Genomic DNA, 72,089 nt, shown 5'->3' on the forward strand with positions numbered 1-72,089 from the left:
CCGGGCGGAGGGAGAGGCGATCGGCGCTGTGCCAAGACGCGGCAGAGAGGAAGAAGGGCACAGAGAAATCGGACTTGGGAGAAAGGAGGAAGCTGACCGGCCCTGCTCTGTGCGTCGCCGACGGCAGTGGCTCGGCGTCGGGTGGCTAGGGCACCGAGGGGTGAAGGCTTCGGCGGCGGAGAGGGCAGCGGTTAGGGCTTGGAGTAGTCGGCGGCGTCGGGGAAGAGATGAGGTGCGGGTCGGGCTTAAGGAATTCGGCGATATAAGAGAGAAAAAAAGAAATAAGAAATATTTAATAAAAGAATTTATTAAAGGAACAATTCCTCACTTAAATCGGATAGCCCAAATAGACTTTTCTGGGCCCCGTTCCGGTCCCCGCTAACTCGTCCATACGAGCTCCGAAAAATTCCCGAAAAATATCCAAAAATTCTGGAAAATTCCCTTATTAATATTCGTCATTTTTCCAGTATTTTACATGCCGTCTATCCAACCCCCCTTCAAGCCGGCCACCGATCCTCCAACAATAAATTCCACTAATCATATCAACTTAAAAGGCAGAAAATACAGAGCACAGATCTCCTGGACCACTTTTTTGTGGTCCAGGGGATGTGCCACTTCCATTTACGGCCGAATCACGATCGTGATCTGGTCGTAAATGGTTGTGATCCCTTCTAGGGTTCACCGTCCCCATCAGGTTATAGTTTTTGTTCGGAGCGGATGGTCGGAGCCCGCCTGAAGACCTCCGGTGGTGGATAAGTGGCCAGATTGCTCGGCGCCGAGCGAGGATATACTTCGAGCGAGCTCCAGTCGCCCGCTCCGAACAAAAATTATAACCCAGTGGGGATGGTGAACCCAGGAAGAGATCGCAACCATTTGCGACCTGATCGCGGTCGTGATCCGGCCGCAAATGGGAGTGACACATCCCCTGGACCACAAAAAGTGGTCCAGGAGATCCTACCTTGAAAATACAAGGATAAAATCAAAACTAAATTTAACAAACTTAAAATTAAATGTTAAAGATAACATATTAAACAAAGATAATCTAGAAAATTCAAAATTAACAATTAATAAAAGGAAAAAATATAACGACCCAAATTTCCTCATTTGGAGTTCTAATAGTGGTTAAAAATTTTAGAAATACTTTAGAAATATTCTAGAGATTTTTAGAAATTTTTAGAGTATTTTTATGTAATTTTTGGAGGTCGTTTGGTATTTTTACTAAACAAAAGAAGTTGCAAAAAAATAAAGAAATTTAGCCGAGGTTCGAACCGGAGACCTCCGGCTAAGCAAAGCCTTTTGTTGTCTCGACTGACCAGGAGCCCAAGCAGGCGTTGCTGATTAAAAGAAGCATGAAATGTATTTAAGTAGTAGAAGTTAATAACAGGAAATAATAGGAAGAAAAGGGTTGCAGCCGAGATTTGAACCCGCGAGCCAAGCCTTAAGTAACGCGCGGCTGACCAAGTGTTCACGCGGGTGGTTCTGTTTAGAAAAGGGTAGCAAATTTATTTAAGATAGTTAACAGAATATTAAGGTTATAAGAAGAGAACTTAGGGCTCAGTTTCCCGTGACCTAAAACCTAATTCCTCTTCTCTTCTCTCCCGACGACGTTTCTCTTCTCGGGCGAAATCCGAAGCAGGAGCTAGGGCTACTCCGGCGGCCGGTTGAGGGGTTTTCCGAGAGCCATTTACATCGTTAAGATCATCCCGTCGAGGAGAGCACATAGAGGTGAGGAAGTGGCCGAGATCTTCACTTCTCCGAACCCTAGAAGTCTTCTTCTCCTTCGGTTTGAATCCAAGAATCATGGTAAGTTGCAACTCACCTGTGGTAAGAGTAGTTCCGAATTTGCTCTGGTGTTTCCTTGTTTTTTGAGTTTTTCCGTGAAGATTCTTGGTTTTGCTTGCTGCCGTGAACCCTGAAGAAAGAAGAGAAGGATTAGTTCAGTTTAAGCATGAAGAACAGATTCGAATTTAGGTTTTCAAGTGATAATTTTCCTTTGCTGGTTAATTTTACTTTGCTGTTGCGAGCATGAGCAGTCCCTCTTTGCGTTGCCGTTTGTGAGCATGAGTAGTTCCCATCTGCTATTAGTTAAGCATGTGTAAATTGTAGCTACGAATTCAAAGGTTTGTTGTGAGTGCCATATATTTAGAAGTGTGTTAAAGGTTATCTATTCAAAGAAAGTTGTTTGATGTTTTTGATTTGAGGAAGCACAGTCAACTCAATTCTTTGATAGAACATGATCAATGGGGATGTTTTTACTTGAAGATGTTCTAGGGAAGAGATAGAACTGATTTTAAAGTTGTAAACAATAAGGAAAGTATGTAAACTTATATAAACTTCACGATATATTGTAAAGATGAAGATAGTAGGGATTTAAGTGTAATTCTGAGATTTGTTCTTTTTTTTTTTAGTTCGGCAGTAGCATGCTTGAGGTAGCTGTGAGTTTGTGTTCCCTTTTTCCATTGTTTAGCAGTGATTGTTGGTGTTTAAGGCTTAAAACAATGAAGCTTTGGCGTTCTTATGATATCTGGAATTTTGTTTTCCTTGCCATGAATCACAAAGGAAGGAAGTAAATGGTATAGATTAAGCATGTGATTTGGATTTCTTCAAGCCTGGTAGATAGAATTTCAGTTTTTGATTGGTTAGCATTTTAGATTTTGATTTATTCTAGCATTGCAGTTTTTTTTTTGAGTTGTCTAGCATTTCATATCTTGAATTGTTTAGCATAGCAGTTTTGACCCATTGGTCGAGTAGTATAGTTCAGTTTCAGAATTTCTTTTTGTTGAATCTGAGCATGAGGTCTAGATATGCTTCTTTACTACATTCATTCAAGTATACAGATTTGAGGTTTAGATATGCTACTTTCATTCAAGTATACAGATTTGAGGTTATTTATTCTAGCATGAGGTTTAAATATATTTTCTTGTCACACTCATTCTAGAATATAGATTTGATTTCTAACGTGAGGTTTAGATATGTTTCCTTGCTACCGTTTATTCCAGCAAGCTTCACATATGTTTAGAGTCAGCTAGTTGAGTTCTTTTAATTCGAAGCATGCAGTATAGGTTTTAAATCCAACAAGTTTTAGATTTAGTTTAAGCTTGTATGATATGCAGACTTTCATAAGTATTGCTTGCAGATTTTGATAAGTGTTGCATGCAGAACTCCAATCTTAGAACAGATTTTTGTTAAGCTTAATATGTAGAATTTTAATAGCATAGTAGGCAGATTTTTGGTTTAAGCATTTCAAAATTAGAATTTGCTTAAACATTTCAATTTCTTTTTAAAGAAGCATTCTTTTAGAAGTATTAACCAGTATAAGAAAGATAAAGAAAAGAAAGAAAAAGGCCAAGGCCTTAAGTAGATCCCAAAGTCAAGACTTTAGAGATTTTTGCACACAAGGTGCTTATTAAAATGTCAAGTCATTTAAAGAAGAAGTAATTAAGAAGTAAATAAGATATTTTACTTTGAAGAGGCTAGTACCCGACTTCCGAGATTGTCGTTAAACAAATCCAGGTGACCAATTTCGAGATCTTGGCCCTGGTAAGACCGAGGTCTTTACCCTCATAGAACTGGTGGCTCGCTACCCCAGTCTCTATTAGGGAGCGTGCTTTGGTACTACGCCTGGGCCCAAGAGAAGTTGATTACTATTTTGAAGTATTATAAATATAAGCTTTTGAACAAGTAAAATAAGTTTCACATAAGTATAAAAGTATAAGTTTTAAACAAGTGGAATAAAAGAATAAGTTTAGAAGAAATGAAATAAGTTTCATTTTGTTTTAAATCAGCAAGTTTAGTTTTCTTTTATGCTAACATGTTATTTAGATTAGCTTACTGTTCTTTGCTATTAGAAGAGCATGAGTGGCTTTACATGTTTAGCATTTCAACCTGTTTGATTCCTTTACTATTGGATGAACATAAGTAGTCTTCAGTAAGCATTCAGTTAGTTCATGTTATAGATATATGTACATGCATATCGAGATTTTTATAAGTTAGATAGCGTTTACTAAGCATTTTGCTTATATATTGCATTTCCTCTTACTGCAGATAAAGGAAAGGAAAAGATTTAGCAAAGGAAGGCGACAAGGTGGCGTGGATGGTATGTGATGCCAGGACTATGGAAGAGACTTGGGACATTATTAAGTTTTCCGTGTTTTAGTGGACTGTAAACATTTGAGATTGTACTTTATAGTTCATGTCATTTGAGATTGTATTTTATACTCTATATCATTTGAGTTCATCCTTGTTTTAGATTGCATGCTGAGATGAGTTTTGTTTAATAAGTAGTTATTTTGGTGTTTGACACTCATTTAACTGCGTGAGAGTTTGTTATATGTTCCAGTCACCTGTGGCTGATGTATACTATGTTTGTATCTCAGTTTATGGTTATCGGTATAGGAGAGACTCTGCCGAAAGTTTTCGGTAAGGACTCCTCGTGGTTTCGATCATACCGGTTAAGTAGAGTCAGTAGTTAAGTAGCGTCCACCTCTAGAGAGTAGTAGGGAGGTTGGGTCTTTACATAAAAGATAAACCTTTAAAGAAATATAATTCAAACAATTTAATTAATTCAAATTTAAAAATGAATAAAAGCTTAAACTTTAAAAATAAGCTATTAAAGAAAGATAATTCAATTAACTTAATAAAATTAAAATTGAATGAAAATTTAAACTTTAAATACACTCTTTTAAAGAAGGACAATTTGACTCATCTAATTAATTCAAAATTAAAAATTTAAATTTAAATTACAAATTAAATAAAAATATAAAAAGGAAATCAATAATTTAGGGAGAGGCTCCAAACTAGTTGGCACATTCAAAAATAATCTACCCGACAGGGTAACTAAAAATAATCTACCCGACAGGGTAACCAAAAGTAACATACCCCGCAGGGTAATTAGGATTAAATAAAAAGAGACAAAATTTAACTTGACATATGGTACTGGTGAAGTTTTGGATGATAGTAAGTTAGGGACGCTTAGTCTATGCATGTCTAGGAAGATATGACTTCGACTTGGTGTATTTGGCTAAGTGGAACTAACTGAAGCTACCCCTTATGGATCGTAACTAGTTAGACCAAGGTTTTGTATTGAGTTCAGTGGATAGGACTATTTGGAAAACCTCAAAAGCATGGTTACTCTAATGATGTCCAGGTGACTTATCATAGCCCAGAAGTTTATCCAAAGAATGCATGTTTGTTGAGCCCAAAATTAAACATTAATCTAACACAAAGTTAAACCAAACCCTAAAAATTGAATTTAACTCATCTCACAAAATTATAAGTTTCCCTAATTGAAAATTTAGATTGGGTGCGATGACTAAGGATTTAAAATTAATTAAATTAAAATTAACTAAATTAAATTAAAACTAACTAAATTCAATTAAAATTAATTAAATTAAATTAAATTAAAATTAAAATAAAATTAATTAAATTAAATTAAAATTGAAATTAACTAAATTAAATTAAAATTAAATTAAATTAAATTAATATTAAATTTGATTAAAATTAAAATTAAAATTAAACAAAAAACTAAATTTAAAAAAAAACTCATTAACTTAAAAGCAATATTAATTTTTTTTAAAAAAAATAGTTATTTTAAAAATCTTTTTAATTTAAAGATTATATTTTTAAATTAAAAACATTTAAAAATCATTTTAAAACACTTTTAAAATTATTTTTTAAAAATAATTAAAAATCAGTTTAAAAACTCTTTTAAAAATTATTTTTAAAAAAGAAAATTAAAAATCATTTTAAAAATTATTTTTAAAAAAAATTTAAAAATTATTTTAAAAAACTTTTAAAAATCATTTTAAAAATTATTTAAAAAAAAGCAATTAAAAATCATTTTACAAAACTTTTAAAAATCATTTTAAACACACTTTTCAAAATTATTTTAAAAAATAACTTTCAAAAATCATTTTAAAAACTCTTTTAAAAATTATTTTAAAAAAAACATTTAAAATGAGTTTAAAAAGACTTTTAAAAAAAGAAACTTTTAAAAATCATTTTAAAAATTATTATTTAAAAAAAACTTTCAAAAATCATTTAAAAAAAACTTTTAAAAATCATTTTAAAAAACTTTTAAAAATCATTTTAAAAAACTTTTAAAAATCATTTTAAAAAACTTTTAAAAATCATTTTTAAAACTCTTTTAAAAATTGTTTTTAAAAATCATTTTAAAAATTATTTTAAAAAACTTTAAAAAACATTTCAAAATTTATTTTTTTAAAAAATTTAAAATCATTTTTAAAATGCTTTTAAATATTATTTTAAAAACTTTAAAAAATCATTTTAAAAATTATTTAAAAAAAAATTTTGAAAATTATTTTTAAAAATCCTTTAAAAAAACATTTTTAAATTCTTTCAAAATTTATTAAAAATTAATTATAAAAATCATTTTAAAATTCATTTAAGATTATTTAAAAATTCATTTTAAAATTTATTTTAAAATCCATTTTAAAATTATTTTAAAAAAAATTCATTTCAAAATTCTTTAAAAATTTATTTTAAAATTCTTTAAACTCCATTTTAAAAATTCATTTTAAAATTTCTTTAAAAAATTATCTTACAAATTCTTTAAAAATCAATTTAAAACTCTTTAAATATTATTTTAAAAATCTTTTAAAAATTCTTTAAAAAATAGTTTCAGAAATCCTTTTAAAAATTCTTTAAAAAGAAATCTAAAAATACTGTTAATTTTTTTTTAAAAAAAAAATCATTTTAAAAATACGTTTAAAAATTCCTTAATGATTATTTTAAAAATCATTTTGAAAATCCATTGAAAAATTCTATTAAAAATTCTTTTAAAAATCTATTTAAAAATTATTTAAAAATTATTTAAAAATCATTTTAAAAATACTTTTAATAATTCTATTAAAACTTATTTAAAAATTCTTTTAAAACTTCTTTTAAAAATTCTTTTATTAATCTATGAAAATTTCTTTTAAAATTTCTTTTAAAAATTATTTTGAAAATTCTTTAAAATTATTTTAAAAAATACTTCTAAAAATTATTCAAAAATTATTTAAAAATCATTTTAAAAATCCTTTTTAAGATTCTTTTAAAAATTATTTAAAATCCTTTTAAAAATTATTTAAAAAATTATTTTACAAATTATTTAAAAATTATTGATAAAATATTTAAAAATCATTTTAAAATCCATTTTAAAATTCTTTTAAAAATTATGTAAAAATCCTTTAAAAATTGTATTAAAAATTATTTAAAAATCATTTTAAAAATACTTTTAATAATTCTATTAAAACTTATTTAAAAATTCTTTTAAAACTTCTTTTAAAAATTCTTTTATTAATCCTATGTAAATTTCTTTTAAAAATTCTTTTAAAAATTATTTTGAAAATTCTTTAAAATTATTTTAAAAAATACTTCTAAAAATTATTCAAATATTATTTAAAAATCATTTTAAAAATCCTTTTTACGATTCTTTTAAAAATTATTTAAAATCCTTTTTAAAATTATTTAAAAAATTCTTTTACAAATTATTTAAAAATTATTGAAAAAATATTTTAAAATCATTTTAAAAATCCATTTTAAAATTCTTTTAAAAATTATGTAAAAATCCTTTAATAATTGTTTTAAAAATTATTTAAAAAACATTTAACAAATACTTTTAAAAATTCTTTTAAAAATCATTTTAAAAGTATTTTTAAAAAAAAATTTTAAAATCTTTTAATTTTTTTTAAAAAAATTATTTAAAAATCATTTTCAAAATCCTTTTAAAAATTATTTAAAAATCCTTTTAAAAATTATTTTAATATCATTTTAATTCCTTTAAATTATTATAAAATCCTTTTAAAATAAAAAATATTTTAAAATATATTTTGAAAATTATTTTGAAAAATAACTCAAAAATTTATTTTAAAAATTAACCAAATTTTTTTTTAAAAATGTATTTTTAAAAATTAAATTAAAAATTTATTTTAAAATTTAAAAACTATTATCTGAAAAATCATTTTAATTTAAAAATTATTTTAACTTAAAAAGCATTTGAAGTAAACTTAAAGTTGTAACTCAAATAAGTTAAATTAAAATTAAAACTCAAATTAAATTAAAATAAGATAAATTAAATCTAAATATAAATCTTAATGGAATTATTAACAAATAATTAAAATTTTAAACTTAAAAAATTAACTGTACTCTAATGTACTTTAAATTAGATATGACCTTACATTAAAAAACTAATTAAACATTAATTTGATTCAATCAATCTTAATTTCAACGTTAATCAAAATCTTAACTTTCTCTAATTTATCATAATTAAAGATTGACTCAAATTGAACCTTAGCATTAATAACTCGAATAAAATTAACTTCAAATTACTACTAACTTTAAACTAAGTTAATCTTACTTGAAAGGAAGTAAATGGAAAGTTAAATTATAACTAACACTTTACATCAATTCATACAAAATTTAAATTATTTTAATAAGTATTAAATTATTGAATTAAGTAAAATTTAATTAATAAGTTATTGATAATGATTAATTAATAACAACTTATCTTATTTAACATTAAACTAAAGTTTAACTTATTACACCTAAATCTAAAGTCAATAATTTTTTTTGATTAATCAAACTTAAATGAATAATTATACCAAGATATAAAAATAATTATATAAATAATATAAGTGTTACTAAATCCCCTAAAACACTTAGGTACAAAAATGTGTTAAGGTTGCAAAATTTAACATACTCAAACCTTAATGTTAAATTAAGGGGGAGTAATAAATTCAAGGGGAGTAATAAATTTAGTAAAAGATAAAGGAAGAATAATAAATTAAGGAAGTATCAAATTAAGGGGAGGTTCAAGTATATTTACTTAATATATCAGGTTCAGGGGGAGGATTAATTATTTTCATACTTATTTTTCATTTATTTTGAAATTAGTTTTTGGAAAATATTTTCTTAAAAATTTTTCAATGTGTTTGAAAAATCTAACTTATTTTTGCAAATATAATTTGATATACCTATATTTGAAAACTAACACTTATAAAACTAAGTTTTTTTTAAGAATTGGATCCAACTTAGTTTTGAAAATTGATTTTGAAAATTATATTTTACTTAGTTTTGAAAATTGGACTTTCTAAACTTGGTTTTTTTGAAGTTGGTTCTAATAAACTTATACTTGGAAATTAGACTTTATAAATTTATGGTTGAAATTCTTTTTAAGTTTGCAAACCTATTTTGAAAATTAAATTTTACAAAATTAGTTTTGAAAATTACATGTAACTTAGTTTTGAAAATTTGGATCTAACTTAATTTTGAAAATTAATTTTATTCACTTAGTGTTTGAAAAGTGTTTCAAACATATTTTGAAAATTTAATAAAATTAGTTTTGAAATTTGGAACTTACAAACTTAGGTATGAAAATTTGATTTTACAAGCTTAATTTTGAAAAATAGACTTTACTCATTTTGCAATTTAGATTTTTCATACTTCGTTTTGAAAATTATATTCTACTTAGTTTTAAAACAAAATTGGATTTTTCAACTTTAAAAACTAAGTTAAACTTGAAAAACTTTTTTTTATTTTGAAATTTTGATTAATTTTGCAAAGTTTATCTTTGAAAAATTACTTTAAAATTTTTTGCAAAGCTATCTTTCCTAAGTTATCGTTCTAAAGTTGACTATTTTAAACAAAAATATAAAAGATAAAGCTTAAAATAAAATTTTCAAAAGATTTCTATGTTTTTAATTTAAACTCCCCCAAGTCGATCTGACTTACATTTATAGACTTCCTTGCATTTTAAATTATCATTTGTTCTATGCTTATTTTTTTTTTGATGAATGTCAAAGGGGGAGGGTTAGGTGGTTAAGTTAGTTAAAACAACAAAATACCAAATCAAGACTAACTTAAAAACCAAAATGTTTGTTTTACTTGCATATCTTTCACTAACTTAACAAGGTTGTCATTGCATCAAAAAGGGGGAGATTGTTGGTGTGGTTAGCACTAATGGTCTAACTCAAGTTTTGATAAATGACAAAGTAAATTAAGTTAGTTTCATTTATGTTCTAAACACTTTGATCAAGTGTGCAGAAGAAGTCCAGACAGGTCGGCAGGCTGACCTAATGTCTGGCATGAAGCCCAGCTAGGTTGACGGGCTGACTAGATAGCTGGCATGAAGTCCAAATGGGTCGATGGGCTGACCAGACGTTTGACACGAAGTCCAGCTAGGTCGACGGGCTGACCGGATAGTTGGCACGAAGCTCAGACGGGTCGAAGGGCTGACCGGACGTCTGTCGGGTAAGTGAAGGTAAGTCACTGAAGGGGAGTGATTGTGAGGACGCATTCCCGGGAAGGGAACTTAGGCGTCGATCCAACTTAGAACCATTTCGGAACTCTAAGTCGAGATCCTGACTAGATTCCGATCTTGGAGAGACAGAATCTAATTAATATTCTGCTTAATTTTAAACTGTGCTAATAATCTGTGTTGCAGGATATATCTTATATTTGTCTCTAGACTAACGTTTTCTTGCAGGAAGGATTCAGCTGGAAATGAGGGTCCGAGCGCCCGGAGGTAAACTTTTATCCACAACGTCATCTCGCCACGCGGAGCACCCTGGTTGGCTCGGCTACGTTATATTCAGGGCACCCTGGAGGTTTCAGGCACCCCGAACCTCCTATATAAGGAGGGTCAAGGCTAGAGTCAGAACAAAAACTCACGATTCGCTCTTTTGTGCTCCTGCGACGTCGTGAAGATATTCTGACAAAGCGTTGTTTCTTTAATTCCTTTTTTTGTCAGTATTATTTCTTTTTATTAGCATTCTTGTACTTCATTTGTAAACAATTATTCCGAATTGTTAGTAAATTGCCCATCGAAAGCACCCTTGTGTGCGAGCCTTAGAGTATGAGTCAACACAGGCTCCGAACCAAGTAAAACTACTTGTGTCGCTCTTTCATTCGCTTTATTATTTTCCGCTGCATATTCTCAATATTTTTTTTTCGATATTCACCCCCCCCCTCTATCGAACGTCTACAATCCAACAATAGGGTTATCACCCCTAGGATTTTTCACCTGTCTAACCGCAGCTAGGACTTTTCATCACCTAGAGTTACCGCCCCCTAAAACCTAGGGTTACCACCCCATAGGGTTTTCCACCTGCCTAGAATCCACTAGGACTTTTGCCTAAGACAACTTAGGACTTTCTTGCAAGCTCAATCAACCTTATTAGATCACAAGATAATTTAACTTTGGACCCTTTGACATAATTAAAACTCAAGTTCGATCATCTGGTGCTTCTTGCACCAACAATAATCTCTTACAAAACAAAAAAGGTGTACAATAAATCTTTCTCCGAAATCTCATATTGACAAAAATTTCATTCATCGATATCTCTTTTTTATTATCAAGTTAAATATCAAGCTTATTCATACAATAATTTATTAATGTACGATCCTAATTGTGTATCACCATTTTCATATTCATTGTAATAGTCAAAAGAACTACATTTAAAAAAACTACATTGAAGCCATAATGAATCCTTATTATCATAAGGTAAGGGATCAACAAATATCTTAAGGGTGCATTTGGTTGGGCCCATTCAAGAGTATTAAAAAAAATCTTATTTAATTTAGATAATCGATGATTTATAAGTAATAATTCATGCCCGATATATAGACAAAAAGACTATACAATCTAAATCAGAAACTCTTGAAAAAATAAGGTTTTTCTTGATTCTAGATTAACAAAATTTTTTAACAAAAAATATCCTTTAATATTTACACTTTAGGATAAAAATACTCCTAAAGTTTTTATAACAAAAATTTTATTTTAAATTATAAAAACTAAATAAAAATATATGATATTTTATTTTAAAAACTAAAGTTGCATTTTTTTGAATAATATCTATATCTATATGTAGGGGAATGATAAAATAAATATTAAAAAAATATAAAATTATAAAAAAATGTAAAGTTTAAAAAGGAAAAAATAATAATATGTATAATTGATTTGGTAACCAAAGATAATAATAAAATATAAAATTAAGTTATATATTTATCTTAAACACTCCTCATAATTCTCCTAAGATTATATATATAAAAAAAATTACAGATCAATTTATAATTCATCATCAAATCAATTAGGAGGTGAGAAAATTTTTTTCTCTAATAATATACATCAAGAAATTGATCATTTATTTTATTATAATAAAACTCTCATCTTTTTAACCAAACAGATACAGCGTTCTTTAAAGCTCATATCATTCTCCCACGTGCGGCTGGTACAAAATTACAGATAGCCAACTATCAAATAATGAATAAAGCACTGGCCTCATTTCATCTGATGCCGCCGCTGGTTTGGCTCCTTTCCTTCACTCTCGACGCCTTGCCTTCTTTCTTCCCCAGAAATGTCACGCTGAGTCATCCAAGATTCTCTCTTTTCTTTAATCAAACACCTCAATTTGGGCCACCAAGTACTGTCAGATCAGCCTTCTTTAATGATCAGCCTTCTTTAATTGCTACATTATATAACTGTTAAACACCTCAATTTGGGCCACCAAGTACTGTCAGATCAGCCTTCTTTAATGATCAGCCTTCTTTAATTGCTACATTATATAACTGTTAAACACCTCAATTTGGGTCACCAAGTACTGTCAGATCAGCCTTCTTTAATGATCAGCCTTCTTTAATTGCTACATTATATAACTGTTAAACACCTCAATTTGGGTCACTAAGTACTGTCAGATAAGTCTTCTTTAATTGCTACATGACTCTATTATTATTATCCTCTCGGATGAATCTAGTAACTAGCACATGAGATGTTGTTACAATAAGACTTGAAATTCAAATCTCGACAAAATTGAGATAAATACCTCTTTATCTCTCCTTTATGTACTAGTCATTATTTCAAAAATTAATACCATCCATAATTTACCTCCTTCGTATTAATCTTGGAACGAATTGACGGAGACACTAAGAGTGAACATATTTATCTTTTGTCACATATTTATCTTTTTTTCTCACAATGACTCTATTATTATTATTATTATTATTATACCACAGTTGCCCCTTCAATCCAACCTGTAATTGTATTATTATTACTCTTTTCCAAATGATTAATGACTTTAATCCGATACGCATCCAAATATCATAATAGAAAAAAAACAATAATAGAAGAAAAAAAAACAGAGCTCTAATTAATGAATTAGCACCAAGTATCAAATAATGCACACACATTACAGGTTGGGGTTCGGGTTGGATTGAGGGAATACAGTAGTACCCTGTCAAGGACAAAGAGAATAGCAACCTTCAATAGTGGATGCCACTGAAAAGAATACACAAGAAAATGTGGAACGAGATACCCTGGATAGGTCAATGAGGGGATAATTCAGACAGAGACTCTTCGACCAACTCCTCCAACACCTTCCCACCAATCTCCTTGCTGAATTCACACACTTCCAACCACCTTGTTTCATCCCATTGCCTTCCTGCCACCTCTTCCTTCACCAACCCATCTACCATGTTGCTACCGCTGCAGGGATCCTTTGGTACCCACTTGTCACCTGCTAACCCTTTTTTAACAATTGCCCAGACTTGCTCCGCCACTGTGGCATCTCCTTTACTGTCTTTCCAAGGTCCGTGAACCCGTCCTTGGTTCCACGGATAGGTGGTGGTAAATAATACGAGCTGCCCGATGTCCAACAATGCCGTGTTTATGGAATCGAACAACAGCCTTTTGCTTGAGCACATCTCTTGGCATTTATCTTCTCCGTCTTCCATGTGCAGGGACTCAGACAGTAGAGACGGATTCAAAGGACAATCTAGCGAATACCACCCGCCATAAACCATTTGGTTATTGTTGTTGATTCCAGAGGAAGATAGCAGTTTCTGGAGAAATGCAAATTGTTCATACTCTTCATCTGCCTTCATGAAGACCATAAAAGGGTTTGACAATTTTGTTGATTCCGAGTCCAAGTGAAAGGTGCAACGTGATAACGAGCGAACAACAGATTTGATTAGTGGAGACCTAGACACTGCTGCTGAATTAGATTGACAGGTTAGCGATAGCATATGAGCATAGCCAGAATTAGCACGAGGCACTATTATATATCACAAGAATTATAACTGGTTACATAATTCTCACATGGGCATCCAGCAACGGCCATCGGTCCTGAAGACTCAGACAAACTATCATAGGCATCATATAGTAACATGTCTTCTGAAGCTGAATTATGGACAGACTTATCCTGGTATTCAGTAAGGATTCCACATGTTCCAGATTTTTCCTTGGAAACACCCTGCAAATCAAGTACATCCAATTTAAAAAGTAAAATAAAATGATTTAGTAAATGGTTAACAAATTGAAGATAAGAAAGAAAAGTGAGGCCAGAGTGTATTCAAAGTGTACTAAGGATATGGAATACGACAGTGGAAGGACATACCGTCTTTCTCAATGTATCTCAGCTAAGTACCAACAGTGAAAAGGCTTTATGAAATACATTTGTATATATTACAGGAGGAAAAATGTATTACCATTGGAAGCATCAACATTTCAGTTGATCTGTCATATGATTCATTAGGAGTACCACCGTCAATCCGTGGTACAAAAGTATCATTGAAGGATGATAAAACATCAGAAACAGACGCAGCTCTAGAAGGTTTGTCTCTGCTAGGTCTTTTGCTTCTAGGGAAGAAAAAACTTGAGACCATACCCTTGAATGATAATTTCCTGTTATTTGACTTGGGAACCACTGCTTGAACAATGGGTTTCGTCATTGAGGAACCAGAGGTCCCAACATTAAACTCATGAATTCTATGAGCTAAAGTAGAAACTGGGAGAAGCTTAAATCTCAACAAGTTCTGCTGGGAATTTTCCTCAGGATGTTTGTCATTGATCCCAAATGAAGGCAGCAATCCTGAAGGTGCATTCAAGGCATCTTCTGCGTCAAATGATTCAGTGGAATGAGGAAGGTCTTCATTGTTACCTTCTTTCATTGACTCAGGAATGGCAAACATCTCCCCTAAGGTGCTGTTGGTTTTCAAATGCCTTGCTTCTTGAAAATTAACATTGGATTCTACTGCAGCTAGCCTCTCTGAAAACCCTTTCTTGGCTTCTATAATTACTGATGATTCAGGAGAATGTGATGTTTGATTAGAGGATGAGGTTGACAGTGGACTACCAATTTTATTGATGTAATCCCAACACTCTATGGCTGAAGTTGCAACATCAGACTGACTTCTACTGCCAATCTCATCTTCCAAATACGCACAATCTGACCTATTGAATGAACTCTCATCACCAATGTATCCATTTGACAAAACAGAGGAAGACAAGGCTTCATATTTTGTGTTGCTACACAAGGTTCCTTCCTCATCCTCACTTACTTCCTCAAGTGCTTTTCTTGAATTTGCCAATTCATCAGAAATGATCAGATCTCCATTAGAGCTATGTGTATCTAGCAATATTGGTAAATTGCTAGGAAGTATGGTCTTTGTGTCAAAGGGTTTCCCTGGGATGGGCTTTAGAACAACTATTCTTGTTCCTTGAGATAAAGCATCTTGCATTGGCTCACAGGAACCAGTGCTCCAATAATGCCTATTTCTCTTTCCTATACTTCCATTAGAATCAGATAAAAGCTGGTTTTCAATGAGCTGGTTTCCTTTACTGTCCCTGGTATTGGAAGGTTTCAGCACAGTTATAAGAGTTGTCTGAGAAGGTAGAGAGAGATCCTGTTGCTTCAAGACTTTTTTTGTGAGCACTGAGTTTGATTCTTCTAGAAATTTAATAAATAAATCTCTGTTTGAGTTCAGAACCTCAACTGCATCTTGGAATTCCTGAGAATCCACAAGCTTACCATCAGTGGCCAAACGTTTGGCTTCTAGAAACTTCTCCCGAACAAGAACCATTCTTCTTTGATTTGAATTCTCATCAACTCTTACCTTCTGCAGAGATTGCTCTTCAATCCAAATATCCTTTCTTGGTGTTTCTACTTCATATGCATCTATATCCTCATCATTGGGTTTTCCAACATAGTTTCCCTCCTGCCATTGGCATTGTGTTAACTCACCAGTCAAAGCATTGCTATTGCCTTTTACTTTACCCCTGCTCGTCTCTGATTTCTGCACTGGTATAGAATCAAGACCCATTAATCTTGCAATCACACTTGGTGGCTTCTCTCTAGACCCTGTATCACCACACATTTCCTGTGATATGAGCATTTTAACCTGAGTTCTGCCTGATATTTTGTTGAGAAAGCGACTCCTTTGTTCACTTCTTCTCTGTATTATATACAAATTAGACTGATACAAAGTAATTATCTTTGCATAATGCAGAAGCTTACTTGTTTCCCCGTATCCTCCGCGACAGGATATATTGACCTCTTTATCACATTGGAAACACCTTTAGCAGCTGCAAGAAATGAATATATCCAATATTAATGAGAGCCAGAGGCTGGAAACTATAATGGTATCAGTATTTTCATTTTTCAACGCAGAAGAAACAATTAGAAACCAACAAAATAGATATCCCCAAAGTACTCGTATCCAAAAAGAAAGAAAGAATGATCGTGAGTTTAGCACATACAGCACCTTAGAAGACGCGAGGGAGGAGTCGCTAATAAATTTAGCAAATATGTACATCTATGGATAAACATACAGTCTTAGACAGAGAAAAGAACCCAAGTGCACTGTGATCAAACTTGCATACACGCTTGATGTGGCCTCTCAGTAAGAAGTCTGGATCTGGCCATGCCGGCGCTCAAGTTAAGCATGCTAATCATCTTTCTCATGCATCCTGAAAAAGATTCCGGATTCTGTAGCTCCCACGAGCTCTGGAAGACGTTCATTGGGTTTCCTGAGGATTAAACAAATATGAAAAGTTTGCAAGATTGTTTCTTGAGACTAAAAGCTAATCATCAGGCAGCAAGACCACAAAGGAAAAAAATAGAATAAAATAAGGAACTAAAAAGCGGAAAGAACGAAATAAAAGCAGGCACTTAAGGCAGTGAGGTAGATACAATCAAGGATTCTGCAAAAACTTTGTTGCCAAAGAAGTGACATCGCTTAGGAAAACAAAAACAAAAACAAAAACTTGATCGAGCCACAACCCTGGAGGATGATATAATACGGGGGAAACAATAAAGATTTCTGAAAAAACACAAGGCCAAATTATCGTACCGAACTTTATCGGTCAAGTAGTTTTCTTGTGAAAAAGTTGCAATAAAAAAGGCAAGCATAGTTCCAAGGGAAACGCATCGCGCACGGATTCCAGGAGAATCGCTACGAACACACTTCGAACAGCGACCCGAACCCAACGTTTACCGACACATTACGGAGAATCACGAAAAATCATCCCTCCAACAACTGCGAGACGAAGAATAAACGGAACAGAAAACTGGTTCAACAGTGCGCATCAATCAATCACCCCCACTATTCCAGCAACCCAGAGGAAGGGAGAAAAAGCTTGGCGAAATTCTCAAACTTTAAGCCCAGAAAGCAGAACTGAAGGTCAAAACGACCCACACGGAATGCAGCATTCCTGCAGGCAGCGATATACTGGGCCCCAACTTTCCACATCCGAGTGGGAAAAGCTAGAAGGTGAGTACTGCGTGCTCACACAAGGAATCCAGATCCAAATGCAAAGGGGAAACGCAGATCGAGAACAAAGCCAGGGGATCATAAAAGGGGGTCCATATTCCCTCCTCGTCGCCTTTCGCCGCCGCTACGAGGTAAAATCCGGCCGCCTCCGCCGCCGCGTGAAGTGGGCGAGAGAGAGAGAGAGAGAGAGAGAGAGAGAGCCAGAGATAAGTTGGGGAAGAAGTGACTTGGCTTTGCTTTTATCGTGCACCGGATCGAGACAGCAGGCAGGTCGGTGAGGGCAACAAACAAGGAATGATTCGTTAATTTTGGAGTTTATTGTGTCTATTTGCCATTCAAATCTAAAAATTTAAATAAAGAAAATATCTTTTTTGGAATTAATTATAGAGTTATTATTATTATTATTATTATTATTATTAGAAACGGAAACATTTCTTTTTTATTCATCGGTAAACATTTGTCCTCATTTTCTTTTCTCTCTTATATACTTAAATTGAACTCAAATATAATCCTCTAAATTTATCTATTTTAAATGTTTTTTTTAAATAAAAAAATATAAAGGAAGATTAATAAAAATTTATTTTTAATATTTAATTGTAAAATAATAAAACTAATAAAATAACAGTAATAAAGAGACCAAATTTTATTAATAAAAATAAAATAAAAAATTATTTTGGTGCTAATTTTTAAAATCATCATTATAATTTAAAAATCAACACCACAACTTAAACACTAATATCGTTGTGGTTTTGATTTTTTAAAAATCAACACCACAACTTAAATACAGTACTATTGTGGCGCTGATTATATATATATATATATATATATATATTTGATATACTCAGCGACGCTTTGTGCACGATCGTGAGCGATGCGTAGACGTGGCGTTGCCAGTTCGGTTTCCCTACAAATAAAATATTCCTTTTATTCTCTCTCCCCTTCGGGCCTCTGTTCAAAACTTGAGCGACGGAAATTACCCAAATTAAAATCTCCCTCCCCGATCTCTCTCTCTCCCATTCGCAACCTCCGTCTCCATCGTCCGTCGCCCGGCCGACCTCGTGGGTAAAAACCGAGAAAGTTTAATATTAAAATTTCCCTCACCGCTCTCTCTCCCCCTCGCTCGCTCCCTCCTTCAACGTCCTCCGTCGTCCCTCATCCCTCGTGCTCCCGCGCGGGAAAGTTTCTCCGGCGTCTTCAATCACACAGCTGTTGTGTTAATCCACACCGTTATTGACTACAAAAATTGGTAAAGGCGTTAGCTGAAATAATTGTATAAAGATGCATCGTGCCTTTGCTTCGCTTCTAAATGTTGCATCAACTACTTCGCAGGAAATCATCCTTGTAGCATCTGACTTGGATTGGTCATCATAGAAGGCACGAAGGATTTATGCAACAACCGCCTGCAACCACTTGGACTTTCCTTTGCTGCTACATGGTGTAGCAGCTACATGGAGAGGTAGCTGCTACAACGTGTAGCAGTTAACTCTCCATGTAGCTGCGACACCTTGTAGCAACTAACTTGGTAAGTCGTGTTTCTAGCAAACCTATTTTCTAGCAGAGGTTAACCCAGTAGCCATAGTTTTCATATTGTGTATATCAACTTAATTAAAAATTATTGTCCCAGTCTTACAGTGCCATGCTTTGCTTTGCTGCTACACCTTGCGAATGGCTATTTCGACTCATAACTGCTACACCTTGTAGCAGCTAACTTAATAAGTCATTTCTCTAGTAGGCCTATTTTCTTACATTGCTTTACCCAGTAGCCATATTTTTTTAGCTTTATATCAACATGCTAAAAAAATGATTTAAAATTATTTATGCAGAGAGTATCATATTTAAACAATTTTTATTGTATTGCAGGTCTGGATGTGTGAACATGTCAGAATAATGGATCCTTACAGACAGCATGCCCTTCTAAGAATATGCAGATGAAAGTGGTCAGGCTCCCGCGTTGAGACAATAAAGTCTAGGATTGCTGAATTACCTCCTGCAAAAATAATTGTTGATTTAAGTCCATCGGACCTAGAGACACACCTGCTCTCAAACGATTCCCTAGAAGATCTTGTAGAGCATATTGATCAACAAATTACAGAGGGGTTTTTACAATTAGCTGCTGAGAGAAATTCTGAACAACTTCCTGAGCAATTTCCTAAAGAGGCAGCCTATGCTCAAGAAATTCCCCACACAGTTCTTGCACAGGCAGTAGAAGCTCTGGAAATGCCTGAACAAGTTATTGAGAAATTAACTCTAGAATATATTCAGGAGAAAGGGGCTTGCACAAATTGTAGTGCGAGGGATGCCAAAATTTCTCGGTTGGAGTTTGTGGTTGAGGACATGGACCAGATCATTGCCCAGATGGAGGCCACAATTATTGAGTTAATTGAGGAGCATAAAAATGTTGCCAGGGATGCAGAAACTTCAATAGATTGTAAGGACAATATGATTAAGGAAGGATAGAATTATAATTGGAAAAGATAAAATTATAGCAGAGCAAGAGAGAAAAATCAAGGATCTTCAAAGTCAGTTGCTTGCCAAAGATATAGTGGTATTACCTGCTAAATGACCAATAACAAGGGGAAAAAGGAGTGCTAGAAAGAGAATCACACCCCCAACTACAAAAGAGATTAAGGTAGTTCCCTTGGCCAAAAGAATTAAAAAAGTCACTTTCCAAGATGAGCATGAGCTAAAGATTGCTAAGGGCAATGGAGAGGAAAATATTAAAATTCTTGGTAAAGTTCAAGAGGGTCGTGACTCATCTACTGATGTAGCGGCCACAACTTCATCATCTAAATGCCTGCAAATGCTTGTCAAACACAAATATAAAATCATGAAGGTACGATTTAGGTTGGTTTATTGTTTTATCTTTTACTCCTATATCACATATAATTAGTCTCTCGCTGAAAAATGTTCTCTATGTATTTGTTCAGCAAACGAAGTCATATTTTAAGAAAACCAAAGATGATGTGGTGGCAGAGGCATTGTTGAAACTGAGTCAGCTCAAGTGAGTTGAAAGTTTGTTGAGTTATACATTTACCGTAATGCAATTATATGATGGATTATATGTGTATACTTATATTGGTAACACAAGGATAAATTACTTTGGAAGTGTATTCTTATTGAATTGTAAAACAAACATTTTATTTTATTGAATAAAATCAACCATGGTAGATATAGAAGTTGGATGTCACATATAATTTTTGTAACTGCTCAAATTGTAGCAGCAATAGACACTATTGTTGTAAAACATAATTTATGGACATGTTTTATTTTTTGTTTATGTAGTGCTACGACAAAGGCAATATGGTCCAACGGAACGATTTCATTGGATATGTCATCTTTCCTCTGTGTTTTTGGTTGGACTATAAGCATAGATGACGATTGCATCAACGCATATTTTGTAATCATTGCAGAGGAAGCCAAAACCTCTGTCATACCATATTGGCCATTTATATTTTGTGTTGTTAGATTTGTTGTGAGTATAATGCAAACTTCTACCACCCAGTTTTTATTCTCCATATATTCCTTTCACAATACTTGTTTGCTGGCATAGGAAATGTTTGAAATGTTGTCTTATGAGGCATTTAGGCTATCAGCAAGCACTGACACTGACAAGACACTCAGGTATATATTCTGTCCATTAAATAATGCAGATGATCATTGACACCAACTTATAATAGACCTCCAAGAAGCTCAATATATACATTATTACTCTCTTGGAGCCTCAGAACTATACACATCTAAGTTTCAAAATTCTGTAAGTAATTTCCATGTTGAGTAAATCACAATGTTTTAGATGTATGTGTGTATTGGTTACAAATTTCATACTCGTGTAGGTGGAATTTTTTAAAAATATGGACTCATCCTACTATGAAATGTGGTATCGAGGGCTACATTCCTTAATGTCAAGAGATTTTGAGGTATCTACTATCCCGGGTCCAATACAAGTAAAATCATAAGTACATATGTTTATTCATAATTTTTATACATCTCCATACTTTCGCTAGCAATTATAATATTAACAGAGTGAAATCAACTATATCTTTCAGGTTAGATTGTGTATTTTTTGTGATGCGATACGCTGAGAGTTTAATGTACCGAAGGCCAACAGATTTTGGACAAGCTGGAATAAGAGAATTTAGTTTTCATGTTGGTTATAAAATTTTTAATAGCAAACACATAATTAATGGCATGGTGGGGGTGTAAACGTATTGATAAACTGATTGTAAAGGTTTTCTGATTCCCATAAAATTAGCCTCGGTTGTGTAACTGTTTTGTAATATGCCACTGTCAATGCCTTACGAAGCTAATACAGGGTATAGCAGCCAAAGATTAAGTATCTGCTGACAAATTGTGGCAGTTATTCGGTAGTAGCTGCTACAATGTGTTGTAGTCCATCAGCAGTAGCTGCTATAAGGGACAAATAAAAGCTGAATTATTCTAATATAAATCATCGGTAAATGTACTGTGAAGCTGCCTAGTCCACCTTGTAGCAGCTAACATGAGCTGCCGCTTGGTAAGTCCTATTTATAACAGCTAAAGGAATTCTAGCACATATCAACCATACAAAGATTACTGTTATTTATATTAAATGTGGAAAAATACAATTGTATATGTTTATCATTGGCAGTAGCAACTACAATGTGTAGCAGCTAATCTACAAATGAGCTGCTACACATTGAAGCAGCTAATCTACAGATGAGCTGCTACACATTGAAGCAGCTACAACATTAAGTCACTGCCATAGAGGAAATGTTATACGTTGTAGCAGATAATCGCTATTACTAGTCGTAGAGTGTAGCATGCTACACGGTCACTAGCAATTTGTAGGAGATCACTTTAATACTGTATCTTGATAAATTATAATTATATTTCACCACCCCATCTGGTTGCCTTTAATGTCTTATGTGGAAATGATGGTTTAGTTACTACAATGGTGTAGCAGTTACTACATGTATTGTGAAGCTGGTGAGTCCACCTTGTAGCAATACATCTAGAGCTAGTAAAAATAATAAAAATAATAAAAATAATAAAAATAATATTGTTATGTTTATTAAATTGGTAATAAAAAATTTTATATTATTTTATTTAGCAGTAGCTACTACAGCGTTGTAGCAGGTATTACACTAGTTGCTGCACGTTGCAGCAGCTACATCATAAAATATAATACTAGAGTAAATGCTACACGTTGTAGCAGCTAATCCTAAGTAGCTGCTGTTAGAATGTATACTAAAAGCCTACCTTTTTGTATAAATATTTATTTTGAAATGAGAATCACATTGGTCAAATGTTTGCATTTAGTTAAATGTAGTTGTCCATTTAATTTATATTGTAGATAACATGGTGTGTGGTGTCACACAAAAGATATAGATCATGTTATCAGTTCTTTATAAATTATAAATATAAGCTCACAACTAAGATGGATTGAGACAAACCATTGGAATGAGTGTAGTGTAATTTGGTACTAATTTATCTTGACTATAAAATTACACTAGTACACTGTGTGTATAGAGCAGGACCATTTGAGGTTGTTCCTTTTATACTGACTGCATAAAAGAACGGAACTTCTGTTATTATGGATGTGCGTACTCTTAATCCCGATATAATAACAAGCACATGCACTTAGTATTTATTTCTTTAATTTATCAAAGGGTGAGATTTATTCATTAAATCAATAGGCTCGATAAGTTGAGAAATAATATTATTTGTATGGTGTGTTTTTGATTATAGAAGGAAACTGTGTCCTATTTATTAGGATGATGATGTCCCCTTGAGGAGCTCATAAGGATTGTCATGTAAACCCTGCAGGTGGACTTAGTTCCGACATGATAATGAAGTTGAGTGGTACTACTCTTGGAGCTAGATGTTAATTAAGTGAGTTATCAGTTCCTCATTTAATTAATGGACATTCGATATCTTAAACACAGGGATATTAACGCACTCATGATAAGAAGGAGCTCATAATGTAATATGAGATTGGTGCGGTAGTTCAATAATAACTCTTTAGTGGGATGAGTTATTATTGATGAACTTGAGTTGGGTGTTCGGGTCGAACACAAGAAACTCAAGCTCATCAGGAGGACAAAACCAATTCCTCATCTAGATCCCTGTTGTAGCCTCTATGTATAAAGCCTCGCATCCACCCAAGTCATCCTTATGACTGGCCACATCCTTGCCCTTGCTTGGTGCCTAAGCAAGGGGCCCACCACCCCTTGCTTGGTGCCTAAGCAAGGGGCCGTCCAAGATGAGTTTAAAAATGGGGTTTTAATTTTTTAAATCTTTCTTTTTATAGCCATCTACAATGTTTTAAAAGAGAGATTTTAAATTTTAAAAACTTTCCTTTTTTGAAGCCATCCACATGGTTTTAAAAGAGAGTTTTAAATTTAAAAAAACTTTCCTTTTGTAGCCATCTACAATAGTTTAAAAGAGATATTTTATTTTTGTTAAAACTTTCCTTTTTTGTAACCATGATTTAAAAAAGAAGTTTTAATTTTAAAAATCTTTCCTTTTTGTAGCCATCTATAATGTTTAAAAGAGAAATTTTTAATTTTAAAACTTTCCTTTTGTAGCCGTCCGCAATAGAAAATTTAAAAGAGAGATTTTAATTGTTGTTAAAATCTTTCCTTTTTAGCCATTACCAAGGATTATAAAAGAGGATAGATGGTGCCTTAAAGGTAATAATCATCTACACGATTTCTATTTCTCTTCTATTCTCCTTGTGGCCGACCCCCTCATATTCTTATTCTCCCCTTGCTTTCTCACCTAAGGCTGGCGGCATCAAGAGGCTTCAAGCATCTTGTGGCCGGTGGGTTGCAAGCGAGAAAGAAGAACAAGAGGTGGTGTTCCTAGTTTTGATCCCTTGGTGGCCGAAATTCTTGGAAGAAAGAAGGACTTGGGTGGTTTTTGCATCTTGGTAGATTGTCGATCACACGGCGTCCAAGAGGAGGAGAGGAATACAGCAGAAGATCAAGAGGTCTTTAAGCTACAAAGAAAGGTATAACTAGTTAATTGTTTCTGTTGTGTACTAGTTTATTTTTCCTTTGTATGGATCCTAAAGTACCAACATAAGAGGCTAGTGATCTTGTGCTTTGATTGAGGTCTCTGTTGTTTAACCTAGGGTTTAATGTAAGGAGTTTAATTATTCAATTTCTTTGAAAGGCTTTGACTAGAAAGTGGTGGATGATCTCATACCTAATAAGGCCGAGTGCCTCGCCAACGACCTGGAAGTCAATCCTTGAAATAGATATTTAATCAACTTTTGTAATATGGTTTAACTTCTGATGAACACATGGGTTGAACTTAGATTAATAATGTTAAGTTTCATTTACAATCTAAGTTTAACTTCTGAAAAGAACATGGGTTGCTAGGAAAAGTTCTGTGCTTGTACAAATTTTTGTACAGGGGAAACATAACGAAATTCCGAGTAGCGTCAACAATTGGTATCAGAGCTAGTTTTCTACCTCTGTGTGTTTGGTTTTCAGTTAAATTATACATTTTTCATATATAAATTTAGGCAGGATAATAATAGGATGTGTAAATAGATTAACTTTGTAGTTGTAGGCATCCTAGTTCTAACTATTATGGAATTATTGTGTTTGTGTGTGATTTGGACCCTCGAGCATGTCGAGGGCATTTTATGTGTGTGCATGATTGTAATTATTAAATACAACAGCAGCAGTATTCGTTTTAGGATTTTACATTCTGTTCGATCTAGATTACATGTACATTCCGTTGTCGAATATAGGATCGATAAATGTAAAATTTTATTTTTGTTGCGGATCGTATCCTTGCGAGGCATGGTGCTATTTGAAGATGAGAGGTGCAACGGAAAAGGAAGCAAGATAGACGCGATGACATGACCCGTTGGCGGTGGCTAGGGTTGGTGGCACACGGAGGATAGCTATGAATGAGGCCATAATAGTTGGAAAATTATTTTTCATATTTATTGCCTTTTATACTGTTTATATGTGCTGTGTGTGTGTGCATGTTAAAATTCCTCGTTTTAAATAACTAAGTGGGAGAGGAATTATTTAAATTCTATGGTCTCCATTACTGGTTTATAAGTGATGCATTCAAACTTGCGCGTTGGCTTTGAGTGCCTTCGTTCACATCGGATGAGTTTGTTTGCGGATCACTAGATCAAACTCCCTTTATAGATGATTATAGAAAATTATTTAGGTTTGTGTGATCTTCTCCATCTGAAGGGGCACAATCCTATTTAATGGACTACGTATCAAGTAATGGTATACACTAAGGCACATTTAATATTATCCTCCTTATCGGAGTCACTGCTATTATTTGTGTGACCGAAGAAAAATCAACTATTAATTTTATTTGTCATAAAGTTAGGTTAACAAAATAATAAAATTATAGGTAAACCCTGTAGGGACCTTGATGTCTACTAGAGGGGGGGGGGGCGGGGTGAATAGTGTTTCGTCGCGCTCCTTGCGTTGTTTGCTTCATCTTGATAATGTACAGCGGAATACAAAGACAAAACAAAACAAAATACTCACAACGCTAACACCTAGGTTTTACTTGGTATCCACCTCAAGAAGAGGTGACTAATCCAAGGATCCACACACACGACACAATCTCCACTATGCAAACCTCCTTCTCAGTCGTAGTCAGAGGCGAAGAAGCCTCGTACAAACTCACACAACACCACAACAAGAAGAGAATACAGAAATACAAGTGAAATACACTTCTTCTTGCTTGTTGCTTGTTGTTACCTCTTGAACCTTGGAGAAACACCTCCAAGTGCCTTCAAGAACTGACAGTGAAGATCTGAAAGCTCGCGTGAAGAATCGCAGAAAAGTCGCAGATGAAGCTCGTAAAGAACTGTAGAGAAAACGCTCCGCCAAGGCTTTAAACAGTGCTCCCAATCGATCCAGTCCATCCCCAATCGATTGCCACATCAGCACCACTTCATCCCAGCCGTCCATCGCTCGTTTCCTGCCCAACGGTCACTTCCCAATCGATCGAGTGATCGATTGGGACCATTTGAATCGATTGGCTGATCGATTAAGAACCATCCTATGCTCTTGTGTACACGCGAGAGCTTCTCCTCCCCAATCGATCGGCTGATCGATTGGAAGCTCCCAGTCGATCGCCCGATCGATTGGGAGAGCTTATGTGCTCGTGATTTCCTGACCCCAATCGATCGGCCGATCGATTGGGCCATCACAATAATCGTGTTAGTTAGAGCCCTAGAGCCAATCATTTGATGATTGTTGTATGGACTCATTGTATCATATTCTTATATATAAAGGCATTTGGTCTTGGTTATTATGCTTACTTGTATTGGTGCCAAATAAACTAAGTATAATAGCGTCCTTGAGTAGAGGGTTCTTACCTATATCAATTGGTTAGTTGAACCGATAGTGAGATGATATAGGGAACATTACTCTTAATCATTCCTAGTCGAGTATTAACATTCAAGGACAATGTTAATGTAATAAGACTAGCATGTAGGTCAACTCGATGACTTGATCTCACAAGTCATGGATATAGAGATATCAAGTTGACACATGGGTATGCATTGAAGAATGTATACTGAATGACCCGCCATGAGAAAGTATCATGGATCGTTATATGAGTGTCATATACTTTCTCATGTGGCTATTAGTATGACTACTAGTCCTTGGACTGGAAGTCACCATGGATCCCTACATAAGGAGTTACGTACTTTGGTTTCGTCAAACGTCACCCGTAACTGGGTGTACTATAAAGGCGATTACTGGGTATGTAACGAATTATGCAGAGGGATGTGAGTGATGTAGATGGGATCTATCCCTCCTATATGACGGGAGCGACATCGATATTCTTGATAGAGTGAGACCACGAAGTGCATGACCATGCCCAAATGAGTCAATATGAGATATTAAGCTCATTTGATTGAGTGAGTCTACTTGGAGTTCAAGATTTAGATTGATTAGAGGATGACATGGTCTATGCCTCACATTGATCAATCTAGATGTCTAGGATAGAAGGACAATGTCATATATTGTGAGGAGTCACAATTAGTAGTCACAAGGTGATGTTAGATCTCAACATTCTTGTAATTTGGGTAGTAATGATGTGTTGCTAGATACCGCTCATTACTTATGCTTCTAAATGGGTTTAGAAGCATTGTCAACGTTACAAGAACTTATAGGGTCACACACAAAGGGGAATTAAATGGAGATTATGTTCATTTGATGAACCTAAATGATTAGGTTCATATGATGAACCAAATTGGATTAAGAGTAATCCAAATTAGGCTAATTGAGTTGGACTCAAGTTGGTTCATGTGTTAAGTGAGTCTAATTTGGACTTAGACTCATTTAATTAATTTAATTCGATGAATAGAGATTCATTAAATTAAAATTGACTTGAACCAATGGTTAGATTAGATCAACCAAGGGAGAGAAGTGGTCAAGTTTGACTTGACTTAAGTAGGAAGATGAAGAGTCAAGTTTTGACTTGACTTTGACTTGACCAATGCCACATCATCAAGGCTTCTTCATTTGGTCAAGTTTGACTTGACAAAAATGCCACCTCATTGAGGAGATCAAGAGACTTGACTCTTGATATTCCATGGGGGTTACAAACCATTATGTGGCCGGCCACCTTTAGTGTGGATGAGATTGATTTTTTCATTCAAGGTATTCATTCCATCTTCTTCCTCTTGCTCTCAATTTTCTTCTCCCTCTCCTCTTTTGGCCGAACACTTCATAGGTGCTAGCACACCTTTTGTTTGGCCTCTCTATCTCTTGCTTGTGTGGATACACATAGAGAAGTGTCTACTTTGACACTTTCGAGATCTGGCGAACCGAGGACTAGCGGGATTGCGAAGGGCTTCACATTAAGGGTAAAATTCCTTCTCCTAGTGTAGATCTAGGCTTTAGTAAACTCGTACATGAAATTTTATTTTATAAACTTCGCACGGATCCGGTGGCATGGGAGATTTGGGGTTTCTGCAACGCGAAAAAGCGATTTTTACAGCCCAAAAATCCCAACAGTGGTATCAGAGACACGTGCGAAGTCTTGTACGAGTTCAATTTGTATTTTTTAGAAAAATATCAGTTCTGTAACTTTCTGTAATTTTGTGGTTTTTATGATTTTTATGGGTATTTTTCTCGTAGAAGCGAAGCACAAGTGTTTCGACACTTGTAGGCTTCAACTACCGAGAAGATTTTTCTGAAATGGCAAGGTTTCGCCCCAAAACATTTTGGGACAGCGGGCTAAGGTGCTGCAGGATCGGTAAGGAACACTCGTGATGGTTATATCGCAGGTAGGGGTACTGCCCCTGACCCCGTAAGGGGATTCGTTCCGCGATTGTGCCCGAAAACCCGCTAAACGAGACCGCTGGGAATTTTACTCATAAAAATTATAAAAAATATAGTAAAAATTATAGAAAATATATAATTTAGAATTATATATTATTTTGTAATAGTCATGGCCCAAAAGACCCAAATTGGATTTGAAAATTGTGTTGTAATTCATATTACGGCCTGTGCGCCGTCATTTGTATTGTGTGTGTTGTATACTTGATACGCGACCTGCGCGTCGTGCGTTTCTCCATTTATTCTTGTTGTAAATTAGTTTAGACTTGAATGTAACTCAAGTTTCAAAATTGTAATGTACAAAATTGGAGCCGTGGAAGGTCCATTCGAGACGGAGTTACGAGGAGGGCGCGAGCAACACAAGGTGGTCAAAGGGAGGAGCTTGAGAAGCTGTTGACCCTAGGTTGACCATCCGATCTTCTCATTGGATTGAGCAGATCGTAGTAGGGCCATGACTAATCACAAATAGTATAATTAATTGCTTGTGTGTGTGTATTTGATGCATGCTAGTAAAGTAGTTAATTGGCACCTTAACGATTAGATTAGATCTAAATCATGTACAAGATGCACCCTACGATTAGATTAGATCTCAATCGCGTTAACTCTAAAATGCCTACCATGCCGTGATACCTATCACTACCTCGATCACATGTGTTGTTGAATCTGCCAAAGCAGAGCAACACATATTATCTTGGTAGGGTACGGAGGGACAATCTTGGTCCCGCCTATCAACGCATGGGTGACTCAATTTGATTGAGTACAACTAGTTAAATCGAGTTTAACTGTAGGCATTCTTCCAACGGTTGGAAAGATAGGACATAAATCAAATTTATATTAATTCTTGGGTGTATTAGCCAAAGCTAACTCAAGTTTTAATATAATTGCGGATAATGATCCTATAAACAAGAGTTGCATAGAGATGTAATTGGTAAATCGTTACCTACCGATCATACTAAATCTTGGGCGTATTAGCCAAAGCTAACTCAAGGGTTAGTATGATGTGGATCTTGTCCCACATGAATTATAGAATTCATTGAGAGCATCATTTAATTAAAGGCTTAATTAAATGATTACTAGAATATGATGTTTATTTATTTTCTGTATTTTTCTGTTGTAGATAACCATGACGTCAAACACGAACACCTTCTCTCTGCGTTTTGTCCTTGACAAGGACAAGCTCAACGGAGCAAATTTCCTTGACTGGTACAGGAATCTGAGAATAGTTCTCACCCAGGAACGTAAATTGTACGTTCTGGAGCAGCCCATTCCGGAGGCTCCTCCTGCCAATGCCACGCGAGCAGATAAAGATGCTTACAAGAAGCATCAAGATGACACATTAGATGTATCATGTCTAATGCTCGCGACCATAAACTCTGAGCTTCAGAAGCAACATGAGTTAATGGGTGCTTATGATATGGTTGAACATCTTCATCAACTATATCAAGGACAAGCACGACATGAGAGATTTGAGATCTCAAGGGCACTATTTCAGTGCAAGATGTCAGATGGGGCTCCCGTAGGCCCATATGTACTCAAAATGATTGAGTACATAGAAAATCTACAGAGGTTGGGATTCCCGCTTAGCCAAGAGCTGGCCACTAACCTGATCTTACAATCCTTGCCAGATAGCTATAGTCAATTCGTTCTAAACTACAACATGAACGAAATTGACAAGCCACTGCCCAAGCTGCTTAGCATGTTAAGAACTGCTGAGCTCAACCTTAAGAAGGTTAAGCCCAACTCTGTTCTGATAGTTCAGAAACATAAGGGCAAGGGCAAGCCCAAAGGCAAGGGAAAGTCCCAAGCCAAGGGCAAAGGCAAGGCACTGAAGCCTAAAGGAGGGGTCACCAAGGATGCTACCTGTTTCCACTGTGGTCAGACCGAGTACTGGAAGAGGAACTGCAAGGTGTACCTGGAAGATCTTAAGAAGAAGCAAAGTGAGACTTCCACTTCAGGTATATATGTTATAGAAGTCAATCTATCTATTTCTTCATCATGGGTATTAGATATCGGATGTGCTTCTCACATCTGTACTAATGTGCAGGCACTGAGAAATAGCAGGGCATTGATGAAGGGCGAGGTGGACCTATGAGTAGGCAATGGAGAACGGGTTGCTGCTGTTGCTGTAGGAACTTATCATCTATCTCTGCCCTCTGGGCTTGTATTAGAATTAGATGAATGTTGTTATGTGCCTGCTTTAACTAAGAACATAATTTCAGTTTCTTGTTTGGACAAGAAAGGTTTCTCTTTTATAATAAAGGACAAATGTTGTTCTGTTTATTTAAAAGATATGTTCTATTGTAGTGCACCTCTGATGAACGGACTCTATATTCTAGACCTTGAGAGCGCTATCTATAACATAAATACCAAGAGGTTCAAGTCAAATAACATGAACCAAACCTATCTCTGGCACTGTCGCTTAGGTCATATAAATGACAAGCGCTTATCCCAGCTCCATAAGGATGGTTTGCTGGAATCATTTGATTTTGAATCTTATGAGACGTGCGAGTCATGCCTACTAGGCAAGATGACCAAGACTCCCTTTAGTGGGCACAGCGAAAGAGTGACTGATTTGTTAGGACTTATACATAGTGATGTATATGGCCCTTTCAATGTCGCTGCTAGAGGCGGTTATAGGTACTTCATCACATTTACTGATGACTTCAGTAGATATGGTTATGTGTACTTGATGACACATAAGTCTGAATCCTTTGAAAAGTTTAAAGAATTCAAAAATGAAGTACAAAACCAGCTTGGCAAGAGTATTAAGATACTTCGATCAGATCGAGGTGGAGAATACCTTAGCCATGAGTTTCGTGACTATCTAGCTGAGTGTGGGATCCTATCCCAACTCACTCCTCCTGGAACACCACAGTGGAATGGTGTATCCGAAAGGAGGAATCGTACCCTATTAGATATGGTACAGTCTATGATGAGTCACACAGATCTTCCTACAGTTCTTTGGGGCTATGCTCTAGACACGACAGCTTTTATACTCAACCGCGTTCCATCCAAGGCCGTGATAAAGACACCATATAGGATATGGACTGGGAGAGATGCCCAGGTGTCTTTTATGAGGATTTGGGGTTGTGAGACTTACGTTAGACGTCAAGTCTCAGACAAATTGGGACCCAAATCTGATAAGTGCTATTTTATTGGATATCCCAAGGAAACGAAGGGATATTACTTCTACATTCCCAGTTAACACAAGATAGTTGTGGCTAAGACTGGAGTTTTTCTAGAAAGGGATTTTGTTTCTAGAAAGACTAGTGGGAGTACGTTCGATCTTGAAGAAGTTCAAGATGCGAACAATAGCACTGAAGCCTTGATGGAAGTTGAACTGGAACCACAAAGTGTTGTGGATGATGTTGTTCCACAAGGAGTTGAGGAACAACAACCAGTTCAAGTAGACATATCTCTTCGCAGGTCTGATAGGGTACGTCGTCAGAACCCTAGCAAATGACGTGAGGGACATGTAATCTTTAATTGACAATTTTACATTTACTATAGATTATCTATCATATTGATAATAAATGTATTATTCCAATTTTATTTCTTTTCTATGTTGTGATATGTTTATACGGTAAATTAAAATGGATTCATTATTCAATATCATACACACGAACAAGGATCAAGGAACATCAGGTCCATGTTGTAGTAGTTACAACATTATAGCTGCTACACTAATGTATCAATGGGTGGGGTCAGAGAAATGTAATTATTCTTAAGTTGATGGTGTAGCAGTTACGGGTCAGCAACAACACATGATGTCATGTTGTAGCAGTTATCTATCCGTAGCCGCTACAACACAAAGGGAGGCATTATGCAAGACATCTTAGATCATTAATAGATTAATAACTTGTAAATCAGAATAGTAGAGCAGACATTCTTCCAATGTGTTGCAGCTTCTCAAGAGTGGAAAATGTAGATACCATCTTGATGATCGTAAAGGAAAAAAAAACCTACAGACTATAGTTGGCGTTGATATTATGAATGGAATAATATGAATTTTGTAAATAAAGATAATAACATAACACACACAATTTTAGCTTGCAAGTTGCTGCAGCATGTTGTGGCAGCTCACAACTCTGGATTACCTGCTACAAAGTGAATCAGCTAACCCGCAAAAACTGCTACACGTTGTGTAAGCACACATCTTGGGAGCATCTACTACAATGTGTAACAGCTAATATGAACTAACTGCCACATGATGTGGCAGCTCACGTGTTTGTGGTTTCTTAGATAATGTGTAGCAGCTAATCCGTAGTAACGGCTACACTTTTTCTACTCTTGAGAAGCTGCTATATAGACGCACATCTAGTTCGCCCTCATGTGAGTGATGAACATCCAGCTTAAGTTGATGGTGTAGCAATTATCTATCCGTAGCTACTATAACACAGGTGAAAGGCATTATGCAAGACATCATAGATCGTTAATATAATAAAATTTGTTGCTACGTGTAGCAGCTTCTCAAGAGTAGAAAATGCACATACCATCTTTTTGACCGTAAACAAAAAAAAGACTTGGAGATTATAGTTGGGGTTGATGTAATGAAATTATTTATTAATATTCCAAATAAAGATAATAACTTAACACAAACAAGATTATATTAATTCATAAAGGCAATTTAAACACTCAGGATTTTCCTATTAATAAAAGGGAGGTAACAACTGGATTTTTATCATTTTATGCTTCAAAAGGTCAAAAAAATGATTAATCAAGTCTCCTTATAGAGGATTAACGTATAGCGCCAACTAAACCAATTAACATTTGTTTTTCCATATATTAATCAAATAGATTATTTATATTCACGATAAAAAAGAATATAGTAGGATAAGATTGGAAATAAAACTTATATTGAAATGACTTACCAAGTAACTGCTCTACGTTATAGCAGTTTATGTTGGTGCAGGAAGCATCCGACGATCGAACCTATATTTTGATTATGTCAAAGGGGTCAAAGTTAAGGTGTTTTGTTATCTGACATGTGTGAATGAGGTTTCAGAAAAGTCCTAACCGCGGTTAGGCAGGTGGAAAACCTTAGGGGGTGGTAACCCTAGTGTAACGACCCAATTTTCTCCATTAGGAGTCTTAAACGTTCTTAAAAATATTTAGAAATATTTTAGAAAAATTCTAGAGATTTTTAGAAATTTTTATGGAATTTTTGGAGGTCGTTTGGTATTTTTATCAAAAGAAAGAAGTTGTGACAAAAAAATGTCCAAGCCGAGGCTTGAACCGGCAACCCCTGACCCAAGCAAAACCTGACTAACCAACTGGGCTAGCAGTTGTTACTTAATCAAATAAGGGTCGAATTGTACTTAAGCCGTAGTTAGGAGAAAAAAAAAAAAAAAAAAAGAGGCGCTGCGAGGGAATCGAACCAACGACGGTTTGATTTGATCAAACGTTGCTGACCAGGTGATCCAACGGGAATTTCGTGATAAGAAGGAAGCGAAATAGTCTTAAGATGTAACAGAAGTATTAGGTTATAAAAGAGGTTAAGTTAAGAGAGGAAATTAATTCTCTCGATCCCTCTCCCCTTCTCTCGAGTTCGACGGCGCGGCTCTTCTCGGCGAAGACGCAGCGAGGCCCAGGGTTTTTCCACCTCCTTAAGATCTTCTCGTCGGGAGATTTCGTGGACACGAAGAGGAGCTGAGACCTTCACTCTTCCGAAATCTAGAAGCGTTTGAGCCATTTCTTCCTGTGAGTTCAAGAAACACAAGTAAGTTGCTACTCACCTGTGGTAAGAGTAGTTTCGAAGTGATTTAGTGTTTTCTTTGAGTTTTTGGATTTTTACAGATTTTGGATTTAATAGAGTTTAGTTTGGGTGGTTTTAATTCCTACAATAACTGCGAATGCAATCACCTTGGTTTTAATCATGTCTCTTGAATGCTTTCATCTTAGTTGTTCGGTTTTAGGGGCTATTGGTGAAGACGTTCACTACAACTTACTGTGTGGGTGTGTTTCTCCCTTCCGCAGTTAGATAACTTTATTGATCAAAATTATCTATACGAAAGATGTCAAGACATTTGCTATTAATTGTTTCCATGTTAATGCAAAGGATTGATGCAGTAAATTACTTGTTGACTTCCATGAAGCAATTTGTTGCAAGCCTAAGGTGACACTTGTATATAAAATTATTGAAGCTTATCTGCAGGTCTTTTTTTTCTTGTGATAAATAAGGTGAGACTGGTACATATAATTATTGAAAGGTTTTGGTACTGCTAGATTAATAGTTTCCTTCTTTATAACAGACGGAATTTATTCTGTTTTGCATTACCTGGAATATTAGTGCTGATAGAATTGGCAAACCTCATGTATTAGTGCTGAACTAGAAATGTTAGTGCTAATGTATTAGTGTTTTGTTTGAGTGCACACATTTCTTGATGAATTGAAATGCTGATGTGCATTAAGTAGTAGCTTTTCCTTAAATTCTTTTAAAGATGCTTGAGCACAGATTGTCCATTCTTTTATAATACGTTAAGCCTGGGTTCAGAATGATCATAGTAAGGTTCTTAATGTAGTGTTCCCATTCAAGTTTTGTTCATTTACAATTTTAGAGTGCGATAAGTGATGATTATGTTTATGGCATGGGGATAATAAATGGAAATATGCTATTGGAATAAGCATTAGTGTGCAGATTTTATTAAGTATCAATGCAGATTTTTGATAAGCTTAGTATGCAGATCTTAGATAAGCTTAGTATGCAGATTTTAGATAAGCTTAGTATGCAGATTTTAGTTAAGCTTAATATGCAGATTTCTGTTTAAACTTGTATGCAGATTTTGTTTAAGCATTTCAATGTTAGAATTTGTTTAAACATTTCAGTTTTGTAAGAAGCATTCTTTTATAAGAAAAGTATAAGAAAGATTAAGAAAAGAAAGAAAAAGGCCAAGGCCTTAAGTAAATCCCAAAGTCAAGACTTTAGGGATTTTTGCACACAAGGTGCTTATTAAAATGCCAAGGCATTATATATTAGAAGTATTAAAAGATAACAAGTATTTTACTTTTATCAGTGGCACTGTACTGGACTTTCAGTAGTCCTTGGGCTAGGCTCCCATAGTCAGTCCCTAGGTTTAGATAACCTAGTATGCAGGACTCTCAGTAGTCCTTGGGCTGGGCTCCCATAGTCGATCCCTAGGTTTAGATAACCTAGTATGCAGGACTCTCAGTAGTCCTTGGGCTGGGCTCCAATAGTCGGTCCCTAGGTTTAGATAACCTAGCAAATCCTACTAGATTTGGGACCAGCTATCTCGGGTCTAGTTAGGGATGCGCGCATAGTAAGTACATTGCCGGGCCCAAGAAGAAGTTGATTATTATTTTGAAGTATTATAAGTATAAGTTTTTGAACAAGTAAAGCAAGTTTTACATAACTATAAAGTATTAAAGGATAAGTTTAGAACAAATGAATTAAGTTTCACTTTGTTTTAAAATCAGTAAGTTGAGTTTACTTTTATGCTAGCATGTTAGTTAGATTAGTTTACTGTTCTTTGTTATTAGAAGAGCATGAGTAGCTTTACATGTTTAGCACTTCAGTATGTTTGTTTATTTACTAGCAGATGAGCATGAGTAGTTTTCCTTTTGAGTATTCAGTTTTAGTTTTCAGTATATTCACATGCACATCGAGTTTTTGTGAGTTAGATAGCGCTTACTAAGCAAATTTTGCTTATAGATTGCACTTCCTCTTACTGCAGATACAGGAAAGGAAAAGATATAGAAAGGAAGGCGACAAGGAGGTGCTCGAAGGATGTGTGATGCCAGGACTATGGAATCCTTGGGACTAGGAAAGAAGTTTTAATTTTAGTTTCCGCATTTTAGTTATTGTAAACATTTGAGTTGTATTTTAAGTTCATGTCATTTGAGATTATCCTATCTAGATTGCATGTAGGATGAGTTCAGTTTAGTAAGTAGACATTTGTGTGTTTGATACTTATTTAACTGCGTGGTTGATTGATATGTGTTCCAGCCGCTTGTGGCTGAGTATATATTGCATGTATTGTTGAGGATGGTCACCGGTACAGGGGAGATTCTGCCGGAATTTTTCGGTAGGGTTTCCACTTGATTTTTAATCATACCGGTTAAGTAGAGTTAGTAGTTAAGTAACGGTCATCCTTAGAGTGTAATAGTATAGTTAAGAAGGGTGGTCGTTACACCTAGGTCCTAGGGGGTGGTAACCTTAGGTGGAGGAAAACCCTAAGGGGTGGCAACCCTAAGTCCTAGGGGGTGGTAACCCTAGGTTGTGGAAATCCTATGAGGGGGGGGGGTAACCTTAGGTCCTAGGGGGTGGTAACCCTAGGTGGCGAAAACCCTAGGGGCGGTAACCCTAGGTCTTAGGGGGTGGTAACCCTAGGTAGAAAGTCCAGTCGGTCTGGAGGACCAGACTGGCATCAGGTATGCTCTCCTGAGTGGAGTAGGTGAGGATGCGTTCCCCATGGAGGGAAGAGTAGACGTCGGTTCGACCTAGGGTTTCCGGTCGAAAATTTGAAGTCAGAACCGGACAGTCAGAAGCGGACAGTCCGAAGACTGTCAAACTTACTTTTCTAATATATTATCTATTATGTTCTAACTCTATTTTGCAGGAGACTAACATTTTGTGCAGGGGTAGAACTGATCGGGATCGGTCGACTAAACGTTTGGATCGGTCGACGAACCCCCAAGAAGCAAGTCAGATTTCCAGTGAGTGGACCAGGCTCGACCAGGGGATCGGTCGACCGAACCTAGTTATCGGTCAACTGAACCGGAGATAGGAGTTGACCAGATCGAAGCAGAGCGAGCGGATCGGGCGAATCAGATGAGGAGGAGATCATCTGATCGGTCGACCGAACGTGGGGATCAGTCGACCGATCTGCCTCGGGTCAAACCTGACCCTGAGATTTTAAGATCTGGATCAATCTTGAGGAGCCTATAAAAGGAGCCTTAGGAAGCATTTTCGAGATCATCTCTCGAACAGAACATCCTGTGCACTTGTACGCTGCTCTAAACGCTCAAACGACGCTCCGCTGCTCCAATAATTGACGACTAAGTTTCCTCATCTTTTGTGTTGTCGGTATTGTAATTCTTCATTCAACACTTGTATTTTTAAGTTGTAAAAGATTTACGCGATTATAGTTATTGCTCAAAGTAAACGCTCAACGAGCGTGAGCCTTGGAGTAGGAGTCACCCTAGGCTCCGAACCAAGTAAATCTTGGTGTCTTTGCTATGTCTTGTTTAATTTTCGCTGCTCTTACTCTAATTTCTGAATACGAAATGTGTGAAAGCCACGAGCACTATTCACCCCCTCTAGCGCTTCTCGATCCAACAATTGGTATCAGAGCAGGGTCGCTTCGATTTGGTGCAACCACTAGTCAAGCACATTTTTCATGGTGTTTTTAAGTTTTTCGGAGTCGATCGAAATCAGTATTCTTGCCATCTTCTGATCTAGTTTTTTGTAATCGAATTCTTTTCTCGAAGTCGGTGCAACACCACTCGAGATTGTAATTTACTTTTTATTCTTACTCCCACACTACTAATCCAAGACCAAGTCTTGGAATAATTTTTTGTTTTTGTGTGCGCGAGATATCTGTTTTTTATTAATGTCCCATCAAGAAGGCTACAACATAGTCCACCCACCAATCTTTTTTGGCGAGGACTTTGGCTATTGGAAGAACCAGATGGAATACCACCTCAAGACACAAGTCGAGATGTGGATCATTATCTAGACCGGTCTCGAGCTTCCACATGACGACACTAGAGAATTAGTCTCATGCATCAACTAGGATGCAAGCATAATGAAGAAAGTTGAAGTTCATGCCAAAGCAACCTGTATGCTACAATATGGGTTATCAAAAGAAGAACTGAACAGAGTCGGACCCTTCTCAAGTGCTAAAGAGTTGTGAAAAAAATTGATCGAGCTGCACGAGGGCACCTCTGACACTAAGGTAAGCAAGCACGATTTAATTCTAAACAAATTATATAACATAAAAATGCAAAAAGGAGAGACAGCGAGCCAACTTCACACCCGCATCCAAGACTTGCTAAACGGTCTTCACGTAATCGGCCAGAGAATAGAAAACCGTGACATAATAAGGTACGCGCTTAACGCTTTTCGGAGGAACACTTTGTGGGAATCCATGGTTGATGCTTACAAAATTTCCAAGGACTTATCTTTAATAAAACTAGATGAACTTTTTTTCGAGTTCGAATTGCATGAACAGACAAATACACATCCAGCCGAGAAGGGTGTTGCCTTTATTGCAGGTACAAGCAGAACCCGGGAAACTAAAACAAAGCACAAAACCAAACCTGAGTCCAATGACGAATCGAACTCAGAAGACGATAATGAGATTACCTCCGAACTAATAAGGCTCGTACGAAAGATATGCAAAATGAAAAAGGTGACTCCAACGAACACGAAAGTTAAGCCTGGAGTCACCTGCTACGGCTGTAACCAGAAGGGGCACTCCTGTTGGGTGCTACTCGGAGTTCTGTTCTGTTTCCTTTGTATAAAAATTTGTACAAGTACAGAACTTTTCCTAGCAACCCATGTGTTCTTAAACTTGGATTGGAAACAAAACTTAACATTTTTACTCCAAGTTCAAACCATGTGTTGTTCATAAGTTAAACTTGGATTGGAAACGAAACTTAACATTTTTACTCCAAATTCAACTCATGTGTTCTTCAGAAGTTAAACCATATTATAAAAGTTGATTAAATATCTATTTCAAGGATTAGCTTCCAGGTCGTTGGCGAGGCTCTCGACCTTCTTCTTGGTTATGGATCATCCACCACTTCCTAGATAAAGCCTTTCAAAGAAATTAAATATTTAAACTCCTCATAGTAAACCCTAGGTTTAACTAAAGAGACCTAAATCGAAGCACAAGATCGAAACATAAAATCGCTAGCCTCTTGTGTTGGTATTTCAGGATCCATACAAAGAAAAAACTCAACTAGTTCGCAGCGGAATAAAGAACTAGTTGTACCTTTCCTTGTAGCTAAAGACCTCTTGATCTTCTGCTGTATTTCTCTCCTCTTTTTGGATGTCGTGTGGGCGATAATCTACCAAGATGAAGACACCCAACCTTCTCCTTCTTTTCCAAGCTTTTGACCACCAAAGAATACAAAGTGAAGAGGCCTCCTCCTCCTCCTTCTTCTCCTCCAAGCAACCGACCACCAAGGTAGAGTCTTTTCCAAAGGGGCGCAGACCCTAATGAAGAAGAAAGGATAGATGCCGCCAACCTTTAGGGAAAGAAGACAATAGAAGAAGATAGAAGAAGGACCGACCACACAAGAGAATAAAAGAGGAGCCTTAGGTTGTGTTTGTTTTTGGGCACCTCCCTCCTCCTCTTTTATAATTTTTGCTAGCGGCTAATAAGGAAAGTTTTTAATAAAATTTCCTTTTATTTGCTATTGTAGATGGTTACAAAAAAGGAAAGATTTTAACAAAAATTAAAATCTCTCTTTTAAACCATTATAAATAGCTATAAAAGGAAAGATTATAACAAAATTTTATTTTAAACAAAATCTTCCTTTTATTCCTATAATGGTTGGTTACAAAAGGAAAGATTTTAACAAAATTAAAATCTCTCTTTTAACCATTGTAGATAACTATAAAAAAGAAAAGATTTTAACAAAATTAAAATCTCTCTTTTAATCTATTGTAGAAATCTATAAAAGGAAAGATTTTAACAAAATTTTGTTTTCAACAAAACTTCCTTTTCACATCTTGTATGGCCGACCCCATGCTTGGGCACCAAGCATGGCTTGGCCAGCCCACATCTTGGGCACCAAGAGGGCTTGGCTGACCCCTTGATTGGGTGCCAATCAAGGATGTGGCCGACCCCTCATTTTGATAAGAAGGAAAATCAAAATGGGTGAACGCGAGACTTTATAGAGGCTACAGCAGGGACCGAGAGGAGGAATTGATTTTGGCCTCCCAATGATCTTGAGCTTCCTATGTTCGACCCGAACACCCAACTCATGTTCATCAATAACTCATACACTAAAGAGTTATTATTGAACTACCGCACCAATCCCATATTACATTATAGGCCCTTTCTTATCATGAGTGCATTAATCTTCCTGTGTTTAAGATATCGAATGTCCAATACTTAAATGAGTTACTGACAACTCACTTAATTAATATCTAACTCCAAGAGTAGTACCACTCAACTTCATTGTCATGTCGGACTAAGTCCACCTGTAGGGTTTACATGACAATCCTTATGAGCTTCTCAAGGGGACATCATCAACCTAGATAACTAGGACACAATTTCCTTTTATAATCAATAGCACACCATATAAATAATATTATTTCCCAACTTATCAGGCCTATTGATTTAATGAATAAATCTCACCTATTGATAAATTAAAGAAATAAATACTAAGTATATGTGCTTGTTATTATATCGGGATTAAAAGTACGTACATCCGTAATAACAGAGGTTGTGTTCTTTTATGCAATCAGTATAAAAAGAAACAACCTCAAATGGTCCTGCTCAATACACACAGAGTGTACTAGTGTAATTTTATAGTCAAGATAAACTAGTACCAAATTACACTACAACCATTCCAATGATTTGTCCCAATCCATCTTGGTTGTGAGCTACTATTTATAATTTATAAGGAACTGATAACATAATCTTCTGTGTGACACCACAAACCATGTTATCTACAATATAAATTAAATGTACAACGACATTTTACTAAATGCAGACATTTGACCAATGTGATTCTCATTTCAAAATAAATGTTCATACAAAAAGCTAGGCTTTTAGTATACATCCTAACAATCTCCCACTTATACTAAAAGACTATGCTGCCATATATGCTGCCATACATCTGATTCTCATCCCCTCAACATGCCCATCAAAAGCTCTCACCTTAAGGGCCTAAGTGAAAGGATCCAAGTTATCTGCTGATGCAATTATGGTGACAACAACTTCTCCTCATTTTACGATGTCTCGTTTTAGGTGGTACTTGCACTCAATGGGTTTACTTGCTTTATGGGCTCATGGTTCCTTCGAGTTTGCTACAACACCACTATTATCATAATAAATTATGATAATTTTGGGCAAACCAGGAATCACATCTAAGTCCATCATGAAGTTTCTGAGCCATACAACTTCTTTGGCAGCCTCAGAGGTTGCCACATACTCAGCCTTTATGGTAGAGTCTGAAATGCATTTCTGCTTAACACTCCTCCATGCTATGGCTCCACATCCCAAAGTAAACACATACCCTGAGGTCGACTTACTATTTCTCCTATCTAATTGGAAGTCAAAATCCGTGTAACCCATAGGGTGCAAATCATCTGCCTGATAAACCAATATATAATCTCTAGTCCTTTTCAGGTACTTTAATATATGCTTTACGGTAGTCCAATGTCCCTATCCTAGATTACTTTGATATATGCTAACCATGCCCATGACAAAATAGATATCCGGTCTCGTACATAGCATTACATACATTAGGCTTCCTACAGTCGGAGAATAAGGAACTGCCTTCATGTCCTCTATCTCCTTTGATGTTTTGGGATACATCTCTTTAGATAAATGTATTCCATGCCGAAAAGGTAGAAAACCTTTCTTGGAGTTTTGCATGCTAAAACGAGCTAGGATAGTATCGATGTATGAAGCTTGGGGTAAGCACAATATTTTTTTCTTGCGATCCCTTATTACTTTGATCCCAAGAATATGTCCACAGTCTCCCAAATCCTTCATATCAAACTGCTTGGACAACCATACCCTTACGTCTGACAACACTTTGACATTGTTGCCAATGAGTAAAATGCCATCTACGTATAGTACAAGAAATACCACCACATTTCTGTCACTCTTCTTGTATACACAAGACTCATCTAGACACTGAATAAATCCATAAGATTAAACCGGGTGTTCCAAGATCTCGAAGTTTGCTTCAGTCCATATATAGACCAATGATGCATCTTTATCTTGGAGTGCTTCATCATATGTCCAGGGATTAGATTCATGTTCACCAGGGATCAAGTCTGAAGATTTTCCCAAAAACATGAATCTATCAGGTTGCCTAACAACCCTCCCACTACGACGAGGCATTACTTGTAATTGTGCATCATTTGTGACTCGTGTTGCAGTTTCTTGTGGTATCTCATCTTGTACCGTTGGTACTAAGGTAGACGTGTCTTCTCTTATTTCTTCAAGAATAATTTTACTCATGGGCTTATGGTTCATTACATAGTAATCTTCAAAAAATCGGGCATTGGTGCTAACAATGACCTTCTGATCTTTAGGACTATAAATTAAACCACCTTTTGTTTCTTTAGGATAACCCACAAACAAGCGAACTGTTGTACATGATTCCAACTTATCAGCGTCTCCCTTCAGCACATGTGCTGGACTACCCAAAATCAGAATTTGTTTCAGATTAGGCTTATGGCCATTCCACAATTTTGTGGGAGTAAAGGGTATTGACTTAGAAGGTACCAAGTTTAGAATGTACACTGCCGTTTCCAAAGCATATCCCCAAAATGAATTTGGTAATTCTGAATAACTCATCATTGATCTAACTATTTCTATAAGAGTCCTATTCCTTCGTTCTGCCACACCATTCTGTTGGGGTGTACCAGGTGGAGACAGTTGGGATTGAATCCCGACCTATAATAAGTAACTCCTAAACTCTCCTAAGAGGTACTCACCACCATGATCAGACCGTAGTGTCTTGATACCTTTACCATAACGTTTCTCCACATCAGCCTTGTATTCTTTGAACTTATCAAAGCATTCAGACTTGTGGTGCATCAAGTAAATGTACCCGTATCTCGAATAGTCGTCTATAAAAGAGATAAAATATTCAAAACCACCTCTTGCCTGGATAGTCATAGGTCCACACAAATTAGAATGAACTAATTCCAATACATCTTTGGCTCTATACCCCTTGGCCTTAAAAGGTCGCTTGGTCATTTTTCCAAGCAAGATTCGCAGGTTGGAAAATTTTCCATCACCAATGAACCCAAAGGTCCATCGGCTATTAGCCTTTGAATCCTACTTAAGTTAATATGACCAAGCCTTAGATGCTAAAGATATATTTGGTTCATTTTTGAAGGCTATTTTCTCTTATTAGAATTAGAAGATGTGTTATTAATTTCCATTTATTGAATCATGGGAGTTATTGGATTTAGAGTATACAAATTGCCAACCAATGTACCAAAATAGATAACTACCCTCTTTTTCTTGACAACTACTTTGTTATCAAAAGAAATAGAATATTCATCCATAAATTGTTTAGAAGTTGAAATCAAGTTCTTTCTAAAACTTGGTACATAAAGATAATTTCTCAAAATTAATGTTTTATTCCTATCAAAGGATAAATAAACATCTTCCACTACAACAACCGCCACTTTCATAGTATTGCCCATGTAGATGGTGATTTCCCCTTCATGTAGTCATCGAGTTTCCTGGAACCCCTGCAATGAATTACAGACATGATTAGTGGCTCCTGTATCTACACACAGGTACTGGTAGATAACACCGCTAAACATGTTTCGACAACTAATGAATAAGATACACCTTCATTGTTCTTGTTTCTACGAGGGCAGTCCATTAAATGAGCCATCATCTTGAGGATATGATCCCTTACGGGTGCCCCCTCAGTCATGGTGGTCATCATTAAATTTCTCATGGCCTCCTGCCTGGCAGCTTGTTTCTGGTGTCCGAAAAGTTCCTTGAGATTGAGCATCATGTCATAGGTAGTGGGTAGGGCCTGATGTTGATGTTGCAGCACATTTGACATAGAAGCCAAAATGTAACACCGCGCCATCTCATCTGCCTTGACCCATTTTTTATGTCTCTCTATCTCCTCTGAACTAGAATCCTTATCAGGTATGATAGGACAGACCTGGAGAAGTATGAACTTGTATCCCTCAACAGTTAAGACAATGTATAGGTTTTGTTTACAATCAATGTAATTGGGACAAGTAAATTTGTTCTCTTTCAATATAACAGCAAGAGGATTGAAAGCCATTTGAAATCCTAAGAATCACAAAATATTTGGTCAAAACTTTAGAATTTAAAATAATAATGATTCCTCAAATAATATCATTTAAATTCACCAACACCTCAAAACATCATAAATTTTGTATGTCATGATAGTGTGGACGTATACAAAATCAAACATTTGTAAAAGTGTTAGGATGTATACTAAAAGCCTAGTTTTTTGTATGAACATTTATATTTTGAAATGAGAATCACTCTGGTCAAATGTTGCATGTTAATGCAGTTGTCCATTTAATTTATATTGTAGATAACATGGTGTGTGGTGACACACAGAAGATCATGTTATCAGTTCCTTATAAATTATAAATAGTAGCTCACAAGCAAGATGGATTGGGACAAACTATTGGAATGGTTGTAGTGTAATTTGGTATTAGTTTATCTTGACTATAAAATTACACTAGTACACTATGTGTGTATTGAGTAGGACCATTTGAGGTTGTTTCTTTTTATACTGACTGCATAAAAGAACAAAACCTCTTTTTATTATGGATGTGCGTACTCTTAATCCCGATATAATAACAAACACATATACTTACTATTTATTTCTTTAATTTATCAAAAGGTGAGATTTATTCAGTTAAATTAATAGACCCGATAAGTTATGAAATAATATTATTTATATGGTGTGTTGTTGATTATAAAAGGAAACTGTGTCCTAATAATGTAGGTTGATGATGTCCCCTTGAGGAGCTCATAAGGATTATCATGTAAACCTTGCAGGTGGACTTAGTCCGACATGATAGTAAGGTTGAGTGGTACTACTCTTGGAGCTTGATGTTAATTAAGTGAGTTGTCAGTGTTGGAACCCCAAGGTTGTTTTGGTGTGATCAACAAGTTAAGTTAGGTCCTGTTTGTTTCTAACCTTGTGTCTAAGTGTGCAGGAGCTTAGGAACACAGGTAGTCGAGCGGAAGACGCAGCTAGCGAGAAGGACGGCAGTCCGAGGGACGAGGTGCTGCGGAAGAGTACTCCGGCGGACGAGAAGGAAGCGCGCAGTGGTTCCAAGGGACGAAAGCCGGAGCGGAAGATTGCTCGGGGAGCAAGAGACGCAGCTAGCGAGAAGGTCGACGATCGAGGGACGAAGACTGCGGATGAGTACGCTGGCGGACGAGAAGGAAACACGCGGCAATTCCGAGGGACGAGAAGCCGGAGGGAAGCCCGCTCGAGAAGACCGGAAGTTGGGTTCGGGTGAGCCCTTTTCCGGATGGCAGAGATCACCCAAGTGAGCGGATCTGGAGGAGAAGAACCGGACCGAGGCGGGACTGAACCAGAGAAGAGGTCCCGGACGAAAAAGTCAACAGCTGTTGACTTTGGGCTCCGGGGCGCCCGGAACAGTCCGGGGTGCCCGGAGCCCTCCGGGGTGCCCGGAACCCTTCCGGGCGCCCGGACCCTGATTTTGACCAAGATCGCGATTTACGCGATCTGAACGTTGGGGGATAAAGTTTTATCCCCCCAGGGCGCCCGGAACCCTTCCAGGCGCCCCGACCAAGGCTATAAATATAGCCTTGGTCCAGAAGCTTTTCATGAATTCAGAACTCATGCATTTCTTTCAAACACTTGTACGCTTTCTGTAGTTAGCTTCTGTTGTGCGCTTCAACTTTGTAAGAGGCTTCTCCGCCTGAAGGAGAAATTCTAGTACGATCATCTTTCTTGGATTAACAACCTCCCCGGTTGTAACCAAATCAAAACCTGGTGCCTCGTTTTCTGTTCTGATCTTAGTTTATTGCTTTGATTTTTTTACAAGTGTCAGTTTAAGAGTTCGAGAAGGGTTGGTTTGTGTTTTGATTTTTGCAGGGCTATTCAACCCCCCTTCTAGCCGGCCTAATGGTCCTACAAGTGGTATCAGAGCCAAGGCGCTTCAGGAGGACTAACCGCCGAACGAAGCAACGAGATGGCCGGATCTAACATCCACCCACCAAAATTCGAGGGGGACTTTGCAAGCTGGAAGAAGCACATGAAGGTATTTTTCGGCACCGATTTTGATTTATTACTAATAATGGAACTCGGTTTTGAAGCTCCCGAGGGCAAAGCGAAAAATCAATGGACAAAGAAAGAGCAGGCCGAGTACGTGGCAAACAAGAAAGCAGAATTCCATTTGCTAACCGTACTTCCGCCACAAGAAGTCAACCGTGTCGGCATCTACAACTCGGCAAAGGAGCTTTGCGAGAAGTTCCTTGAATTACACGAAGGAACATCCGAAGCCAAGCTTGTGAGACGGGACTTACTTCGCAACCAGCTCACCAACCTCCGTCTTGAAGAAGGTGAAACAATTGCACATCTACACTCAAGGATACAGGAGCTCATCATCGGACTTTCAAATCTCGGAGAAGAGGTAAGTAACCGAGATTCGCTCAGGTACGCTTTAAATTCCTTTCCTAGAAATTCAAAATGGGCATCACTAGTAGATGCTTTTTACATTTCGAAGGACTTAGAAAAAATTTCATTAGAAGAATTTTTTTCAACATTTGAAGTGCATGAGTCAAGATGTGCAGGAATGAGGGAGCCAAAGAACAACGTCGCCCTCAAAGCTTCGAGAGACGAACTTGAATTGGAATCTTCTCTCAATGATGAAGAAATGGTAATGATGGTAAGACGATTTAAGAAGTTATACAATTCTAGAAAAACTAACCATCCACAGGGTAGAAAGAAAAGAACGATTCGCTGCTACCATTGCGACGAAGAAGGGCATGTCAAGGACAACTGCCCCAAGCTGAAGAACAAAGACAAGGAAAAGGGTAAGAAGCCTATCCAAAAACGAAAGGCCCTGAAGGCGACGTGGGACGATACCTCGTCCGAATTGGAAGTCGAAGCATTCTCCGGACTTGCACTGATGGCGAGTCATCAAGATGACAACTGCGATTCAAGCTCTTCCGAAATGAGCATCGAGAGCATCGATGAAGGGGGAGACACGTCGGAAGAAAGTAGCAGCTCAGGGGGAGAAACAGACAACGAGATCGACAAGGTAAGTCAGGTACGATCTCTTCCTCCCGATAAAATGTTTAAGTTCGTTAAACTTTTAACAAAAGATTGCTGCAAATTACAAAGTGAAAATAAAAATTTAAAAGTAATTCTAGCTAAGTCTTGTCCCTTAGAAGAATTAGATAAATTAAAAATAGCAAATGAAAAATTGAAACTTGAAAATAATGATTTGAAAATTCAAGTAGATAATTTGAAAAACCATGCATGTTCATCTAAAACCAATGTTAGAAGATTTAATAATTTAAATTGGTACTTTAAATATCACCCTGGACAAATTAGGAATATTTCAAGAAAATATATTCCTAAAAACGTTTTAGTTAATCCAGTAGGTTGTAACCTATATTGGGTTCCTAAATCATGCTTAAACTAAATTTTAAAATTAAAATTAGTGAGAAAATTAAACAAAGAATTTCTTTATGAGGCTTTGTCAAGGAAGTGGTTGTTGCTCCAATAACCAAGAAGGCCTAGTGCCTCGCCACGACCTTGTTAGTTAGAGCCCTAGAGCCAATCATTTGATGATTGTATGGACTCATGTATATCATATTCTTATATATATATAAAGGCATTGGTTTTTGGTTATTATGCTTATTTGTATTAGTGTCAGATAAAATAAGTATAGTAACGTCCTTGAGTAGAACGTTCATACCTATATCAATCGATTAGTTGAATCGATAGTGAGATGATATAGGGAACACTACTCTAAATCATTCCTAGTCGAGTATTAACATTCAGGGACAATGTTAATACAATAAGACTAGCATGTAGGTCAGCTCGATGACTTGATCTCACAAGTCATGGATATAGAGATATCAAGCTGACACATGGGTATGCATTAGAGAATGTATACTGAATGACCCGCCATGAGAAAGTATCATGGATCGTTATATGAGTGTCATATACTTTCTCATGTGGCTATTAGTATGACTATTAGTCCCTAGACCAGAAGTCACCATGGATCCCTACATAAGGAGTTATGTACTTTAGTTTCGTCAAACGTCACCCGTAACTGGGTGGACTATAAAGGCGATTACTGGGTATATAACAAATTATGCAGAGGGATGTGAGTGATGTAGATGGGATCTATCCCTCCTATATGACGGGAGAGACATCGATATTCTTGATAGAGTGAGACCACGAAGTGTATGGCCATACCCAAATGAGTCAATATGAGATATTGAGCTCATTTGATTGAGTGAGTCTACTCGAGTTCAAGATTTAGATTGGTTCGAGGATGACACGGTCTATGCCTCACATTGATCAATCTAGATGTCTAGGATAGAAGGACACTTGTCACATATTGTGAGGAGTCACAATTAGTAGTCACAAGGTGATGTTGGATCTCAACATTTCTTGTAACTTGGGTAGCAATGATGTATTGCTAGATGCCGCTCATTGCTTATGTTTCTAAAGGAGTTTAGAAACATTGCCAATGTTACAAGAACCTATTGGGTCACACACAAAGAACAAGTGGTTGGAGATTGGGTTCATATGATGAACCAATTGGATTAGGTTCATATGATGCACCAAAGATTAGATTCGAATTAGACTTATTGAGTTAGACTCAATTAGATTCAATTGTTGAATGAGTCTAATTTAAATTTGATTCATTGAGTCAATTTATATTAATGAATTGAGATTCATTAAATCGAAATTGACTTGAATCAAAGGTTGGATTTAACTCAACAAGGAAGAAATTGGTCAATTTTGACTTGACCAAATGGAAGTTGAAACATCAAGTTTGACTTGATGCATTGCCACATCATGTAGGTTGACTCATCCTACATGGCATGACACATCCTTGCCACATCATCACCACCTCATAATGGTGTGCCACCTCATGGAGGTTACACACTCATACCACTTAATGTGGCCGGCCACATTAAATGTGGGAGTTACATTGTGTGGCCGGCCACACATTAGTGAAGGGGGTTTTTGATTTTGTGTGCATTCATTCCATCTTCCTCTCCTTGCTTCTTCCTCCTCTCCCTCTTGAGGTTGCCGTGACATCCATGGTGAGGTGAAGATGTTTTGAGTGGGTTCCAACAAAAAGGAAGGGTGAAGGTCACAAAGGAGGTTACCACTAGTAAGTGTATGAGATTCTTTTGCATCTCCTCTTTTTCCTTCCTTTCTATTTCCCATCCGAGAGCCCTAGAGAGAGTGCTAGCACACTTGGGGTCTCTCTTCTCCATCCTTTGAGTGTAGGAGACACTCCTTGTTCGTGTGGATATCATTAGAGGAGTGTCTACGTTGACACTCTCGAGATCCGGCGTACCTTGGACAAGCGGGATTTGCGAGGGCACGCTTCGAAGGTAAAATTATTTTTCCCTCGTAGATCTAAGTAGTAGATCGGTTTTTGAACTCGTACAAGAAATAGTTTTTCGAATTTTGTATACGAATCTTTGCACGGATCTACGGCTTTGGGTCCTTCGGGGTTTCCGCGACGCGAAAAAATGATTTTCGCGGCCCGAAGAACCCAACAGTGGTATCAGAGCCACGTGCAAAGACTTGTACGGGTTAGTTTTTGGTTTTTGGAAAACAAAAAGCTTCTGTGATTTTCTGTAAAAATTCAATTTTTATGTTTTTATGGGTAATTTTTCCTTATAGGCGAAGCACAAGTGTCTCGGCACTTGTAGGCTTCGGCTATCGGGAAGAATTTTTCCAAACGGCTTCGTTTCGACCCAAAATCTTTTGGGACAGCAGACTCGGGTGCCTTTAGATCGCAACGGAGCAACTCACGATGGTTATATCGTGGGTAGGGGCGCTGCCCCTAACCCCGCAAGGGGATTTGCTCCGCGATCGCACCCGAAATCGCTAAAAACGAACCCGCCGGGAAGATTTTTCCGAAACGGCAATGTCTCGACCCAAATCGTTTTGGGACAGCAGGTTTAGGCGCTGTTGGATCACAAAGGAACCCTCGCGATGGTTAGATCGCGGGTAGGGGCGATGCCCCTGGGCCCCGCAAGGGGATCCGTTCCGCGATTGCGCCCGAAACCGCTAAACGGGACCGCCGGGAAATTTTATTCGTAAAATTGTAAAAATTAATTTTAAAATTATAGAAAATTATGAAAAATATATAATTTTGAATTATATATTAATTTGTGATAGTCATGGCCCAAAGCCCAATATGATTGGTTGTGTTGTAATTCTTAATACGGTCTGTGTGCCGTTATGTGTTTGCGAGTGTTGTATTATATTCACGACCTGCGCGTCGTGCCTTCTCTTATTTTCTTGTTGTAAATTAGATTTAGACTCGAATGTAACTCTAGTTTCAAATTGTAATGTACAAATTGGAGCGGTGGAGGGTCCACACGAGACGGAGTTCCGAGGCGGGCACGAGCAACACAAGGTGGTCAAAGGGAGTAGCTTGAAGAAGCTGTTGACCCTAGGTTGACCAATCGATCTTCTCATTGGCTTGAAAAGATCGTAGTAGGGCCATGACTAAATCACAAATAGATTAATTAATTGCTTGTGTATGTGATGCATATTTAATAAGTAGTTAATTAATTAGTGCCTAACGATTAGATTAGATCTAAGTCGTGCACATGATGCACCCTTGCGATTAGATTAGATCTAAGTCATGCACAAGATGCATCCCTTCTCGATTAGATTAGATCTCAATCGACTCAACTCTAATGCCTAACCGTGCCGTGATACCTATCACTACCTCGATCACATGTATTGTTGAATCTGCCAAAGCAGAGCAATACATATTATCTTGGTAGGGTACGGAGGGACAATCTTGGTCCCGTCTATCAACGCATGGGTGAATACAAACTCAATTAGATTGAGTATTCATAGTTACTCGGTTGGATCGAGTCAACTATAGGCATTCTTCCAATAGTTGGAAAGATAGGTCAATATCACATCTATATTAACTCTCGGGCGTATTAGCCAAAGCTAACTCGAGTTCTAATATAAATGCGGATATTGATTCTATAAACAAGAGTTGCATAGAGATGTAATTGGTAATCGTTACCAACCGATCATACTAAGCCTTGGGCGTATTAGCCAAAGCTAACTCAAGGGTTAGTATGATGTGGATCTTGTCCCACAAGAATTATAGAATTCAGTGGGAGCATCATTTAATTAAAGGCCTAATTAAATGATTTTAAAGAATATGATACTTATTTATTTCTGTTGTAGAATTGCCATGACGTCGAATACGAACATTTTCTCCCTGCGATCTGTCCTTAAGAAGGATAAGCTCAACGGAGCAAATTTCCTGGACTGGTACAGGAACCTGAGAATATTTCTCACTCAGGAACGTAAACTGTACGTTCTGGAGCAGCCCATTCCGGAGGCTCCTCCTGCCAATGCCCCGCGAGCTGACAAAGATGCTTACAAGAAGCATCAAGATGACGCATTAGATGTGTCATGTCTAATGCTCGCGACCATGAACTCTGAGCTTCAGAAGCAACATGAGTTAATGGGTGCTTACGATATGGTTGCATACCTTTGTCAACTATATCAAGGACAAGCAGGGCACTGGAAGAGGAACTTCACAGGATACCTGGAAGATCTTAACAAGAAGAGAAATAAGATTTCTACTTCAGGTATAAATGTTATAGAAGTCAACCTCTCTATTTCTTCGTCGTGGGTATTAGATACCGGATGTGCTTCGCACATTTGTACTAGTGTACAAGCACTGAGAAATAGCAGAGCATTGACAAAGGGCGAGATAGACCTACGAGTAGGCAATGGAGCACGGGTTGCTGCAGGGACTTATTTTCTATCTCTGCCCTCTGGGCTTATACTAGAGTTAGACGATTGTTGTTATGTGCCTGCATTGACTAAGAACATTATATCAGTTTCTTGTTTGGACAAGAAAGGATTTTCGTTTATAATAAAGAACAAATGTTGTTCTATCTATTTAAACGATATGTTCTATTGTAGTGCACCTCTGATAAACGGACTCTATATTCTAGATCTAGAGAGCCCTATCTATAACGTTAGTACCAAGAGGTTCAAATCGAACGATATGAACTACACCTATCTCTGGCACTGTCGCTTAGGTCATATAAATGACAAGCGCTTATCCCAGCTCCATAAGGATGGTTTGCTGGAGTCATTTGATTTTGAATCATATGAGATATGCGAGTCATGCCTACGAGGCAAGATGACCAAGAATCCTTTTAGTGGGCACAGTGAAAGAGCGACTGATTTGTTAGGACTCATACATAGTGATGTATGTGGCCCTTTCAATGTCGCTGCTAGAGGCGGTTATAGGTACTTCATCACATTTACTGATGACTTCAGTAGATATGGTTATGTGTATTTGATAACATATAAATCTGAATCCTTTAAAAAGTTCAAAGAATTCAAGAATGAAGTACAGAACCAGCTTGGCAAGAGTATTAAGATACTTCGATCAGATCGAGGTGGTGAATACTTAAGCCATGAGTTTCGTGACTACTTAGCTGAGTGTGGGATTTTATCTCAACTCACTCCTCCTGGAACACCACAGTGGAATGGTGTATCCGAAAGGAGGAATCGTACCTTATTAGATATGGTACGATCTATGATGAGTCACACAGATCTTCCGACATATCTATGGGGATATGCTCTAGACACGGCAGCTTTCATTCTCAACCGAGTTCCATCCAAGGCCATGATAAAGACACCATATAGGATATGGACTGGGAGAGATGCCCAGGTGTCTTTCATGAGGATTTGGGGTTGTGAGGCTTATGTACGACGTCAAGTCTCAGAAAAATTAGGACCCAAATCCGACAAGTGCTATTTCATCGGATATCCCAAGGAAACTAAGGGATATTACTTCTACATTCCCAGTCAGCACAAGGTAGTTGTGGCAAAGACTGAGGTCTTTCTAGAAAGGGACTTTGTTTCTAGAAAGACTAGTGGGAGCGCGTTCGATCTTGAAGAAGTTCAAGATGCGAACAATAGTAATGATGCCTCGATGGAAGTTGAACTGGAACCACAAAGTGTTGTGGATGATGTTGTTCCATAAAGAGTTGAGGAACAACAACCAGTTCAAGTAGACATACCTCTTCGCAGGTCTGATAGGGTACGTCGTCAGCCAGAGAGATACTCATTTCTCTTGTCTGACCATGATGACGTTATGCTCATAGAGGATGAGCCTACCACCTATCAGGAAGCTGTGATGAGACCAGATTCCGAGAAATGGCTAGAAGCCATGAGATCCGAGATGGAATCCATGTACACCAACCAAGTATGGACTTTGGTTGATCCACCTGAAGGGGTAAAACCCATTGGGTGTAAGTGGGTCTTTAAGAGAAAGACTGACATGGATGGACTTATCTATAAGGGTCGCTTGGTAGCTAAAGGTTTCAAGCAGATTCATGGTATTGACTATGATGAAACCTTTTCTCCAGTAGCGATGTTTAAGTCCATTCGGATCATGCTTGCTATTGCAGCCTACCATGACTATGAGATATGGCAGATGGATGTCAAAACCACGTTTCTGAATGGAAACCTACTCGAGGATGTGTACATGACACAACCTGAGGGTTTTGTAGATCCACAACATACTAGTAGAGTATGCAAGCTGCATAGGTCCATTTATGGACTAAAGCAAGCTTCTCGGAGCTGGAATCTTCGATTCGATGATGCAATCAAACAGTTTGGTTTCATCAAGAACGAAGATGAGCCTTGTGTCTACAAGAAGGTTGTAGGGGACATAGTTGTCTTCCTCATATTGTATGTGGATGACATACTACTCATTGGGAAGGACATTCCTATGCTTCAGTCTGTCAAGACCTGGCTAGGGAGTTGCTTCTCAATGAAAGACTTAGGTGAGGCATCCCGCATTCTAGGGATTCAGATCTATAGAGATAGATCTAAGAGATTGCTTGGCCTAAGTCAGAGTACATATATTGACAAGGTACTCCTTCGGTTTGCCATGCAGAACTCCAAGAAGGGATTTCTGCCGATGTCACATGGCGTGAGTCTTTCGAAGACTCAAGGTCCCTCTTCTAGAGAGGAGAGAGACCGCATGGATCAGATCCCTTATGCCTCAGCCATAGGATCGATCATGTACGCTATGCTATGTACTCGACCTGATGTCTCGTATGCTTTGAGCATGACGAGCAGATACCAGGTGAAAGTCATTTGGATAGCGGTCAAGAATATTCTTAAGTACTTAAGAAGGACTAAAGAATATTTCTTGATATATGGAGGCAATGATGAGCTAACGTAAAGGGTTACATTGATGCTAGCTTCGACCGACCGGGATGACTATAGATCGCAATCGGGGTTCGTATTTTGCATTAATGGTGGCACTCGGAAGAGTTCGAAGCGGATACGATGGTGATTCTACAACAGTACATTCTGCATCGGAGGCGCAAAGGAGGCGATTTGGATCCATAAGTTCATCATCGAACTTGGGGTGGTTCCCAGAATTCGACCCCATTGAGCTCTATTGTGACAATAATGGAGCTATAGCACAGGCGAAGGAACTCACACCAGCGGACCAAGCATATACTACGGCCCCATCTCATTCGAGAGATTATCGATAGAGGAGATGTGAAGATTTGCAGAGTACCTACAGAGGCTAACATCGCAGATCCCTTGACCAAGGCTTTGGCACAGAGGAAGCATGATGGTCACACTAGGTCATTAGGCCTTAAAGCCTATACTGATTGGCACTAGTGCTAGTGGGAGATTGTTAGTTAGAGCCCTAGAGCCAATCATTTGATGATTGTATGGACTCATGTATATCATATTCTTATATATATATAAAGGCATTGGTTTTTGGTTATTATGCTTATTTGTATTAGTGTCAGATAAAATAAGTATAGTAACGTCCTTGAGTAGAACGTTCATACCTATATCAATCGATTAGTTGAATCGATAGTGAGATGATATAGGGAACACTACTCTAAATCATTCCTAGTTGAGTATTAACATTCAGGGACAATGTTAATACAATAAGACTAGCATGTAGGTCAGCTCGATGACTTGATCTCACAAGTCATGGATATAGAGATATCAAGCTGACACATGGGTATGCATTAGAGAATGTATACTGAATGACCCGCCATGAGAAAGTATCATGGATCGTTATATGAGTGTCATATACTTTCTCATGTGGCTATTAGTATGACTATTAGTCCTTAGACCTGAAGTCACCATGGATCCCTATATAAGGAGTTATGTACTTTAGTTTCGTCAAACGTCACCCGTAACTGGGTGGACTATAAAGGCGATTACTGGGTATATAACAAATTATGCAGAGGGATGTGAGTGATGTAGATGGGATCTATCCCTCCTATATGACGGGAGAGACATCGATATTCTTGATAGAGTGAGACCACGAAGTGTATGGCCATACCCAAATGAGTCAATATGAGATATTGAGCTCATTTGATTGAGTGAGTCTACTCGGAGTTCAAGATTTAGATTAGTTAGAGGATGACACGGTCTATGCCTCACATTGATCAATCTAGATGTCTAGGATAGAAGGACACTTGTCACATATTGTGAGGAGTCACAATTAGTAGTCACAAGGTGATGTTGGATCTCAACATTTCTTGTAACTTGGGTAGCAATGATGTATTGCTAGATGCCGCTCATTGCTTATGTTTCTAAAGGAGTATAGAAACATTGCCAACGTTACAAGAACCTATTGGGTCACACACAAAGAACAAGTGGTTGGAGATTGGGTTCATATGATGAACCAATTGGATTAGGTTCATATGATGCACCAAAGATTAGATTCGAATTAGACTTATTGAGTTAGACTCAATTAGATTCAATTGTTGAATGAGTCTAATTTAAATTTGATTCATTGAGTCAATTTATATTAATGAATTGAGATTCATTAAATTGAAATTGACTTGAATCAAAGGTTGGATTTAACTCAACAAGGAAGAAATTGGTCAATTTTGACTTGACCAAATGGAAGCTGAAACATCAAGTTTGACTTGATGCATTGCCACATCATGTAGGTTGACTCATCCTACATGGCATGACACATCCTTGCCACATCATCACCACCTCATAATGGTGTGCCACCTCATGGAGGTTACACACTCATACCACTTAATGTGGCCGGCCACATTAAATGTGGGAGTTACATTGTGTGGCCGGCCACACATTAGTGAAGGGGGTTTTTGATTTTGTGTGCATTCATTCCATCTTCCTCTCCTTGCTTCTTCCTCCTCTCCCTCTTGAGGTTGCCGTGACATCCATGGTGAGGTGAAGATGTTTTGAGTGGGTTCCAAAAAAAAGGAAGGGTGAAGGTCACAAAGGAGGTTACCACTAGTAAGTGTATGAGATTCTTTTGCATCTCCTCTTTTTCCTTCCTTTCTATTTCCCATCCGAGAGCCCTAGAGAGAGTGCTAGCACACTTGGGGTCTCTCTTCTCCATCCTTTGATTGTAGGAGACACTCCTTGTTCGCGTGGATATCATTAGAGGAGTGTCTACGTTGACACTCTCGAGATCCGGCGTACCTTGGACAAGCGGGATTTGCGAGGGCACGCTTCGAAGGTAAAATTATTTTTCCCTCGTAGATCTAAGTAGTAGATCGATTTTTGAACTCGTACAAGAAATAGTTTTTCTAATTTTGTATACGAATCTTTGCACGGATCTACGGCTTTGGGTCCTTCGGGGTTTCCGCGACGCGAAAAAGCGGTTTTCGCGGCCCGAAGAACCCAACAGACCTGGAAGCCAAAATATTGAAATAAATGTTTAATTAACTTACTAATGAAGCATTAATACAAGAATTAATTAGTGCTTAAAAAAAAAGGGTTATTCAAAACATTTTATTTCAATTTATAAATTTACTTACTTAGAAATTTTATTTTGCCTAAGTCAATTTTTTTTTAAAAAAAAAATACTTAAAAATGTAAGTTAGGATTTTTTTTAAAAACAAATTTTTTTTTTTACTTAGGATTTTTTTTATATACTTAGAAATATTCTCAAAAATTATTTTTTCCTAAGTTAAGAACTTTTTCTTGAAACTAGAAATCTCAGCTTAAATTACTTAGAAAAATTTTCTAAATCTTTTAAAAACTTAGAAATTTTTTTATTGTTTTTCTTTAATAACTAAAAACAATTGTGGAGAAATTTTCTTTAACCCTTAGATTATTTTTCTTGGAACCCCATTTTTTTTGTGATCAAAGGGGGAGGAGAAGGGAAAGTATAAGTCTAGGGGGAGGTAGATAGATTTAATTTGATTTTATCTTTTCTATCTTTTTGCACTTAAATTGAAAATTAAGTTAATTTACTTAATGTTATTTAATGTCTATTTTAACCCTAACTTAACTTGGGCTGATCACACCAAAAAGGGGGAGATTGTTGGAACCCCAAGGTTGTTTTGGTGTGATCAACATGTTAAGTTAGGTCCTGTTTGTTTCTAACCTTGTGTCTAAGTGTGCAGGAGCTTAGGAACATAGGTAGTCGAGCAGAAGACGCAGCTAGCCAGAAGGACGACAGTCCGAGGGACGAGGTGCTGCGGAATAGTACACCGGCGGACGAGAAGGAAGCGCGCGGTGGTTCCGAGGGACGAAAGCCGGAGCGAAAGATTGCTCGGGGAGCAAGAGACGCAGCTAGCGAGAAGGTCGACGACCGAGGGACGAAGACTGCGGATGAGTACGCTGGCGGACGAGAAGGAAACACGCGGCAATTCCGAGGGACGAGAAGCCAAAGGGAAGCCCGCTCGAGAAGACCGGAAGTTGGGTTCGGGTGAGCCCTTTTCTGGATGGCAGAGATTACCCAAGTGAGCGGATCCGGAGGAGAAGAACCGGACCGAGGCGGGACTGAACCAGAGAAGAGGTCCCGGATGAAAAAGTCAACGACTGTTGACTTTGGGCTCCGGGGCGCCCGGAGCCCTCCGGGCGCCCAAACCCTGATTTTGACCAAGATCGCGATTTACGCAATCTGAACGTTGGGGGATAAAGTTTTATCCCCCCAGGGCGCCCTGAACCCTTCCAGGCGCCTCGACCAAGGCTATAAATATAGCCTTGGTCCAGAAGCTTTTCATGAATTCAGAACTCATGCATTTCTTTCAAACACTTGTACGCTTTCTGTAGTTAGCTTCTGTTGTGCGCTTCAACTTTGTAAGAGGCTTCTCCGCCTGAAGGAGAAATTCTAGTACGATCATCTTTCTTGGATTAACAACCTCCCCGGTTGTAACCAAGTCAAAACCTGGTGCCTCGTTTTCTGTTCTGATCTTAGTTTATTGCTTTGATTATTTTACAAGTGTCAGTTTAAGAGTTCGAGAAGGGTTGGTTTGTGTTTTGATTTTTGCAGGGCTATTCAACCCCCCTTCTAGCCGGCCTAACGGTCCTACAATCAGTAACTCATTTAATTAACAGACATACGATATCTTAAACACAGGGAGACAAACACACTCATGATAAGAAGGAGCCCATATTGTAATATGAGATTGGTACGGTAGTCCAATAATAACTCGTTAGTGGTATGAGTTATTATTGATTAACTTGAGTTGGGTGTTCGGGTTGAACACAGGAAGCTCAAGTCCATCAGGAGGCCAAAATCAATTCCTCCTCTTGGTCCCTGTTGTAGCCTCTATAAAGCCTTGCATTCACCCATTTTGTTTTTGCTTCCTACCCAAGAAAGGGGTCGGCCACATCCTTGCTTGGTGTCCAAGCAAGGGGCCGGCCAAGCCTTGCTTCTTACCCAAGAAAGGAGCCGGCCAAGCCTTGCTTGGTGGCCAAGCAAGGGGCTGGCTAAACCAAAAGAAAAGAAAAGAAAAAGAAAAGGAAGGGAAAAAAGTGGAGATTTTTTCTCAACAGAATTAGAGATTTTTCTAAAAAGAATTATGTTGATTCTTTCTTAGAAATTTTCTAAAAAGGATTATATTAATTCTTTCCTAAGAAATTTTTCAAAAAAGAATTATGTTAATTTTTTCCTAGAGATTTTTCTAAAAAGAATTATATTGATTCTTTCTTAGAAATTTTCTAAAAAGAATTATACTAATTCTTTCTTAAGAAATTTTTCTAAAAATAATTATGTTAATTTTTTTCTAGAGATTTTTTCTAAATAAAAATATATTACTTTTTCTCCTTTTTTATTTGGGGAAAAGGGTTATAAAAGGAGAGGAGGTTATGCCAAAAAAATCAACAATTCAATTAAGAATTGATAAGTTTCTCTCCTTTCCCTTAAGGCCGGCGCCCCATCCTTTTCTTCTTCCCTTTCATCCCTCTAAGGTCGGCACCTCATCTTCTCTTGGTGGCCGAAGATTGGAGGAAAAGAAAATGAAGAGATGAAGCACCTTGGTGTCCGGCGGTTTGGAGGAGGAGAAGAAAAAGGAGGCACCCCTTTTCATTGCATCTTTTGGTGGTAGGCGGCTTGGAAACAAAAAGGGTTCGGGTGTTTTTGTCTTGGTAGATCATCGCCCACACAACGTTCAAGAAGAGGAGAGGAATATGACAGAAGATCAAGAGGTCTTTGTCTACGAAGAAAGGTACAACTAGTTATTTATTCTGCAGCACAACTAGTTTTATTTTCTTTGTATGGATCTTGAAATACCAACACAAGAGACTAGCGATTTTGTGTTTTCATTTTTGTGCTTCGATTTAGTGTTTCGATCTTGTGCTTTGATTGATGTCTCTATAGTTAAACCTAAGGTTACTGTGAGAAGTTTGAATATTTAATTTCTTTGAAAGAATTTGTCTAGGAAGTGGTGGATGATCCCATAACCAAGAAGGCCTAGTGCCTCGCCAACGACCTGGAAGCTAATCCTTGAAATAAATATTTAATCAACTTCTGTAATATAGTTTAACTTCTGAAGAACACATGGGTTGAACTTGGAGTAAAAATGTTAAGTTTCATTTCCAATCCAAGTTTAATTTCGAAGAATGAACTTGGAGTAAAAATGTTAAGTTTTATTTCCAATCCAACTTTAACTTCTAAAGAGCACATGAGTTTCTAGGAAAAGTTCTGTGCTTGTAAAAATTTTTGTACAGGGAAACAGAACGGTATTCCGAGTAGCACCCAACAAGTGATATCAGAGCTAGTTTTCTGCCTCTGTGTGTTTGGTTTTCGATTAAATTATGCACTGCTCATACATAATTTTAGGCCAGATAATAGTAGGATGTGCTAGATAGATTAACTCTATGGTTGCAGGCATCCTAGATCCAACTATTATGACTTTTGTTTGCTTGTGTATGATTTGAACCCCTCAGGCATGTCGAGGTTGTTGTGTGTACATGATTGTAATAATTAAATATGGTCGGTTGCCGTATTATTATTATTGTTGTTTTACATTCTGTTCGATCTAGATTACATATACATTCCCTTATAGAATATAGGATCGATAAATGTAAAACTTTATTTTTATTGCGGATCGTATCCTTGCAAGGCGTGGTGCTATTTGAGGACTAGAGGTGCAGCGAAAAAGGAAGCAAGATAGACGTGATGACATGACTCGTTGGTGGCGACTAGGGTCAACGGTATAGGGAGGACAACTATGGATGAGACCATAATAGTTGGAAAATTATTTTTTTCATATTTATTACCTTTATGTGCTGTGATGTGTATGCTTTTGTGTGCATGTGTGATATGTGTGCATGTTAAAATTCCTCATTTAAATAACTAAATGGGAGAGGGTTTATTTATTTAAATTCCACGGTCTCTATTACTGGTTTGTAAATAATGCATTCAAACTTGCACGTTGGCTTTAAGTGCCTTCCTCCACATCGGATGAGTTATTTGTAGATCACTAGATCAAACTTCCTCTATGGATGATTATAGGAAATTATTTAGTTTTGTGTGATCTTCTCCATCTGAAGGGGCACAATCCTAATTAATGGACTAAGTATCAAGTAATGGTATACACTTAGGCACATTTAATAGTATCCTCCCTATTGGAGTCACTGCTATTATTTTGTGTGACCGAAGATAAACCAACTATTAATTTTATTTGCCATAAAGTTAGGTTGACAAGATAATAAAATTAATGGGTAAAACCTCCTCTTACAAATGTTTGAATTAGTATACATCCACACTATCGTGATATACTAAATTCACGGTGTTTTGAGGTGTTGGTGAATTTAAATTATATTGTTTAAGGGATCAATATTATTTTAAATTCTAAAGTTTTGACCAAATATCTTATTTTGTGATTCTTAGGATTTCAAATAGCTTTCAATCCTCTTGCTGTGATATTGTAAGAAAATAAACTTACTGGTCCCAACTACATTGATTGGAAACAAAACTTAGACATTGTCTTAACTGCTGAAGGTTATAAGTTCATACTTCTTGAGGTATGTCCTAGCATGCCTAATAGCGATTCTAGTGGAGAGGAGATTGACAGGCATAGGAAATGGGTTAAGGCAGATGAAATGGTGCGATGTAACATTTTGACTTCTATGTTAAATGTGCTGCAACATCATCAGGCCCTAACCACTACCTATGACATGATGCTCAATCTCAAGGAACTCTTCGGACACCAGAATCAGGTTGCTAGGCAGGAGGCCATGAGAAACTTAATGATGACCACCATGACTGAGGGGACACCCGTAAGGGATCATATCCTCAAGATGATGGCTCATATAACGGGCTGTCCTTGCAGAAACAAGAACAATGAAGGTATATCTTATTCTCTAGTAGTTGAAACATGTTTAGTGGTGTTATCTACCGGTACCTAGTGTGTAGATACGGGAGCCACTAATAATGTCTGCAATTCATTGTAGGGGTTCTAGGAAACTTGACGACTACATGAAGGGGAGATTACTGTTTACATGGGCAATGCTATGAGAGTGGTGGCTGTTGCAGTAGGAGATGTTTATTTATCTTTTGATAGGAATAAAATATTGATTTTGAGAAATTATCTTTATGTACCAAGTTTTAGAAAGAACTTAATTTCAATTTCTAAACTATTTATGGATGGATATTCTATTTCTTTTGATGACAAAGTAGTTGTCAAGGAAAATAGGGTAGTTATCTGTTCTGGTACATTGGTTGGCAATTTGTATACTCTAAATCCAATAACTCCCATGATGCAACAAATGGAAATTAATAACACATCTTCTAATTCTAATAAGAGAAAGCAACCTTCGGAAATGAACCAAACATATCTTTGGCATCTAAAGCTTGGTCATATTAACTTGAGTAAGATTTAAAGGCTAATAGCTGATGGACCTTTGGGTTTATTAGTGGTGCAAAACTTTCCAACCTGCGAGTCTTTCTTGGAAGGAAAATAACCAAGAGACCTTTTAAGGCCAAGGGGTATAGAGCCAAAGAAGTATTAGAAATGGTTTATTCTGATTTATGTGGACCTATGACTATCCAGGCAAGAGGTGGGTTCAAATATTTTGTCTCTTTTATACACGACTATTCGAGATATGGGTACATTTACTTGATGTGCCGCAAGTTTAAGTGCTTTGATAAGTTCAAAGAGTATAAGGCTGATGTGGAAAAATGTCATGGTAAAAGTATCAAGACATTACGGTCTGATCGTGGTGGCGACTACCTCTTAGGAGAGTTTAGGAATTACTTATCAGAGGCCAGGATTCAATCCCAACTGTCTGCACCTGGTACACCCCAACAGAATGGTGTGTCATAATGAAGGAATATGACTCTTATGGAAATGATTAGATCAATGATGAGTTATTTAGAATTACCAAATTCATTTTGGGAATATGCTCTGGAAACGGTGGTGTACATTCTGAACTTGGTACCTTCTATGTCAGTACCGTCTATACCCACAAAATTATGGAATGGGCATAAGCCTAGTTTGAAACACATTCGGATTTGGGGTAGTCCAACACATGTGCTAAAGGGAGATGCTGATAAGTTGGAATCACGTACAGAAGTTCTCTTGTTTGTGGGTTATCCTAAAGAAATGAAAAGTGGTTTATTTTATAGTCCTAAAGATCAGAAGGTCATTGTTAGCACCAATGCCTGATTTTTAGAAGAGGACTACGTGATGAACCACAAGCCCATGAGTAAAATTGTTCTTAAGGAAATAAGAGAGGACATGTCTAATTTAGTACCAACGGTACAAGATGAGATACCACAAGAAACTACAACGCGTGTCACAAATGATGCACAATTACAGGTTGTGCCTCGTCGTAGTGGGAGGGTTGTTCGACAACCTGATAGATTCATGTTTTTGGGAGAGTCTTTGGACTTGATCCCTGGTGAACATGAACCTGATCCCTGGACATATGATGAAGCACTCCAAGATAAAGATGCAGCATCTTGGCAAAGTGCAATGAACTCAGAAATATAATCTATGTATTCTAATCAGGTCTGGGAGCTTGTAGAACCACCAAATGGTGTAAAAGTCATTGGATGTAAATGGGTCTACAAATGAAAAAGAGGGATAAATGGGAAGGTGGAAACCTTCAAAGCAAGGCTTGTTGCAAAAGGGTATACTCAAAAAGAGGGAATCGATTATGAGGATACCTTTTCATTGGTAGCCATGCTCAAGTCTATCCGAATTCTTTTATCTATTGCTGATCATATGAATTATGAGGTTTGGAAAATGGATGTCAAGACAACTTTCCTTAACGAAAGTATTGAAGAAAACATTCATATGTGTAACGCCCGAAAATTCTCAAAAGAATTTTATAAATATCCTACTATTTTTATGGAATTTTAGGATATTTTTATGGAATTTTTAGAGTTGTGGAAGTAGCAAAAATAAATAGAAACGTAAAATAGCCTAAGCGGGAATTGAACCCGAGACCTATAGGACTCTAAGTCTTATAGATAACTCTAGTAACCAAGTGAACCCAGCAGGGCCGTGCTGAAAGAAAAGGGAATCAATTATATTTATGTTTAAGTTGGGTGAATTAACCACTTAATATAAATAGAAGATTTAAGTGGGGATTGATTATTTTGATCGATAATTTTCTCTCCCTCAAACCCTCAATCGCCGACCCCTCTTCCTTCCTCACCTCTCGGCGCCCAAGTCCAAGGAAGAACCTAGGGTTCCATCCCTAGGGCCATAGGAGTATCTTCCGGCAACCAAAAAGGTACGAGGACGCTCCTCTCCGTGAGAAGAACGCATAGACGCGAGAAGATCGTCGAAGAGATCCCTTCTCCAGAAAACTTAGCGATTGGATTGTAAGAAAAACTAGCGCAGGAGGTAAGAAACCCCTCACCTGTAGTATAAGTAGCTCTTTTCATGATTTTATGCTTTAGTCTAGTTGTATACAGATTTCCAGCACCTAGGGTGTGAATTAGTGCACACCAAATGTTTGATAAAATGTTTAGCTCAGTTAAATGCAACATAGACATTTTTAATAGCTTAGATAAATGCAATAGGAGCATTTTATAGCATACTTAGCCTTGCTTCAACTTATATGGGACTATGGTCCAATGGGTGGGCTCCCACAGTCGCCTCTAGGTTCAGATAACCTAGTAAAAGCAAGGTAAGGTATATTAGCTACAAATCAGTATTTTACTTTTCAGTGGCACTGTACTGGACTTCAGTTGTCCTTGGGTTGGGCTCCCATAGTCGTCCCTAGGTTTAGATAACCTAGTAAACCCTACTAGAATCAGGATTTGCAACCCCGAGTTTAGTTAGGGATGCGCGCATAGCAAGTACAATTGTCGAGCCCATCAGCAACATGATTAGTATTTTCATCTATTTATGATAAATAGTTTTTTAAAGCTTCATAATTTAGTTAGGTGATTACAGTTCAAAATTTATATCAGCTTAGCATTAATTTAGTCAGTTATTGTATCAGTTTAGTTCTATCTTGTTGATACTAGAAGATATTGCCATGATCAGCTTTTGATTCTATGTTTTGTATGATAGTATGCCATGCCATGCTCTAACATGTTCAGTATATATTTCAAATAGCATGTTTTAAAAAGCATAAATTGCATCGTATGCATGTTTTGTGAGGTAGATGGTTTCTTACTAAGCTCCCAAGCTTACAGATACTTCTTTTCCTTATACTGCAGATAGAGGTAAAGGAAAGATGGATTAGCGGAGGCTGGAGGACAATGCAATGAAGATGTGTGTGGATAGGAACTTGGAATAAAGATCTTTGGAGAAACTAGCAACTTAAGAACTTAGCATTTCCTTTATGTTATTCCTTCCTGCACTTTAGTTATTTAAGTGTCTTGGATTATGAAAGTTATGCATAGATTGTTAGTTGTCATGATATTAGATAGCTAATCATGAGTAATGATAGGTCTAGTTGTTTTGTTTATAGAGTTGATATATGTGATTTGAGCACGAAACAGTGCTGAAATCAGACTTCTGATATGAAATCAGAAACCCCAATCGATCAGCCGATCGATTGGAGGCTCCCCAATCGATCAGCTGATCGATTGGGCAGCTTGTTCCATGAACAGTAAGCTCCTGGATCGATCAGCCGATCGATCGGGGAATTTCCTCCCGCAAATAGAGAGATTCTGAATCGATCATTGGATCGATTGGTCAGCCTGGATCGATCATCCGATCGATCCAGAAATTCTTCCGTGCATAGTAGCATGCTGAATCGATCACTGGATCGATTAGTCAAGCTGGATCGATCAGCCGATCGATCCAGAAATTCATCAGTGTACAGTAGCACACTGAATCGATCAGTGGTTCGATCCAATAGCTCCAATCGATCAACCGATCGATTGGGATGCATGATTTTAGCCAGAAGTGTTTAATTTCAGTTTCTGATCAAGTAGGGAGTCTAGGTCTCCTTCCCTAGCTTATGTATGACAGTGAAAGGGTCTTGAAACTAAGTTATAGACTGTAACAGTCATTAGTAGAAAGTGTTAATTAATACAGTTTTCCGCACCTTATAGTTTAGTACAGCAAAATGTGACGGTCTGGCCTCGCAGCCTAGTATCAGTAGGAGGCGGGTCGCTACAATATGAAGCAACCAGAGGGATTCATTGCGAAGGGCAAAGAGCATCTTGTGTGCAAGCTCAATCGGTCCATTTATAGACTGAAGCAAGCTTCGAGATCTTGGAACATCGGACTTGATGAAGTGATCCAGTCTTATGGATTCATTAAGTGTCAAGATGAGTCTTGTGTATATAAGAAAAGTGATGGAAATGTGGTGGTATTTCTTGTACTATACGTAGATGACATTTCTCTCATTGGCAACAATGTTAAAATATTGTCAGACGTAAGGATATGATTGTCCAAGTAATTCAATATGAAGGATTTGAGAGAATGTGGGCATATTCTTGGGATCAAAGTAATAAGGGATCGCAAGAAAAGAATGTTGTGCTTATGCCAAGCTTCATACATCGATACTATCCTAGCTCGTTTTAGCATGCAAAACTCCAAGAAAGGTTTTCTACCTTTTCGGCATGGAGTACCTTTATCTAAAGAGATGTGTCCTAAAACATCAAAGGAGATAGAGGAGATGAAGACAGTTCCTTATGCTTCGGCTGTAGGAAGCCTAATGTATGCAATGCTATGTACGAGACCAGATATCTATTTTGCCGTGGGCATGGTTAGCAGATATCAAAGTAATCTAGGACAGGGACATTGGACTGCTGTAAAGCATATATTAAAGTACCTGAGAAGGACTAGAGATTATATGCTGGTTTACTAGGCAGATGATTTGCTCCTTGTAGTTACACGGATTCAGATTTCCAATCAGATAGGGCCAACAGTAAGTCAACCTCGGGGTATGTGTTTACTTTGTGAGGTGGAGCCATAGCATGGAGGAGTGTTAAACAGAAATGCGTTTCGGACTCCACCATGGAAGCTGAATATGTGGCAGCCTCTGAGGTAACCAAAGAAGCAGTATGGCTCAGAAACTTCTTGATGGACTTAGATGTGATTCCTGGTTTGCCCAAAATTATCATAATTTATTGTGATAATAGTGGTGCAGTAGCAAACTCGAAGGAACCATGAGACCATAAGGAAAGTAAACACATTGAGCGCAAGTACCACCTGATACGAGATATCGTAAAGTGAGGAGAAGTTGTTGTCGCCAAGATTACATCAGCAGATAACCTGGCTGATCCTTTCACTAAGTCCCTTTCGGTGAGAGCTTTTGATGGGCATGTTGAGGGGATGGGAATAAGATGTATGACATCATATATGACAACATAGTCTTTTAGTATAAGTGGGAGATTGTTAGGATGTATACTAAAAGCTTAGCTTTTTGTATGAACATTTATATTTTGAAATGAGAATCACTCTTGTCAAATATTGCATGTTAATGTAGTTATCCATTTAATTTATATTGTATATAACATGATTTGTGGTTCCACACGGAAGATCATGTTATTAGTTCCTTATAAATTATAAATAGTAGCTCACAACCAAGATGGATTGGGACAAACCATTGGAATGATTGTAGTGTAATTTGATATTAGTTTATCTTGACTATAAAATTACACTAGTACACTACGTGTGTATTTAGCAGGACCATTTGAGGTTGTTTCTTTTTATACTGACTGCATAAAGAATAAAACCTATGTTATTATGGATGTGCGTACTCTTAATCTCAATATAATAATAAACACATATACTTAGTATTTATTTCTTGAATTTATCAAAAGGTGAGATTTATTCAGTTAGATCAATAGGCCAAATTACTTGAAAAATAATATTATTTATATGGTGTGTTGTTGATTATAAAAGGAAACTGTGTCCTAGTAATCTAGGTTTATAATGTCCCCTTGAGAAGTTCATAAGGATTATCATGTAAACCCTGTAGGTGGACTTAGTCTGACATGATAATAAGGTTGAGTGGTACTCCTCTTGAAGTTAGATGTTAATTAAGTGAGTTGTTAGTAACTCATTTAATTAACGGACATACGATATCTTAAAACACAGGGAGACTAACGCACTCATGATAAGAAGGAGCCCATATTGTAATATGGGATTGGTGTGGTAGTTCAATAATAACTCTTTAGTGGTATGAGTTATTATTGATGAACTTGAGTTGGGTGTTCGGGTCGAACATTGGAAGCTCAAGTCCATCAGGAGGCCAAAACCAATTTCTCCTCTCGGTCCCTGTTGTAGCCTCTATAAAGCCTCACATTCACCGGTTTTGTTTTTGCTTCCTACCCAAGAAAGGGGTCAGCCACATCCCCAAGCAAGGGGCCAGCCAAGCCTTGCTTCCTACCCAAGAAAGGGGCCGACCAAACCAAAAGAAAAGTTAAGAAAAAGAAAAGAAAGAAAAAAAAGGGGAGATTTTTTTTTCAACAGAATTAGAGATTTTTCTAAAAAGAATTACGTTGATTCTTTCTTAGAAATTTTTTAAAAAGAATTATATTAATTCTTTTCTAAGAAATTTTTCTAAAAAGAATTATGTTAATTCTTTCCTAGAGATTTTTATAAAAAGAATTATGTTGATTTTTTCTTAGAAATTTTCTGAAAAGAATTATACTAATTCTTTCTTAAGAAATTTTTCTAAAAAGAATTATGTTAATTCTTTTCTAGAGATTTTTTCTAAACAAAAATCTATTACTTTTTCTCCTTTTTTATCTGGGGCAAAGGGTTATAAAAAGGAGAGGAGGTTATGCCACAAAAATCAATAATTCAATTAAGAATTGATAAGTTTCTCTCCATTCCCTTAAGGCTGGCACCCTATCCTTTTCTTCTTCCCTTTCTTCCCTCTAGGGCCGACGCCCCATCTTCTCTTGGTGGCTGGAGCTTGGAGGAAAAGAAAACGAAGAGACGAAGCACCTTGGTGGTCGGCGGTTTGGAGGAGGAGAAGAAGAAGGAGGCACCCCTTTTCTTTGCATCTTTTGGTGGTAGGCGGCTTGGAAACAAAAAGGGTTCGGGTGTTTTTGTCTTGGTTGATCGTCACCCACACAACGTCCAAGAAGAGGAGAGGAATATGGCAGAAGATCAAGAGATCTTTGTCTACAAAGTAAGGTACAACTAGTTATTTATTCCGCAGCACAACTAGTTTTGTTTTCTTTGTATGGATCTTGAAATACCAACACATGAGGCTAGCGATTTTGTGTTTTAGTTTTTGTGCTTTGATTTTGTGTTTTGATCTTGTGCTTTGATTGAGGTCTCTGTAGTTAAACCTAAAGTTATTGTGAGAAGTTTAAATATTCAATTTCTTTGAAAGGCTTTGTCTAGGAAGTGGTGGATGATCCCATAACCAAGAAGGCCTAGTGCCTCGCCAACGACCTGGAAGGCAATCCTTGAAATAAATATTTAATCAACTTCTGTAATATGGTTTAGCTTCTGAAGAACATAAGGGTTGAACTTGGAGTAACAATGTTAAGTTTCGTTTCCAATCCAAGTTTAACTTTGAAGAATGAACTTGGAGTAAAAATGTTAAGTTTCGTTTCCAATCCAAATTTAACTTCTGAAGAGCACATGAGTTTCTAGGAAAAGTTCTGTGCTTGTACAAATTTTTGTACAGGGGAAACAAAACGGTATTCCGAGTAGCACCCAACAAAAAGTGCATAATTTAATTGAAAACCAAACACACAGAGGCATAAAACTAGCTCTGATACCAATTGTTGGGTGCTACTCGGAGTTCCGTTCTGTTTCCCCTGTATAAAAGTTTGTACAAGCATAGAACTTTTCCTAGAAACACATGTGTTCTTAAACTTGGATTGGAAATGAAACTTAATATTTTTACTCCAAGTTCAAACCATATATTCTTCATAAGTTAAACTTGGATTGGAAACGAAACATAACATTTTTACTCCAAGTTCAACTCATGTGTTCTTCAGAAGTCACTATAAGAAATTATAGATTTAACCACACCTAATAGACAACAGTTTTTTGAGAAACTGTTGTCTTTTTGTCATTTAACAATGGTTTTATTGAAAACTGTTGTTGTTAGTCGTTTTTTTTAAAAAAGACAAGAATGTTTAAAAAAACGTTGTCTTTGACATACATAAGACAACGGTTTTTTAAAATTGTTGTCTATGAGATATCTTTATTTGGTATACGACAATAGTTTTAATCAACCGTTGTCTATTAGTGTTGCTTAAAACTATGTTGAAACTATGTTGTCTATTAGTTTTAATCAACTGTTTTAATTTGGTGTCTAAAACTATGTTGTCTTTAAAAATTATTTTATAAAAAAATAGTCAAACATAGTTATTTGCCTATTTTCATTGATGAAGTGAAATTTATATCCCTTAATGTTTATCTCTAAGATAAAATTTGTGGTCTATTTTAAGATGGATGGATTTATTCAAATAGTAAGGATAAAATTACAATTTTGTACAAAATATATGTTGCAACAACTATTCTTCATTAATTTCATTTTCTTTTTACCACATCGCACGCAATGCCACCAAAAACCCGCGCTAACCCTAATCGCGATCTTCTCCCCGACGGTGACCGCCATCTTCTCTCCTTCCAGTCCACGCCGGTCACAAGTTCGCGATCACCGTGGCTCATTTTGTCCCGAGGTGCGTTTTTCTTCTTCTAATCTGGTGAAGAATCATAGCTCCCGAATGCTTTTCTCTCTTCTTTGCGCTTTTCTCGGAGGCATAAAAGTGTTTTGTTCTCTTTTAGTCAATTGCATATCATTTCCTTGAAACCACACTGCCAAAGAACACATCATCAGAAGCATCATGAACCACATATCTTTCCTACAACCTACGTGCCATGTATTACATATATCTTTTTCCATTCTTCCACTTTCATTATCTTCTGTCTTCTTAAAGTTTGAAGTAAACTTTGAGGGCCCAACATTGTCAATGTGTGCAGCATCTTTAGCCAATTGTAATTCTAAATCATCATCATTTTCTGGGTAGGCATCCAAATCTTTGAACAGAAGGCTTCCCTTGGCATCTGAATCTATGTTTAAAATGTCACTGCTAGCTGAAACATCTGGATTTGCTGGGTTTGCAAGGATCCTTTCAATCTTTTCATTTCTGATAACTTCCTTGTCTCCTTGCAGCATTGTTTGCTTCATAGATTTTTCCAGCAAACAAGGATCATGAACTGCCTGTGGCATCTCATCATACTTATGGTCTTCACCTGGTATTTGATTTGCCCTGAATTCATTGCAATCTTGTGAGAAAGCACCGCCTGCTTTTGCATTATTGTGTTCTTCATATAGCATAACTCCAGTTTCTTTTTGGTTCATTGAGTTTCCTCTAATTTCATCTGTATCTTCATCAACTACGAGCCCAGATACAAATTTTTGAGACATGGATGACTCTTTCTTTGAGCATGGTTCCTGCCTAGCTTCCACTGTGTCATGAGCTTGTTTTTCTTGTCAATGATTTGCTCTTATATACCTCCACTAGATGTTATTCAAACATGATAGGCACAAGATTTTGGTCATCTATGAATGTAAAATAAGATCAGTATGATATTGGAAAATTAAAAGTGTCAAGCAATCTATGTAATATGTTTTTATCCATTTGACTTACTTTCTAAGAAA

At 36.9% G+C, this 72,089-nt stretch overlaps 1 protein-coding gene across 9 annotated transcripts; it reads right to left on the bottom strand.

Moving 5' to 3' along the window:
- Positions 1–13,119: 13,119 nt before the first annotated feature.
- Positions 13,120–17,815, bottom strand: LOC122025093. Of its 9 annotated transcripts, none has more exons than XM_042583855.1 (6): positions 17,472–17,815; positions 16,655–16,801; positions 16,290–16,357; positions 14,482–16,227; positions 14,093–14,246; positions 13,120–13,988 (listed from the first exon to the last, which is right to left on the bottom strand). In XM_042583855.1, exons 1-6 carry the CDS (start codon positions 17,521–17,523, stop codon positions 13,321–13,323), a joined length of 2,835 nt encoding a protein of 944 aa, XP_042439789.1. In that variant the 5' UTR covers positions 17,524–17,815; the 3' UTR covers positions 13,120–13,320. The 9 variants fall into 9 exon arrangements, with proteins under 9 accessions (XP_042439789.1, XP_042439795.1, XP_042439807.1 ...); XM_042583861.1 differs by having other exon boundaries at positions 13,120–13,985; positions 17,472–17,814; XM_042583873.1 differs by having other exon boundaries at positions 17,564–17,813.
- Between the last annotated feature and the right edge of the window lie 54,274 nt (positions 17,816–72,089).

This window comes from Zingiber officinale, chromosome 1A, assembly GCF_018446385.1.
Source record: "Zingiber officinale cultivar Zhangliang chromosome 1A, Zo_v1.1, whole genome shotgun sequence".
In the NCBI taxonomy this organism is placed as follows: Eukaryota; Viridiplantae; Streptophyta; class Magnoliopsida; order Zingiberales; family Zingiberaceae; genus Zingiber; species Zingiber officinale.

Bases quoted from the DNA above. Each gene is read 5' to 3' on its own strand.
- LOC122025093 (XM_042583855.1), bottom strand. From the start codon at position 17,523: ATGTGGAAAGTTGGGGCCCAGTATATCGCTGCCTGCAGGAATGCTGCA. The intron at 16,358-16,654 runs GTATGCAAGTTT...CATTTCTTGCAG, and splicing joins TGAGAGGCCACATCAAGCGT to CTGCTAAAGGTGTTTCCAAT. The intron at 16,228-16,289 runs GTAAGCTTCTGC...TATATAATACAG, and splicing joins CGGAGGATACGGGGAAACAA to AGAAGAAGTGAACAAAGGAG.